Raw genomic sequence first — 60,948 nt, 5'->3', positions numbered from 1 at the left:
TAGCTCCGCCACCAACTGTGGTGGGTCATTAACTCTCGCCACTATAGGTCTCATATTCTCTTTGCGGGGAATCCAGTTCATATTCCAAATGTCAATGGTGTTTCCTCTACCCACCCGTCGGATCAGGCCAAGTTTCAGAGTGTCACGACCCTCTATCATGCCTCTCCAAATCTGGGACAGGTGTCCACCAAGCTCTGCCATGAGAAAATCGCTGTCAGGGAAGTAAACTGCTTTAAGAATTCGGGCACTTAGAGATCCAGGATTTTCAAGTACCCTCCACGCTTGCTTTGCCAAAAGAGCCATATTAAAGATTTCAAAATCTCGAAAACCCAAACCTCCCATATATTTTGGCATGCTCATCGTGTCCCAAGAGACCCAATAAGGTTTCCGCTGACCTTGTTTGCTACCCCACCAAAACGCTTTGATCATTGATGTTAGTTGCTGGCATAAACCTCTGGGCAACTTAAAGCATGACATGGAATAAACTGGCATTGCTTGAGCTACAGATTTAATTAAGACTTCCTTACCAGCTGAAGAGAGAAGCTTTTCTATCCATCCTTTTATTTTACTCCACAATCTGTCCTTTAGATATTTAAAAGCACCATTTTTTGAACTTCCCACATCAGAAGGCATGCCGAGGTATTTTTCATTTAGTTGCTCGTTAGGCACGTGCAAGATGTTCTTGATAGTCGTCCGAACCTCCTCTGAACATCCCTTACTGAAGAAAAGGGAGGATTTATCCTTATTTATTCTCTGACCCGAAGCTTTTGCATATGTCTCCAACAAAAGAGAAACTTCTTCAGCTCCCTCACTATTTGCTTTAAAGAACAGCAGGCTGTCATCTGCGAACAACAAATGATTCACCGATGGGGCCGATGAAGCCACTTGTATGCCACTTAGGTTAGATGACTGAATACTGGGTTTTAAAAGGCACGAAAGGCCCTCTGCTGCCAGCAAAAAGAGGTATGGTAAAATAGGATCCCCTTGACGGATACCACGCGTTGGAATGAAAGCACCAAGCTTTTGCCCATTAAAAAGAACTGAGAAAGAAACCGAGGTGACCATGCCCATAACAATGTTCACCCATCTGTCTGTAAATCCCAGTTTCAACATGACTGCCCTCAAGTAAGCCCACTCCACTCTGTCATAAGCCTTCATCATGTCTAGCTTCAGTGCACAATGTCTGTGTTTTTGGGCTTTGTTTCTCTTCATGAAATGTAAGCACTCATATGCAGTGATAATATTATCAATAATAGGTCGGCTATGTCATGGGCCAATCAACTCGGCCCATGGCCTCACAATGTGGTGGGCTGGAAGACCTGGAGTACAAGACACGACAACTCGCGTCCGGAGGACGGCTCTGACCGAAGTAGAACCTGTAACCCCAGACTCCAATTCCTATATAAACCTTCCGGCCCACAAACCTTCGTCGGTGACAAGACTAGTAAAGAAAAGAACAACAAGCGCAACCTTTGCGGTGGAAAAATCAAACCGGCCTGGTTCAGTAGTGTTGATGGACTGTTATTTTTGTTAAATATGAGTCGACTGAGCGAGTGAGCGCTAGCCACATCCTAGAAATTTATATATGGTTGGTTGCCTTGTTCATGTTATGAGGTCGTCCTATTTTTTGTACTCCACAAAGTTGTAGTAAATCATCGATAATTAATATGAATAAGAGGGAGTAGTATTTTATAATGCCCCAGGGATGAGGATAAGAGCTACCCGGTAAGTTGAACACGGATCAAAAATATTATTCTCATTTTTCTACGACAACATCATATGAGTAATGTCATCACAGTCATGAACTGATGCAACTAAAACATTATCGATAAAAGCCACACCGTGATCAAACACGCTTCACTCAAATATCAGGAGTAAATCGAACAAGGTAGAAGTGGAACTTATAGCTTAGATATAAGCTAGCTGGTGGTGGCATCCTGGTAGAACTGTAGCACGGTGTAGACGGTCTGCATGATGGTCATGCCGAGGAGGAAGACAGCGGCGGCGAGGGAGAGGAACGACCAGGGGCTCTTGAAGTAGGTGTGCACCAGGTTGGCGCGCCAGCGGTTCCATCTCTTCCGGCAGTAGGCGTTCACCTGGCGGTGCACGTCGTCCAGCGCGCTCTGCGGCTCCAGCACCACGTCCCTCGACATCCCGCTGAAGAGCTTCGCCACCGCCTTGTCGCTGCCCACCGTGTTGTGGACGATCCTCCTGCAGGTCAGCAGCGCCACGTCCGCCGCCGTGTCGATCATGTTGTCCATGAAGAAGACGTAGGCGGTCACCTCGTTGCCGGCGCCGGCGTGCAGCCGCTCGAACGCCATCAGGTTCAGGAGCATGTACTCCGTGGTGTCGTCCACCACGATGGCCGGCAGGCGGAGCACGCCGCGGTGGAAGCTGATGTCCAGGAGGCTGCTCGTCCGGCTCCGCTTGAACCGAACGCCCGCCTCGTAGAGCTCCTCGGCGGACCGGATGATGTCGTCCGGGACCGCGTAATCCGGAGGCGCGGGGGGAGCCGTCTGCGTGGGGCCGTAGAGCAGGCTCCGGCGGAGGATGTCCAGCGGGTGGAGCGCCAGTCCGACGCCGGTCGCCGGAGGCCAAGCAGCCGGGGTTAGAAACCTCTGCACCATCCGGTTGATCAACTCCTCGTTCTGCTGCCAACAACGTCCGTCCGTACCATTAGTAGGTACAATCATGGCAAAGGCCGACTTCAGTGTGAGATCTATCAGCACATACCACTAGCAAAAATGCTTTTTCTTTACTTTTTTTGTACTACATGCATGGTAAGAAGCTAAAAGGTAGCATCAACTACATTGCTTGCAATGGAGCAATGGAATAAAGAACCATTCGGCTACACTTTGCTGTTTTGGATCTTCTGTTCAGCTATAGTCTTTTCTACTGCATAATAATTTTGTTAATTCGCTGGCGAAATTTATGTTAAGTTTCATGATACTATAAAGAATGCATGCGTTGTCTCATGGCTTAATTAGTTACTACCTCATCTTTGCCGGTCTCGACGGCGAGGAGCTTGTGGAGGACGAGGAGCGGCAGCTGGTTCTCGATCATGATCATGTCGCGGCGGATGTAGGGCACGGTGTAGAGCAGGCCGTGGTTGCTGAAGACGGGGTCGTTGGGCGCGTAGTCGTTCACCTCGAAACCGGACGCCGTCCTCATCACCTCCAGCAGGAAGCACCCGTCGGTGACCATCATCTCGAGGAACCTCTCCCTCCTCTCCTCCTCGCAGCCGAGGGCGCCGCGCCAGTCGTCGGCGAGGCCCTGGTACGCGCCCTCTAGCTGCTCCGCCACGCCGGCCACGGCCACCACGAACTCCGACAGTGGCTTGCGCGCGCGCCGGAGCAAGTGGAGGAGCGACCGGCGCTTGTGCACATCCATGGGCAGCAGGTGCGGCTCGCCGTGGTGGAAAGGGCCCAGGGACACCACCTGCGGCTGGTAGGCCTTGAGATTCAGGTGCTTGATGCACGCTGGCACGCGGTAGATGCAGTGCCACTGCCACTGCGCCGACTCCGTCGACGGGTCATGGCCGCTCAGCGCCGCGTCCACGTCCGCCACCCACACGCTCTCCTCAACCCTCCGGCGAGAGGCCATCTGAGTCACTTGCGAACTTAAGCACCTAGTGTCATGAATTGCAGCGCCATGCAACAGGAGCGAGCCTAGATATGCTTACCACTGTGTGCTGCACACTGGCACTGCAGGTGGTGGAATGTATAGATCCAGACCGGCCGTCGAATCGAAGCGAATAAAGAAGTAGCGTGGTCTCAAGGGGAGTCTTTACAGCACAAACGAACCAGCACTCTGACAGAGACTAGGTGGGATGAGTGATGCCTGCAGATTGTGTAGGCTTTCGGAAAAGAAAGATGATCGTGAGATGGTGAGCAGGCCGGTGAAAGAGACACACGGATCTGAGTAAAAGAAGCAGAATAAACTAAAGACGCGGGCAACTGTTTTTTAGGCAACAATGCTATGTTTACGGATTAATAGGGGGTTTTGCAGAGCGTTTGTGACTTGTCAGGTACTGATTGGATTATTGAAACACTAACGCCCACGTGTGGGCGTTTGCATCTCGCCCACACACGTGAATCCACATCCATTTGTGGTTGCACAAATGTTGGCATATTTATGGTGCCATGTAAGACTGGGCTGCTATGTGGCATTTATCCGGTCGTCCACACGTCCGTTTTCACACACGGAGGGACCGATGTGTGAGCGTTTAACAGTTCGCCCACACAGGGGCTGGTGTGTGAGCATTTATCAGTTCGCCCACACGCCCGTCTCCTCTCCCACACCCAAAACTGCCAGTTGCCATGTGTTTTGCAGGGTACATGACAACTGGCCTACTGTGCTTGTAAGCAAATGGCAACTCTCTCTTTTATCCGAACATGTCAGTTGCCATGTGTTTTGTAGGATACATGTGTGACGCCCCAAGACCGGAGCTTCAGTTGCCTTCCATGGTTTCCGGGTTTCGTCATGTGATTTGTTTGGTTCGTTGCATTCGTCATTGCATCATGTCATCATACCATCATGTCATTTCTTTTTTTTAACTCAACTAAATAAATAGCATGGATCTTAGATCCATTTAAACCGAGAAAATTCACATAGTGATTCTCTTTATAACATATCCTCCCGATATTAGGGAGCTATATTAAATATTCCATTTGTTGGAATTAACCGGAACACACTTGCAAAATAATTCTCAATGCCTTTGTTATCACAACTCTTGGCCTCTAACTTTGCTATTTATTCTTTCATCATATTCCGAGGTTCCTCCAAAAACCCATTTTTGGATACTCCTAAAACCCCGCCCTAGTTCAAACCCATTTGAATTAAATTCAAATGAGTTTGAATTCTTTTCGTTCGATCTTGGCCATTTCTATTTTCTTGGAACCAACGCATTTTTGTGAGTCCGGGGAAATTACCCCCATGCCCAAATTCCATCCCTAACCCTCTCTTTATATTTTTCTTCTTCTATCTATTTTTTTTTCTCTTAATGGTTAAGAGAAGAGAGTGTGAGAGAGAAGAGAGCCTGCAGCCCAGCCGACCAGGCCTATGGCCTTTTCCATCTCCACCAAAAGGCCCAAGGCCCAGCCGGCGCCCTGCTTAACCTAGCCCGACCGATTCCCCTGCTCGATCCCTTTCTCTCCCTCGTTTCCTCCTCCAGCTGCCTCACGCATCGCACCAGGCACCAGGGAGAGAGCAGCGCTGCTCCTCATCCTCGACCCCCTCTGCCTCCTTCCTCCTCCGCCGCGCCAAGTCCCTCCTTCTCCTTCCCGAGGCCGCCCCTGCCATCAACCAACGCCCCTGCCGTCCCCGCGCCTCTTCCTTCCTCCGGCGCCTCAAGCTCCCATGGCCGACAGCCCCGCAGCACCAGGACAGCCTGCCCCCGCCATCGCGACCCCACGTCCACGCCGACCGCCCCAAGCTCGCTCTCCTCCGGCCTCGTGCCGCCCCGCGGCCCCTGTGTTCCTCGCGACTCCGCTCCGCGGTCCTTCCTCCTTGCCAGCGTCCAGCCCGAGGAGCTCCGCCCAAGCCTCTGCTCGGCGCCGCCAGTTTTCCTCCATCGGGCGCCTTGCTCCGTCCCTTGCACATCCGCTGCCGTCGGCAGCGTCTGCACTTCCACCTCCCTGCCTAAGCTGCAAGTTCCATCCATGGTGCATGCGCTCCGTTCTCTGTTGCCGTTGCTCCACTGGGTTCCCGGCGACCCCCGCGTCCCGCTGGACCAGTGCTTGCCCCACTGCTGCTTTGACCTCCCTTGGTTCATCTCGTTTCCCAACGGACAGCAGCCTGATGGCTTCTATGTTCCATGTGTCTTCTGCACGACAAGGCCCGGTGCACCTGTCGGTGTCAAAACCGGAGGATCTCGGGTAGGGGGTCCCGAACTTCGGATGGTAACAGGAGGCAGGGGACACGAAGTTTTACCCAGGTTCGGGCCCTCTTGATGGAGGTAAAACCCTACGTCCTGCTTGATTAATATTGATGATATGGGTAGTACAAGAGTAGATCTACCACGAGATCAGAGAGGCTAAACCCTAGAAGTTAGCCTATGGTATGATTGTTGTTCATCCTATGGACTAAAACTCTCCGGTTTATATAGACACCGGAGAGGGCTAGGGTTACAGAGAGTCGGTTACAATGGTAGGAGATCTACATATCCGTATCGCCAAGCTTGCCTTCCACGCCAAGGAAAGTCCCTTTCGGACACGGGACGAAGTCTTCAATCTTGTATCTTCATTGTCCAGGAGTCCGGCCGAAGGTATAGTCCGGCCATCCGGACACCCCCTAATCCAGGACTCCCTCAGTAGCCCCTGAACCAGACTTCAATGACGACGAGTCCGGTGCGCAGATTGTCTTCGGCATTGCAAGGCGGATTCCTCCTCCAAGTACTTTATAGAAGATTTTGAACACAAAGGTAGTGTCCGGCTCTGCAAAATAAGTTTCCACATATTGCCATAGAGAGAATAATACTTACACTAATCTAATCTGCTGACGTATTCCATAGCGTGACATCACACCACGGCCAAGTCTTTATTCGAATCGTTTTACTGTCCCACCTCAGTGCGTTTAGCGAGGCGGTTTCCTTGGCACGTCTTGTTAAAGCAGAGATCGTGTCCCCTTATTCTGGGATTCTCATCAATACGGGTGTGGGTAACCCAACCGCGCCATTGACTGCGGTGCTTGGGAGATAAGCGAGTTTTACCAGGCTGGTGGGGGCGCATAGTCGCGTCCGCCCATATAAGGGGATAAGGATCCACCTTTTCATCCACGCCTTCTTCCTCCTTCGCCTATCCATTTCCGCGCACTCGAGCTCCAGCGCCCAAGTCCGCACACCCCATCTCAACCTTCTCCAGCCATGTCCGGAGCGGGAGGCAAGTGGATGGTCTCCTCCGTCACGGAGGGACACATCAAAAGACTGAGGAAGGCCAGATACTTGTCTAACGACATTGCGCACCAGCTTCCCGAAGAGGGGCAGCTCATCCCCACCCCTAGGCCCCATGAGAGGGTGGTGTTCCTCCCCCATTTCCTCCGCGGACTGGGCTTCCCTCTCCACCCATTTGTCCGGGGGCTCATGTTCTAGTATGGCCTGGATTTCCATGATCTGGCCCCGAATTTTGTCCTCAATATCTTGGCGTTTATCGTCGTGTGCGAGGCTTTCTTCTGCATCTGCCCCCATTTCGGCCTATGGCTCAAGAGTTTCAATGTCAAGCCGAAGGTGGTGCGCGGCACTCAGGCGGAGTGCGGAGGTGCCATGGCGGGCAAGATGCCCAACGTCCTATGGCCCGAGGGCTCCTTCGTGGAGTCCCTAAAGGGGTGGCAATCGGAGTGGTTTTACATCACCGAGCCGCGCGACCCTGAATGGGTCGCAGCCCCCGAGTTCCGATCCGGACCCCTTACGCGGCTCACCTCCTGGAAAGAGACGGGCCTGTCGTGGGGTAAAGAAAGAGAGCTGACGGACTCCAAACATGCGTCCAAACCCTGGTGGACAAGAAGCTCAAACTTGTCAACATAGTCCAGGTTATGCTCATCCGCCGGATCCTCCAGTGTCAACAACGGGCTTTCAACCTGTGGGAGTTCGACCCGGCGCAGCACCGAACTCTAAGCAGGCTCTTCAACACAACGTACGAAGATGCCTGGAAGGTGCTTTTCAAGGGCGCCGAGGCCCCCGCATCCGCTACCGAGGATCGCGGATTCAGCACGCAGCGTCGCGCTCGTGCGGTAAGCTGTTTTCACCTTTTACAGGGTATTAGTTTTTCATAGTTTGACTCCATGTGGGATCTTAAGCTCCCTTACCTTTGACATGATTGGCAGGAGACGTCCGGACAGATCAACTGTCCAGCTCCTTTGCTCGAAGGCCCAACGGACGCTCGCTTGGCGAAGCTGCTAGTTCCGGCACCCTATGTGGTGCCGGAGAAGAAGGCCAAGAAGAAGGCCACGGGGACTCGGAAGAGTGCCCGGCGCCTGGGGGTGTCGGATTCATCATCCGATGACTCCAAGACGCACTCCTCCCGTGAAGACGAGGAGAAGGAAGAAGAGACCTCTCCTCCTCCAGCGGGGCGAGAGAAGAAAAGGAAGGCCGCCCCAACTGGGGAGGCCGAAGGGTCCAACAAGGGGAAAACCCTTCCTCCGGACGGCTCCACCAACGCCGACGACGGCGAAGAGGAGTGGCCCACAAGGCCAAGCCCCTGGCGAGATCGTAAGTGTCCGGATACCAGAGTGATTCATAGTATTCTTCCATTGCACAACTTTTCCTTATGTCAAACATGTTTATGCAGTCCACCCAAAGACCGGCTCGACGTGTCATCGAGCGGTTCCCTGGATTCGTCGGATGTGAATTCGCTTCCGACGGCTACCTCCCCCCACCCTACGGACGACGCCGAGGTGCTGTCCCAACAGGTTCCAAGCCAGGAGGAGGTGGTCCTGGAGGCGCCACAAGGCGACCTCCCGGACTCCAGGCACGAAGGGGATAAAACCCCCAAGGGCTCCGAGTCTGGCCTTGAGCCGGACACCGCGCTGGAACCTTCAATGGTTCCGGACTCCAGTAGGCGGCCTCCTTCCAAGAGGGGCGAGCCTACCGATCCGGTGACCTCCGTCCAACCGGAGGCACCGGACAATTTGCTGGAGACGCTTAACGGCGCCTCCATCGACGAGGAGCACCGTACTATTATGAGTGCGGTGATCCAGAAGGTTCAGTCCGCCAAGAGCGGACTGACTGAAGCCTGTGCCAGCCTTCTAACAGGCTTTGAGGTAGGTAAAGAATATGTAAAAATATTACCGCATAGACAGTAGCCCCTGATGCTCTGTTCGGCGTTCGGAAAGAAAAGCCGAATAGAGGATCTAATAATCGCAGGAGTCTAACATAATCAAGTCAATATGCGTATGCAGGCTTCGCTGCTGGCCTCCGTCGCACTGACCGCGGAGGTGGATACGCTGAAGCAGAACCTCGCGCGGTCCGAGAACGAGCTCGGCCATGCCAAGAGGCAACTCGAGGAGAAGGAAGGTAAGTAATACCTTGCGCAATTATATAAAGAAGATGTGGTTGCAAAAAATGACAGGATCAACGTGCTACTATAGGGGCCACGACCGAGGTGGCAATCCTTAAGCAAGCGTTGTCCGAGGCCGAAAACAGGGCGGCCGTGGAGCACACGGAGAGAGAGAAGCAGGAGGCACGGGTGGAGGAGGTGCAGAAAGAGCTCCAAGCTCTCGTGAAAAAACAGGAGAGTTTGGAGCTTGACTCAAAGACGCAAGCGTCCGAGCTTGCGGCAGCCCTCAAAAGCATGAAGTCTACCAAGGCCGAAGCCCAGAAAGCCCTTAAAGAAATTGACGCGATGAAGAAGATAGCGGCGGGTAAGGCATTCATTATGCAAAGCAAGCACGTGAAAGTGAATTATTTGTTACTTACCCGAGTCCGGAGCTCTCCAGGAGCATTCGCAGATTTGCCCCGCAGTGCATCTGATGCCGCCGCCTACTACCGAGCCGAGGAGGGGAGCTCGACGGAGAAGGTGTTCTGGTCTCAGTATGCTAAGGCCGGACACCTGGTGCCTTTGAGCGACCAGCTGAAGCAGATGGTCGAGCTCCACAAGGTTGCCGAATAGGCCGTAAAGGGCCTCCTAGTTCGGCTGTGGCCTGGAGAGGCTCTGCCTGGGAGCTACTTCGGGCTGGTGAGGTGGCTGGTGGATGCATGTCCATGGCTTGAAGTAATCAAGCGCTCCGTCTGCATCGAAGGTGCCCGTAGGGCGCTTGCCCGTGCTAAAGTGCACGGGGGCAAAATGGATGCGGAGAAGCTGGTGAAGGACGGGCCGCCGCCGGGCAAGGAGCATCGTGTCCCAGAAGCGTATTATGAGGGCGTCCTGAAGGGTGCCCGCCTTATAGCAGATGAATGCTCCAAAGATGTATTTTTTTTAGTAAACTCGCATTTGTGATCCTATACGCTGAAAACTTGTTCATATGCGCTAAGCAATGCTTTTGAATTTAAAATATTACCTTCTGTGCGGCTGTTTATCAAATTTGAGAGATGGCGAGTCGTCGGCTTCTGCCCCCATGCCACGAGTGCTGGGGTGTTCAGGATAAATATGAGCGCTCTTTTTCCCATTCTTGGGTCCTTCGAGGGAGGCGATCAACACAACGAACAAGGCAATCGGACTATAATGCTTGATCACTCTCACTTAGCCATAGAATTCTATAATTTTAAATTTCGGCGAAGCCCCTAGTGTTCGGAAGACCGAGTTCGGGGCGCTATCCACACCTAGGCTGGACAAAGCCGACTCCTCGCTCTAAGCGGCATAAGTCTTTAGGGACTCAAAAACCTCTCGAACAGCGACCAGCTCTCGCCTCATCATGACGGTCAGTTTTAGCTTTCTTTACTGAGGTGCTTAGCCCAGCTCAACAGGGGCACAATCGCAGTAGTTCTCCTAGTGCTACCTTAGCCGATATGACGGAACGTAAGTTACCAAAACATAGGAGCCGGGCAAACCCAACTATTAACCCAAGACATGATTCGGAGCCGATGCATATAATGCTATAAGTTCAGGGTGCCGCACTTGTGAAAGTGTTCGGACTTCTCACACCATGTTGTGGGGTACTTAAGCCCCTGGCGTATTGGCCGTACCAAAGTGTACGGGTGCAACATGTCATTAATGAACATATATTCGTAAAAAAGGTAATGCAATAATAGACGGAAGCTATGCATTGTTTATTTAAAAAAGCTGCGATCAAAGCAGAATGATACAAATAGTGCGATGAGCAAAAGATGGGACTATCAAATATGTCCTTTCCAGGGGCGAGCTGCGGAATGTTTTGCGAAATAGGTATACTGATCGTTATAGAGACCACCTTAGAGTTCCGTAGTGCGGCGTAGCTTTCTGCTTCCCTGATCGTAATAGGGCTGGGGTTGGGGCCGCATTGCTACGCTTGCTCAGAACGTGCCAGGCAGTCTTGTTGTAGGTTACTCCGGGCGCGCTTGACGGTGTCCGGACGTTTAATGGCCGGACTGGAGAATTGCCTTGAGAGGCTGCTTTGTACTTCCGCTGTGATAGCCGCCGTATGCTCCTCCGTTCGGAGAGAGCGTTCAGTGTTTCCATTGACCGTGATGACGCCTCGAGGGCCTGGCATCTTGAGCTTGAGGTATGCGTAGTGCGGCACTGCATTGAACTTGGCAAATGCGGTTCGCCCGAGCAGTGCGTGATAGCCACTGCGGAACGGGACTATGTCGAAGATTAACTCCTCGCTTCGGAAATTATCCGGAGATCCGAAGACCACTTCAAGTGTAACTAAGCCTGTACAGTTGGCTTCTACACCTGGTATGACGCCTTTAAAGGTCGTTCTAGTGGGTTTAATCCTCGAGGGATCGATGCCCATTTTCCGCACTGTATCCTGATAAAGCAGGTTCAGGCTACTGCCGCCGTCCATAAGGACTCTAGTGAGGTGACATCCGTCAATAATTGGGTCTAGAACCAATGCGGCGAATCCGCCATGATGGATGCTAGTGGGGTGATCCCTTCGATCAAAAGTGATCGGGCAGGAAGACCATGGGTTGAACTTTGGGGCGACTGGCTCCATCGCGTATACGTCCCTTAGCACACGCTTCCGCTCCCTCTTGGGGACGTGGGTTGCGTATATCATGTTCACGGTCCGCACTTGTGGGGGAAAACCTTTCTGTCCACTGTTGTTCGGTGGCCGGGGCTCCTCCTCATCATCGCTATGCAGCCCCTTGTCTCTGCTTTCGGCATTTAACTTGCCTGCCTGCTTGAACACCCAACAATCCCTATTGGTGTGATTGACTGGTTTTTCGGGGGTGCCATGTATCTGGCATGAGCGGTCAAGTATTCGGTCCAAACTGGACGGGCCCGGAGTATTTCTTTTGAATGGCTTTTTCCGCTGACCGGGTTTAGAGCCTCTGAATCCGGCATTAATTGTCGTATCCTCAGCATTGTCGCCGTTAATGCGGCGCTTTTGCTTGTTGCGACGCGACCTGCCACTGCTGTCCTTGGTATCCGAATTACCAGGGCTCTTGGTCATGTTATTGCTGCGAGCTAGCCAGCTGTCTTCTCCCGCGCAAAAGTGGGTCATAAGTGTCGTGAGGGCTGCCATAGATTTCGGCTTTTCCTGTCCTAGGTGCCGTGCAAGCCACTCGTTGCGGATGTTATGCTTGAAGGCTGCTAGGGCCTCTGTGTCCGGACAGTCGACGATTTGATTTTTCTTGGTTAGGAACCGTGTCCAGAATTGTCTGGCCGATTCCTCTGGCTGCTGAATTATGTGGCTTAGGTCATCGGCGTCTGGTGGTCGCACATAAGTGCCCTGGAAATTGTCGAGAAATGCGGCTTCCAGGTCCTCCCAACAACCAATTGATTCTGCTGGCAAGCTGTTAAGCCAATGCCGAGCTGGTCCTTTAAGCTTGAGTGGGAGGTATTTGATGGCGTGTAAGTCATCACCGCGGGCCATGTGGATATGGAGGAGATAGTCCTCGATCCATACCGCAGGATCTGTCGTGCCATCATATGATTCGATGTTCACGGGTTTGAAACCCTCGGGGATTTGATGATCCATTACTTCATCTGTGAAGCATAGTGGGTGTGCGGCGCCTCTATACTGGGCTATATCACGACGCGGCTCAAACGAGCTTTGTCTACTGTGTTCGGCCCGGCCGGATTTACTATATCCGGCGTGACGAGTACCGTCTCGTGCCGTGGGGCTCCCACGTGATCCGTAGATCGATCTTGTTTGCCTTGCCTTGTCCTCCAATATGTCTCGCAGGTCTGGCGCATTTTCCCATGCCTTGGTAGTTTTTGAGTGGCGCCGGGGTGCGACTTGAGTGGAGGGCCGAGAGGCCTCTCTGTCGCGGCCACGGGGTGGCCGGTCGGCCGCATCATGCGCTGGTGATGTAGGTTTAAGTGCTTCCTCCTCCGATTGGGGCAGTAACCTGCGCTTTGGGTAGCTCTTGGAGGGGCGTTCGAGTTCATACTCTTCGACCGCAAGGACTTCAGTCCATCTGTCAGCTAGCAAATCCTGATCAGCTCTAAGCTGTTGTTGTTTTTCCTTGATGCCGTTCGCCATGGCCATAAGCCTGCGTTTGAAACACTCTTGTTCGACGGGATCCTCCGGCACGACAAATTCGTCGTCGTCGAGGCTTGCCTTGTCTTCGGTGGGAGGCATATAATTATCGTCCTCAACCTCTCTGTCTGCCGCTCTCTTATGAGGGCTGGCTTCTCTATCCTCCTGTGCTGAATCTTGCCGGAGGTGGTTGTCTTCGGCACTGTCCGGTGTGTTATTATCCCCCGTGCCGGAATCACCGTTTTTTTGGCGGGATTTAGAGCGGTGACGCTGACGCCGGCGCTTAGGCTGCTTCTTGGAGGGGTCATCCTCCGCTGTTCCATCGCCATTGCCTTCTTTTGGGGTGTCCACCATGTATATATCATATGACGAGGTGGCTTTCCAGTGCCCTATAGGCGCTGGATCTTGATCGTCTCCTGCATCGGCGTCCATACCGTCGATGTCTTCGGAGTCGAAGTCGAGCATGTCGGTTAAATCATCGACAGTGGCTACGAAGTGGGTGGTGGGTGGGCTTTGAATTTCTTCATCATCCGCATCCCAACCTTGCCGACTATAGTCCGGCCAGGGCTCTCCTGACAAAGAGAGAGATTTAGTGAATTCAGAATATCGCCGAAGGGCGAGTGCTGAAAGATGTCCGCGGCGGTGAACTCCATGATCGGCGCCCAATCGGGTTCGATCAGTCGGGCCGCAAAGGGCTCGGAGTCCGGAGAGGAGTCCGGCTCCTTGGAGTCACGGGCTTCGTAGAGAATAGGGCTGGTGTTCGGCTCGATCGCCATAGAGATTGCAACCCCCGAGGCGGTGTCTAACCACCCATCCTCGGTTGGTGTGATCGGCTCCGAGCTAGGGGTCAGAGCGGACACAGGTGCGGCCTCCAGGGCACTGTTCGGCGGCAGAGCTAAATCATGCCCATCGTGACAGTGCGGCACGCTCGGCTGTGGCTCGAATCCGTCGAAGATCAAGTCTCCGTGGATGTCGGCCGTGTAGTTCAAACTTCCAAATCTGACCTGATGTCCAGGGGCATAGCTTTCTATCTGCTCCAGATGACCAAGCGAATTGGCCCGTAGTGCAAAGCCGCCGAATACGAAGATCTGTCCGGGGAGAAAAGTCTCACCCTGGATCGCATCGCTATTGATGATCGAAGAAGCCATCGGGCCTAAAAGCGACGACATAGAGGAACTCTCAATGAAAGCACCAATGTCGTGTCAAAACCGGCGGATCTCGGGTAGGGGGTCCCGAACTGTGCGTCTAGGTCGAATGGTAACAGGAGGCAGGGGACACGAAGTTTTACCCAGGTTCGGGCCCTCTTGATGGAGGTAAAACCCTACGTCCTGCTTGATTAATATTGATGATATGGGTAGTACAAGAGTAGATCTACCACGAGATCAGAGAGGCTAAACCCTAGAAGCTAGCCTATGGTATGATTGTTGTTCCTCCTACGGACTAAAACTCTCAGGTTTATATAGACATCGGAGAAGGCTAGGGTTACACAGAGTCGGTTACAATGGTAGGAGATCTACATATCCGTATCGCCAAGCTTGCCTTCCACGCCAAGGAAAGTCCCTTCTAGACACGGGACGAAGTCTTCAATCTTGTATCTTCATAGTCCAGGAGTCTGGCCGAAGGTATAGTATGGCCATCCGGACACCCCCTAATCCAGGACTTCCTCAGCACCCCTCGTTTCGCCAAGTACCACGACACCCACGTTCGCCTACAGAATGTGTACCACTGCGCCGAAGACCTTGGATGCACCAAGTTCCACTACAAGATGTACTACTACCGTTGCACGAACCGAGACCGGCAAGTCCGAAGACCCCAAGTACCACGACAACTCCGAAGGGATCCAAATTCCATCAAGTCCCTCTACCGATGACTCGAACGGCTACGAAACATGTACCACTACCGTCGAATCGTGAAGACTCCGTGGACGTCAAGTTCCGTGTCGTGACCCCGAACATCTACGAAAACGTTGTACGACTACTTCTGTGGCCGAAGACCCATGTACAACTACTGTCACTGTGTACGACTACTTCCGCTACGAATGTCCCGAGAACGCCTACTTCCTCTACTTTGCACCAAACGAGATCCGTCCTGTTTGCACGCTTCGAAGGTATAATACCGAGACGACCGTCCGAGAACGATTGCTTGTGGTGTATGAGATGAACCCCGCGTTTGCACCGTGTCTGAAATTGTCGCTTGCATGGTCCTCCTCATTTCCATGCCGTCCACCCGTGGGAACCCGGCAACTGGGACCACCCCACCATCTTGCATGTCACGCTCCCGTCACACTTCCTTTTGCACCGGCATCTCAATCGAGTTATCGGAACCGGAATGTTGCCGTGGCACCATTTCCGTTGTCGTTACCGTGGCACCCCTTTCGTTTTCCGCCACGATGACAAATGCTTCATATGCTCATGTCAACTTTTAATAAAAATTGCATAAAACTTGCAAATGTCATCCGCATCATGATAACAACATCAAGAGTGTTTAAATTGTTGTTTGCATTAATTTGCTAAATGCATATGAGGATTTTTCGGACTTGTTGCTTGTTGTTCCGGCCTCATTTAAACTTGCCTAGATAGGTAGTTTTACTTTGCTTCACCCCTTGCCATGCTAAACAACATTTAATATTGTTGAGTACATAAATGAGATCAAACTAAATAAGTCATGTGGTGTTTCGTCAATATGCAACTCGTTGCATATTGAGCTCCACTTAATTTGTAGGATTGTTTTTGCATTTTTCCATGCCATGCCTAATTAAACCGGACATGCATCATACTTGGTTGTGCATCATGCCATGTTTATGTGGTGGTTGTTTACTATGTTGCGTGTTTCTTTCCGGGTTGCTTCTCTCGTTAGCTTCGGTTTCGTTCCGGAGTTGTGAGGATTCGTTCGACTTCGTCCGTTTGTCTCCTTCATGGGCTCGTTCTTCTTCCTTGTGGGATTTCAGGCAAGATGACCATACCCTCGAAATCACTTCTATCTTTGCTTGCTAGTTGCTCGCTCTATTGCTATGCCGCGATACCTACCACTTGCTATATCATGCCTCCCATATTGCCATGTCAAACCTCTAACCCACCTTTCCTAGCAAACTGTTGTTTGGCTATGTTACCGCTTTGCTCAGCCCCTCTTATAGCGTTGCTAGTTGCAGGTGAAGATGGAGTTTGTTCCTTATTGGAACATGATTATTGTTGGGATATCATTATTATATTTTGTTTACTTTAATGCATCTATATACTTGGTAAAGGGTGGAAGGCTCTGCCTTATGCCTGATGTTTTGTTCCACTCTTGCCGCCCTAGTTTCCGTCATACCGGTGTTATGTTCCTTGATTTTGTGTTCCTTACGCGGTTGGGTTATAATGGGAACCCCTTGACAGTTTGCCTTGAATAAAACTCCTCCAGCAAGGCCCAACCTTGGTTTTACCATTTGCCACCTAAGCCTTTTTCCCTTGGGTTCTGCAGACTCAAAGGGTCATCTTTATCTTAAACCCCCGGTCCAGTGCTCCTTTGAGTGTTGGTCCAAAATAGAGCCATTTGCAGCGCCACCTCGGGGAAACTTGAGGGTTGGTTTTAGTTGTACGTAGTGTTCATCCGATGTGCCCTGAGAACGAGATATGTGCAGCTCCTATCGGGATTTGTCGGCACATCGGGCGGCTTTGCTGGTCTTGTTTTACCATTGTCGAAATGTCTTGTAACCGGGATTCCGAGTCTGGTCGGGTCTTCCTGGGAGAAGGAATATCCTTCGTTGACCGTGAGAGCTTATGATGGGCTAAGTTGGGACACCCCTGCAGGGTTTTGAACTTTCGAAAGCCGTGCCCGTGGTTATGGGCAGATGGGAATTTGTTAATATCCGGTTGTAGAAACTTGACAGTTAACTTAATTAAAATGCATCAACCGCGTGTGTAGCCGTGATGGTCTCTTTTCGGCAGAGTCCGGGAAGTGAACACGGTTCTTGAGTTATGCTTGAACGTAAGTAGTTACAGGATCACTTCTTGATCACTTCTAGTTCACGACCGTTGCATTGCTTCTCTTCTCACTCTTATTTGCGTAAGTTAGCCACCATATATGCTAGTGCTTGCTGCAGCTCCACCTCACTACCCTTTCCTACCCATAAGCTTAAATAGTCTTGATCTCGCGGGTGTGAGATTGCTGAGTCCCCGTGACTCACAGATTACTTCCAAAACCAGTTGCAGGTGCCGATGATACCGTGCAGGTGACGCAATCGAGCTCAAGGAGGAGCTCGATGAAGATCGTGTTCGTTGTGTTGTTTCGTTTTCCAGTTGATCAGTAGTGGAGCCCAGTCGGGGCGATCGGGGATCTATGCATTTGGGGTTGTCTTTATTTTGGTTCCGTAGTCGGACCTTGATTGTATCTAGATGATGTAATGCTATATTTATGTATTGTGTGAAGTGGCGATTGTAAGCCATCTCTTTATCCCTTTCTTATTCAGTACATGGGATGTGTAAAGATTACCCCTCTTGCGACATGCCTACTATGCGGTTATGCCTCTAAGTCGTACTCCGACACGTGGGAGATATAGCCGCATCGTGGGTGTTACAACATGACAACTGTCCTAGTGTGCTTGTAAGTAGATGGCAACTCTCTCTTTTTACCGGAACATGTTATTTTGCCATGTCTCTTTGTAGCACTACACGGTAACTGCCTAGTGTTAGTAGGTGGCAACTCCTAAAATTTTCAAATCATGACAATTGTAGTAAACCAGACCATACATGAAAACTGCCTAGTGTTAGTAGGTGGCAACCCCTAAAGTTTTCAAATCATGGCAACTATAGTAAACGAGGCCATACATGGCAACAGCTGCAGTTGTTCAAAAATGGCATCTGGCACTTGACCTGAGATGGCAACTGCAGTTGAGCAACCATGGCAACTGTAGTTGTCTGACATGGCAACTGCAGTTAAACAAACATGGAAGAGGATCCGGACCATGGCAACTGCGGGCGCGTGGTGACTGTCACGCGGGGCGTGCGGGGCCGTGAGGTAGGAGTCCTGACGTACGGGCATGTGGGCGTTATCTATTTTACCCACACGTAGGCGTGTGAGAGGGACCGCGAGGAAAAAAAAGATATGTGTGGGCATTACTTGTTTTGCCCACACGTAGACGTGTGAGCTAATCCTCTTAGACACCACACAAAACGTATGGACAGACCCCTTAACACCCACACGTGTGGGCGTTATCGGCGTCCTTGGATTAAGGGTGAGGGAGGGGCCCCACCCACCTGAAAATCAAGGGGGGTTGAAGAGAATCAGAAGGAAGGGTCTGTACCCCCCTAACAAGCCCTTATGCTTAACATATTTGGTTTTTTAGGGGTCCATTACCATCGAGTTAGGGCATCTCTGACCCCGGACACCGCATTCGTCCGTGGACACACATGAGGAAGGCGGTCATCCAATACTATTTGCGTACATTTCAAGCCGGGTTTCAACTAATCGAATGAATTACATGCAAACCGGATGATTTTCATACAAACCGAACAAAATTCATTACATTTCGGACAGTTTCATTAAAAAAAGGGGACCATGCCTAAATCTAGCCTACGGCGGTGCCCTCGTCCTAGTCCTTCTTATTCCCTTCTAGTGAGCACCTCCTCCATTTGCCGTCTCCATGAGCGGTGGGGATAAAAACCGTGAAGTGAAGATGCAGCCACCGGCGAGAAAGAGTAGAACATGGGAGACAGATCGTCCCATTTGGGACTCGAGCTCCCACCACCTTCGATGCCCTATTCATCCTAGTCGGAGTTCGCGATCTGTCTGTCGCCAGTGGACGTGAGGTCCACGATGGAAGTGAAGGGGCTGGCACGCTTGTCATCCCAACGACACAGTCAACCTGCGTTTGGCGGTGCATAGGACGGGCAACTGGCGGCGTTCTTGTCCACGATCACCTGCGCAGCCAGCGTCACCTGCGCGTTCCGAGCGGCTTGAGCGCGGGTGGCCTCGTAGAGCGCCTACTGCTAAGCGTTGAAGTTGGGGTTCGACGCAATCATGGGCACCACGACCTCCTCGCTCGTGCCCTTGCTGTAGATCTGACCCTTCGTCAACCAGCGCTGCTCGAGGAGGAACAGGTTGTTGCGTCGTTCCTCCTGCGCCTGCTGGAACACTGACATAGGTGTGGGTGCCAACAACTCCTCAGCATGGCGGCGTTGAAGTGTGCATGTGCCTACTCCATCGTCAAGCCAACATGCACCGAGGCAGGCTCTAGCAGATAGTCGTCGTCTGAGCCAATCTCTATCATGGGGTCGTCGGAGACCTCTAGAGAGCTCGCTGCCATGACGGCCTCTATCCACCTGGCACGACGACTCTGCCAGGCGGCCGCAAGGGGTGGCCACCTTGTGCTTCTACTGGGCCGAGAGGCTCTCCCATGAGGCCTTCCTGCTCGCGGTCATGGCGAACATGGTGCATGGGAGGAAGATGGGGAGCGGATGGGATGTTGTGAGCCGGGTTTATTCGCCTTTAAACAGTGGATGTCAGCGAGGCCAAGCGTCCGGTGCGTCAATGCGCAGGCGCCGGAGTTGGTTTCTTGGCCGGTAAGCCTGTTTAATGGCGGCAGACAAAGGGGCGGGCATTGAACGGGTGTGGTAGATATTCGTCTCATCCAGCAAACGTCTCTATGACATTGAACAAGCACAAACACTAAGGACGCGGCACAGGTGGTGCCCTCGCCCAGCAAGCCGCTTCAATGCCGGCGCCAGCGAGAGGCACGTCCACTCTGGCCAGCGTCAATGCGGAACGGGTGCTCTAGAGCGGCATGAATGCGGGCAGCTGCCTTTAGGCGATAAGGGGCGCAGGATGAGGGAGGGGTTTTGGGTGGGCTAGGGCAGTCAGAAGCGGGAGTGGCAGCGGTTTGGACGCACGCAAGCCCCCCCCCCCTTGCCGCCCCCACTTTGTTTCCAGTATGCGAGAAAAAGTACGTCTGGACTGATCGGCGAACCGATACAGGCACGTGTTGGATGGCAAAACACGTCTGGACCACGTGGTCCGGACGATTGCAAGCGGTTCGAGGGCTAACGTTGGAGATGCCCTTACATGAGTGTTCTTCCGTTTTTTAAAAGAAGACACCGAAAGGTGTCTTAGATCTGACAGTAATAATTATCAAGGAAAACAGGAAGAACTACTAGTTAAAAATAAAATTATACCTGGAAAAAATATACTAAATTTCTTTTTTGTCTGATTAATAAATCACACTCAACCAACAATAAACCAAAAGGGACCTGCGAATGTTCTCATCATACTAGACTTAAAGATCACAATAGCCACTCATCACTTGAAACGAGATCTAGAAGTCGCTGGAGAAACATCGGTATCTGTTGGAGCATTACCCTACGTAGTACAGGCGTGCAATCCATCGCCACCGGTCCTAGTTGGAGAAACCAAACTATGCCACAGAAAACACATAAGGTATAAATGTCACTGTACAAATAGCTAGCCAATTGCTCTCCTTGATAGACACACCAACTATCAAGATCTAAAGAGAGCCAACATATTTGGTGAGACAAACTTTCACAAGCCCTTCGTCGGCGCCAGATCAGGTGTCGTCGAGGTAGGGAGAGGCTGGAGAGACCTTATTCAAACATGACATAGTCGGCCCCACCTCGTCAATCTGACAGAAAATCAAAACCTAAGGAAAAGACAAAAAAGGGCAGGCTCTCGTCACGCCAGGCCGAGAGGGAGGGGGAGGAGATAAGATCTAGGTGGCGGTAGCTAGGGTTGGAAACGACGTTACTCCTGTAAGATACCGAGATGTTGGCAGTGGCGGAGGTAGTGGTGGCACATGATTTCGGGTCGATGGCGCATCGACGACAGTCCAGAAATACATGTTCTTCCCATTACCAATCTGAACTCTTGTCGCGGCGTTGAAGAGAGAACACCAGGGCTTGTTCTCCGCCATGGAAGTCTCAACCTAAACGCTGAGTGGTATGGTGTAAAGGTCCAAGATGCCACCTCTGGCAATCTTGGTCTGCATACTGTTTTCCAATTCACCAGGCAGTGCCCACCGGCGACCGATTCGCTTCCCCTTCACAGCAAAGCTCTTCTAATTTTATCAATCTCCTTGAAAAGTGAAAACCCATGGAGGTGGGTCCAACGACATGAGGAACAGGGGATTGCAGTCAGCAGTGCTTGGACCAGGACTCGTATCTTTGCAAGTTCAGGAATGCTGCAAAGATACTCGGATCTGCGGGACAACATTTCACTACTTCGTTTGCAATGATATTCCAATAAAATTCCATAATATGAAGGCTGAAACCAAGTCATGTGATACAAAATGGAAGAGGAAGTAGAGTACTTATGAACACAAACAGTAATAAAAACAGGCACAACAGATAAATGTATATGCACTTGAGAAAACCATACAATCCAGCACATGGATTTTTGTCACAACACTTCCACTCAAAAAAAATAAAAAATCCTGGCATGAGCTGCAACACTCTGTTCATATTCCTAAAGAGTGTTAAGGTTCCATTCCTCCCATAAGGAACACCGCATGTTAGACATTTCACAAGTTTTGGGCAATACCAAGCTTCGGCGGTGATCATCACTGCGACTGACTCTGACCAAGAAGTTTCTGAAGTTGTCCGTCTGAAAGAGCAGTTTTTGTATCTGCAAGGTGCACCGTGCAAGATTATTAAAATTAGTTACAGGTACTAACATGTTACGTACAGACATAAGTGCAGCAGGGAAGTTTGAGCACTGACCATCTGAGCCACCAACGTGGTGGCCATTCACAAACACCTGTGGCACAGTATTGCGCCCAACTAGGTCTAGAAGAACACCTTGAATGTCTCGGCCATCCTCTGCATTGCGTATGCATATGATATATTACTAACAGCATACACAAATCCTTGACAAATGCAAATGGACTGGGTTCCACATGATCTGGACCATTACCTCGGAGATCAAGTTCAACAACGTAAGGATTTTCATTGAGGTCTTTAAATATTCGCTTAGTACGCATACAGTACCTAGAAGAAGGGAAGTAAAGAGACAAATGATAACTAACAGTATGGAGTAGTGTTAGTACTTGATACAAGGAATCCTTAGGTAGTCAGACCATACAAGAGGTATTCCTCTTTCCAAGAAACCCACATGAGAGGTGCATAGGACAAATATTTCAAGGACGATATATGATCTTCTTCTTCAAGATTACTCAATCTTTGATTTTTGGAGTTTATAACTACTCAAGAATTTCAGATACAGATTCTAGTATCCACATTTCAAGACGGAACTTCCATTTATCTGTTTTCATCTTCTATGGTCTAGCAACCAAATATCTTTAATTTGTCATTTTAACTATCGAAAGAAACACGAACATCCTACCTAGCGGCCAGGTATGTAACATACGATATTCCACCGAATGGTCTATTTTAAATATCCGAAGGAGTCAATGTTAAAAACAATAGTCAGAATGACCAAGTTTATTGAAAGAAACACATGTAAATTGTATCGGTTCTAATGACAGACGACATATAAAACGATAACATGATTGGCCTTTATGTGGTTCATCCTTCTATGTTTTAACAGTACAATAGTTTGTAGCAGTGGTATCAGAAATGAAGACGCCACAGATGGAACATTTTCCTGTTTACAAATTACATCCCAACAGCAGTACTTTCTAAGACGCAAATATGCTGGTATTATTCTACTGCCTGTTAAGCAATCATCAATAATAGTTTTCTCCTCAACTCATCGTAAAGCCAACTAACGCCTAAATCTGTGAACCCTAAAGTTCAGTCACATGGTACGCTAGTACCCGCCTACCCGGATATAATTTCTAAATGACCAATCGACATTCCGTGCAGCATGATTTAAACATACCTACTATAGCACAGTATTCTCTTATAGACCAACATCGTGAACATAAACTAAACAAAAGGATCTGGAGAGAGTAACAGCACATTTAAGACAGCCCTTCAGCACAGCACACAGCAGTAAGCCAGCAAATTGAAATTATAGCAAATTAACTGTTCAATTGCATCAATTGATCAAATAAAGCTGTTAGCTCTGGCCCCAGTGTGCGGCCTACCTAAGCTAATAAGCAACCGCCAGCGATTCACTGCCATGGCAAACGCGATGGGCCTAATTCAAGCTTCTGCCATCTACTAGACACAAATCCGTCCAATTCACGACATCCGGATCCTTTTCCCCTTGGTAAACGTGTGCCTGGTAAGCAATTAAAACCTCATGGGATCTTTCACAACGACGCGGCGTGAACTCCACGACTGTGCGCTGCGCACGCGCATATACGCATACACAACCTGAAAATCCCCCAAAATCACAAGCAAAAATAATTTCTAGGAATTGATGTTCGGAACGGCTTACGGGCAGTAGGATTTGGAGAAGATGGTGATGCGGTTGGAGTAGATGGCGTTCTGCACGAAGGCCGACGGTGAGCGCGTCGCCGCCGCGGACTCCGCCGCGGCGAGGAGGAGGACCAAAGAAAAAGCTATTCGGATTAGAGACATCTCCCTTGCTTGCTCGAGGTGGCAGGGCAGCGCGGTCGCCGAGCGCGACTCCGGAGGTCGGAGTTCTGATTCGGGGGAGCGGGGAAAGAGGGGGACGGAGACCCGACGAGCGGTGACTCCCGGTGGAGGGTCTTCCGGGGAAAATTCCCTTCTGAAAAATAGTTCACTTTGATTTATCCCATCTTTTCTTTTAGACAAGATTTGTCCCCATCTGGCCTGCTTCGCTAGTTTTGTGCCTCTGGTTCCCGTATCAGCCCATTGGGTGGCATTCTGTATTCGGCTTATTTACAGATTTGTCCTCAGGCAATTTTTATTTTGAGAATACTGTCACTAATTCATTCATCACAAGTTGCGATACAACGCACACTATTGGAATCACCCAGAGAGGACGAAGGAAGATACAAGTCCAAGAACACTAGCAAAAAATCCTCCCAAGAGATAGAAAATACAATAAAGTTTCTAGGAATAACTGCAATTGCCATCGTCGCGACATGTCATCTTCGGATTTGAGGAAATATCATTGTCCAATTGGGCTTTGTGAGCCGATTGAGAGGCTTGCCGTTGGCGGCAGTGGCGGAGCTAGAAACAGAAAACTGGGCGGGCTGAGCTGAATTTGACGCTAAATCTAGGTTGCTGCCTTGTAGCATTGTGTATTTCATGGGCTGGGCCTAGGTACATTTCTATAATTTTGCTGAAATTGAAAATCTGGGCGAGCCATGGCCCATTCGGCCACAACATAGCTCCGCCAGTGGTTGACGGAGCTGAAGTCGTTGTGGCATGTTGATCGGGGGACATTCAAGATGCGAGGACATTCCCGTACTCCCCGCCGATCACCCATCAGATAGCAGTAGTAGAGCAGCAAAACAACAACTCTTCCTCTATATTGAGGCCGAACTATGTTCGGATTTCCGAGCTCGAAGAGTCAGATACCTGTCTGCGGAACGACACGCCCTGTCCTCTGAACCTAGAATCGGACGGTGGACCTGAAAAATCGGTTGATATCCCGGAGCCCGAACTATTAAGCTCGGAAGTTTCTCAAACTCCGGATCCCAAATTGGGTCAGGGTTCGGATTTAAAGCCACCCACCCACCCAGATATACGCGATCTCATGTACATACGACAACAGTCTTAGAAAATAGTCCATCACTTTTGTGCCAGATTCCTCCTTGTCAAAGACAAGATTAAAGATTGCCGCGATGAAGACGCGATCTCAGTATTCTGCGATAATTGCACGGACGAAGGAATTCTCAACACCATCAACCGATGTCGCGTATTACACTTCGCTGACTTGGCAACCATAGTACAGAAGTACTGCGCAATCGAAAGCGCCTGGAAAACTCAGGCAGCTCGCCGGGAACCACCGATTTCCACTCAACCCCTCGTCGGGGCAAAGGATGCACCCTCGCGGGGCGCCCGACCAAATAGTAAAGAAATCTAAGCCCATTACGGGGCGCGGAACCGTTCTGGAGGGATGGCTCGATAGGCCATGCAGAATACACACAACACTGGATACCATACCAACCCACAGCCTTAGAGCATGTTGGATACTCTGGCAAATGGCCAAGAGCGGCGAGTATATCCTCACGAAAAATACCTCAGAGCAACACCCCGCGGAAGACGACGACCTCAGCGTATTGACGGTCTTCGAGACTTTCGCTTCAAACAATCGGCGCAAAAGGGCCCTCCGCGACCTCGCCGAAGTCTGCCAAGTCACAGCAATAAACCACTGGAACGACACGGCCATAACTTTCAATGCCAGTAACGAACCAAAATTTCGGACAGTCCGGCCACCAGCCGCCTTGGTCCTCAATCCAATTGTGGACGGTTTTCGTTTCACCAAAGTGCTCATGGACGTCGGCAGTGGACTAAACCTCATCTACGAGGACACACTCAACAAAATGGAAACAGACAGGAGCCGCATCGAGCAAAGTAGCACGACCTTCCGAGGAATCATTCCCAGTCGGGAGGCGCAATGCGCAGGAAAAATCACGCTCGACGTGGTATTCGGCACGCCGAAGAATTATCGGTCCGAAGAGATAACCTTCCAAGTGGCCCCTTTCAACAGTGGATATCACACCCTATTGGGGCGAGATGCATTTACACGTTTCCAAGCTATACCTCATTACGAGTACATGAAGCTCAAGATGCCCGGGCCCAATGGTATTATCACTCTTGCCAGTGATCCGGACATAGCACTCCGCGCCGAAAACAAAACCGCATCCCTGGCCCTCAAGGCACTGTCTGAAGCCCTCGCGGCCGAAGAGTTAACCGCATTGCGCTCCATGGTGGATAAGGACGACGTAATCCTGGACAAGCGACCCAAATCCACCTCCTTTAAACCAGCAGACAAAATAGTCAAATTTCAAGTCCACCCGACGGACCCCAAGAAGACAGCATCCATCGGGGCACAGCTGGGCCCAACGGTTGACACCACACTACGAGAGTTGCTGCGCGAGAACAGGGACATATTCGCCTGGCACCCTTCTGATATGCCAGGAATCCCACGCAGGTTGGCCGAACACAGCTTCAACATATTGAAAGGATATAAACCGGTCAAGCAAACACTGTGGCGCTTTTCCGAACCCAAACGACAAGCTATGGGGGAGGAGCTAGCCAAGTTAATCGAGGCCGGATTCATCAGAGAAATAAAACACCCGGACTGGCTAGCAAACCTAGTGATGTTGCCAAAGAAGGATAAATCATGGCGCCTATGCATCGATTTCAAAGACCTCAACAAGGTCTGCCCTAAGGATCCCTTCCCCCTCCCTCGCATCGATCAGATTACTGACACTACTACGGGACATGACTCACTGTGTTTCCTCGACGCATAATCCGGATACCATCAAATCAAATGAAGGAGTCCGACCAAGCCGCAACGGCATTCATTACCCCATATGGACTGTTCTGCTTCAACACTATGCCCTTTGGACTTAAAAAATCCGGCGTCACCTACCAACACATGATTCAAACATGCCTGGAGAAACAGATCGGCAAGACAACTGAAGCATATGTGGATGACGTCGTCATCAAAACTAGGCACGTCGAGTCATTGATAGATGATCTGCGTCTCACATTCGACAACCTCCGTACATATGACATCAAGCTCAATCCGGAAAAGTGTGTTTTCGGCGTTCCCGCCGGAAAACTGTTGGGCTTCATCGTCTTCAATAGAGGAATTGAGGCAAATCCAGCCAAAATCCGAGCTTTGTCTCAATTGGCTACACCAACAGACCTTAAACAGGTCCAAAAACTAGCCGGATGTGTGGCGGTTTTAAGCCACTTTATCTCCAGACTAGGAGAAAAAGCATTGCCACTTTATCGCCTTCTCCGACGCACCGACCACTTCGAGTGGACGGATGCGGCAACGGCCGGACTGGAAGAGATAAAGGCTCTTTTAGCGAGCAACCCAATCCTGGCCATGCCGAACGTCGGCGAACCCATGTTATTATACATCTCGACAACACACCAGGTGGTGAGCGCGGTGCTCGTCGTTGAGTGAGAGGAGGACGGACACAAATTCCCACTTCAGAAACCGGTATACTACGTATCCACTTTCCTCACACCATGCAAATCCCGGTATCCTCATTACCAAAAGATAGCATACGTGGTGTTCATGGCATCCTGGAAGTTACAACACTACTTTAAAGAGTGCTCAATAACGGTGGCTCTCGAAGTACCACTCAATGACATAATAAACAATCGTGATGCCACGGGTTGGATCGCAAAGTGGGCCATTGAGCTCCTTCCATTCGACATAACATACAAACCGCGCCGGGCCATTAAATCCCAAGTACTGGCCGACTTCGTCACCGAATGGACAGAGGTCGAACTCCCTAAAGAGTACGGCACATATTCAAACTGGGTCATGCACTTTGATGGTTCCAAAATGCTGGCGGGCTTAGGAGTGGGCGTTGTCTTAACATCCCCCACTGGAGACACAGTTCGGTACGTACTCCAAATATTATACACAAACTCCAACAATGCAGCCGAATACAAGGCCTTATTGCATGGTCTTCGGATGGCTGTCTCCATGGGCATACAACGCCTGGAGGTGCGCGGGCATTCAAACCTCGCAATATCCCAAATAAATGGAGATTTCGACACCAAAGATCCGAAGATGGCGGCCTATCGTAATGCCGTTCTCAAAATGTCATCTCGGTTCGAGGGGCTCGAGTTTCATCATGTGGCTCGAGAAGGTAATCAAGCGGCGGATGTCCTTGCTCGCATCGGCGCCAAGCGCGACCTTGTCCTGCCTAACATATTCCTGGAAAGGCTCTTCAAGCCATCCGTGGTGTGGCAGGGGGAGAGCAGCAACACCAGTCCAGACCCGATTATACCCCCAGATTCGAACACAATACCGATATCATCGGGGGCTTAGCCACTGAAATAACACCATCGGCCCATCTTATCATGGCAGTAATTGCCCCATGGACCGAACCCTTATTGTCCTACCTTAATAGGCGAGAGCTCCCCGAGGATTAGAATGAGGCTCGCTGCATTGTCCGGCGCTCGAAAGCCTACAAGGTCCATGACAGAGAGCTCTACAAGAAAAACGCTATCGGAGTACTTTAAAGATGTATCTCCGGAGAAGAGGGACGACAGCTCTTGGCCGAAATTCATGCCGGTCTCGGTGGTCACCACGCCGCGGCTCGGGCCCTTGTAAGTAAGGCCTTCTGAGGGAGTCCTGGATTAGGGGGTGTCCGGATGGCCGGACTATACCTTCAGCCGGACTCCTGGATTATGAAGATACAAGATTGAAGACTTCATCTCGTGTCCGGGAGGGACTTTCCTTGGCGTGGAAGGCAAGCTTGGCGATACGGATATGCAGATCTCCTACCATTGTAACCGACTCTATGTAACCCTAACCCTACCCGATGTCTATATAAACCGGAGGGTTTTAGTCCGTAGGACAACATACACATCAACAATCATACCATAGGCTAGCTTCTAGGGTTTAGCCTTCTCGATCTCATGGTAGATCTACTCTTGTACTACCCATATCATCAATATTAATCAAGCAGGATGTAGGGTTTTACCTCCATCGAGAAGGCCCGAACCTGGGTAAAACTCCGTGTCCCTTGTCTCCTGTTACCATCCGGCCTAGACGCACAGTTCGGGACCCCCTACCCGAGATCTGCCGGTTTTGACACCGACATTGGTGCTTTCATTGAGAGTTCCTCTATGTCGTTGCCGTCAGGCTCGATGGCTCCTACGATCATCGACAGCGATGCAGTCCAGGGTGAGACCTTCCTCCCCGTACAGATCTTCGTCTTCGGCGGCTTCGCACTGCGGGCCAATTCGCTTGGCCGTCTGGAGCAGATCGAAAGCTACGCCCCTGGCCGTCAGGTCAGATTTGGAAGTTTAAACTACACGGATGACATCCGCGGAGACTTGATCTTCGACGGATTCGAGCCACTGCCAAGCGCGCCGCACTGTCATGACGAGCATGATCTAGCTCTGCTGCCGAACAGTGCCCTGGAGGCCGCACCCGCATCGGCTCCGACCCTTAATTCGGAGCCAACTGCGCCGATCGAGGATGGGCGGTTGGTCGCCACCTCGGGGGCTGCGACCCCAACGGCGATTGAGCCAAGCACCAGCCCCGTACTCTGCGAGACTCGTGACTCCAAGGAGCCGGACTCCTCTCCGGACTCCGAACCCTCTGCGCCCCTGCCAATCGAATCCGATTGGGCGCCGATCATGGAGTTCACTGCCGCGGACATCTTTCAGCACTCGCCTTTCGGCGATATCCTGAAGTCACTAAAGTCTCTCTCTTTATCTGGAGAGCCCTGGCCGGACTACGGTTAGCAAGGTTGGGATATGGAGGATGAAGAAATTCAAAGCCCACCCACCACCCACTTTGTAGCCACTGTCGACGACTTAACTGGCATGCTAGACTTCGACTCCGAAGATATCGACGGTATGGACGCCGATGAAGGAGATGATGAAGAACCAATGCCTACTAGGCCCTGGAAAGCCACCTCGTCATATGACATATACATGGTGGACACCCCAAAAGAGGGAGATGGCGATGGAACAACGGAGGATGACCCCTCCAAGAAACAGCCTAAGCGCCGGCGTCAACGGCGCCGCTCAAAATCCTGCCAAAACAAACACGGTGATTCCAGCACAGGAGATAATAATACTCCAGAAAGCGTCGAACAAAACCCCCTCCAGCAAGATTTAGCACAGGAGGATGGAGAAACCAGCCCTCACGAGAGAGCGGCAGACAGAGAGGTCGAGGACGATAATTATATGCCTCCCTCCGAAGACGAGGCAAGCCTCGACGACGACGAATTCGTCGTGCCAGAGGATCCCGTCGAGCAAAAACGTTTTCAACGCAGGCTTATGGCCACGGCAAGAAGCCTCAAGAAAAAACAGCAACAGCTTAGGGCTGATCAAGATTTGCTAGTCGACAGATGGACTGAAGTCCTTGCGGCCGAAGAGCATAAACTCGAACGCCCCTCCAAGAGCTACCCAAAGCGCAGGTTGCTACCCCAATTAGAGGAGGAAGCACTTGATGCAGTCGACCGGCCACCTCGTGGTCGTGACAGAGAGGCCTCTCGGCCCTCCACTCAAGTCGCACCCCGTACCAAGGCACGGGAATATGCGCCGGACTTACGAGACATGCTGGAGGACAAGGCAAGGCAAACAAGATCGATCTACGGATCGCGTGGGCGCCCCACGGCTCGAGACGGTAACCGTCACGCCGGCCACAAATTCGGCGGGGCTGAACACAGTAGACAAGGCTCATTGGAGCTACGTCACGATATAGCCCAGTACAGAGGCGCCGCACACCCACTCTGCTTTACAGACGAAATAATGGATCACCAAATCCCCGAGGGTTTCAAACCCGTAAACATCGAATCATATGATGGCACAACAGATCCTGCGGTATGGATCGAGAATTATCTCCTTCATATCCACATGGCCCGCGGCGATGATTTTCACGCCATCAAATACCTCCCACTCAAGCTTAAAGGACCAACTCGGCATTGGCTTAACAGCTTGCCAACAGGATCAATCAGTTGTTGGGAGGACCTGGAAGCCGCATTCCTCGACAATTTCCAGGGCACTTACGTGCGACCCCCAGACGCCGATGACCTAAGTCATGTAATTCAGCAGCTAGAGGAATCAGCCAGGCAATTCTGGACACGGTTCCTGACAAAGAAAAATCAAATAGTTGACTGTCCGGACGCTGAGGCCCTAGCAGCCTTCAAACACAATATCCGTGACGAGTGGCTGGCCCGGCACCTTGGACAGGAAAAGCCGAAATCTATGGCAGCACTCACGACACTCATGACCCGCTTTTGCGCGGGAGAAGACAACTGGCTTGCTCGTAGCAACAATATGACCAAGAACCCTGGTAATTCGGACACCAGGGACAGCAGTGGCAGGTCGCGTCGCAACAAGCAGAAGCGTCGCATTAATGGCGACAATACTGAGGATACGATAGTTAATGCCAGATTCAGAGGCTCTAAATCCGGTCAGCGGAAAAAGCCATTCAAAAGGAATCCTAGGGGCCCGTCCAGTTTGGACCGAATACTCGACCGCTCGTGCCAGATACATGGCACCCCCGAAAAGCCAGCCAATCACACCAACAGGGATTGTTGGGTGTTCAAGCAGGCAGGCAAGTTAAACGCCGAAAATGAAGACAAGGGGCTGCATAGCGATGACGACGAGGAGCCCCGGCCGCCGAACAACAGTGGACAGAAGGGTTTTCCCCCACAAGTGCGGACGGTGAACATGATATACGCAACCCATGTCCCCAAAAGGGAGCGGAAGCGTGCGTTAAGGGATGTATACGCGGTAGAGCCTGTCGCCCCAAAGTTCAACCCATGGTCCTCCTGCCCGATCACCTTTGATCGAAGGGACCATCCCACTTGCATCCGTCATGGCGGATTCGCCGCATTGGTTCTAGACCCAATTATTGATGGATTTCATCTCACTAGAGTCCTTATGGACGGCGGCAGCAGCCTAAACCTGCTTTACCAGGATACAGTGCGGAAAATGGGCATAGATCCCTCGAGGATTAAGCCCACCAAAACGACCTTCAAAGGTGTAATACTAGGTGTAGAGGCCAACTGTACAGGCTCAGTCACACTTGAAGTGGTCTTCGGATCTCCGGATAATTTCCGAAGCGAGGAGTTAATCTTCGACATAGTCCCGTTTCGCAGTGGCTATCACGCACTGCTCGGGCGAACCGCGTTCGCTAAGTTTAATGCGGTACCGCATTACGCATACCTTAAGCTCAAGATGCCAGAACCTCGAGGAGTAATTACGGTCAATGGAAACACCGAACGCTCCCTCCGAATGGAGGAGCACACGGCGGCCCTTGCAGCGGAAGTTCAAAGCAGCCTCTCCAGGCAGTTCTCCCGTCCGGCCACTAAACGATCGGACACCGTCAAGCGCGCCCGGAGTAACCTACAACAAGACCGCCTGGCACGATCCGAGCAGGCGTAGCAATGCGGCCCCAACCCAACCCTCGCAAAAAGGCGACGCCAGTACTTCGCGTACATAACTACGCTCTAGAGATACCATGGGCACAGGGGGAGGGGCACCATCACGGCACACCCAAAACACGGCTTAAACCGTACCAGGGGCTGCCAATTTTTTAATTTTCTCTTACTTTCAGGACTTCATCCTTCGGAAGGCCTGTTCGGCAGTTCAATTGCCGCACAAAACGATGCAAGAACCAGGGAAGCAGACAAGCCACGCCGCACTACGAAACTCCCAGGTGGTCTCTATCACGAGCAGTATACCCGTTCCGCATACTATTCCGCAGCTTGCCCCTGGAACGGACATGTTAACTAGTCCAACCTTCCACTTATCGCATTATTTGTATCGTTCTGCTTTGATCGCAGCCCTTTTTAATAAACAATGCATAGCTTTCGTCTATTTTTGCATTACCTTTTTTTATATATGTTCCTTAACGACATGTTGCACCCGTACACGTTGGTACGGCCAAAATACGCCAGGGGCTTTAGTACCCCTCAATATGGTGTGAGAAGTCCGAACACTTTAACAAGTGCGGCACCCCGAACTTATAGCATTATATGCATCGGCTCCGAATCATGTCTTGGGTCAATAGTTGGGTTTGCCCGGCTCCTACGTTTTGGTGCCTTATGTTCCGCTATATCGGCTAAGGTAGCACTAGGAGAACCACTGCGATTGTGCCCCGGTTGAGCTGGGTCGAGCACCTCAGTGGAGAAAGCTAAAACTGACTGTCATGATGAAGCGAGAGCTAGTCGTTGTTCGAGAGGTTTTTCGAGTCCCTAAAGACTTATGCCGCTTAGGGCGAGGAGCCGGCTCTGTCCGGCCAAGGCGTGGATAGCGCCCCGAACTCGGTCTTCTGAATACCAGGGGCTTCGCTGACATTTAAAATTATAGAATTCTATGGCTAAGTGAGAGTGTTCACGCATTATAGTGCGATTGCCTTGTTCGTTGGGCTGAGCGCCTCCCTCGAAGGACCCAAACATGGGAAAAAGAGCGCTCAGGTTTATCCCCGAACACCCCAGCACTAGCGGCACGGCGGCAGAAGCCGACGACTCGCCATCTCTCAGAATTGATAAACAGCCGCACAGAAGGTAATATTTTAAATTCAAACAGCATTGCTTAGCGCATACGAACAAGTTTTCAGCACACGGGACAAAACGAGCGAGTTTTACTCAAAAATTACATCCATAGAACATTCATCCGCCACAAGGCGGGCACCCTTCAGAACATCCTTATAGTAATTCTCGAGCTTGCGATGCTCCTTCCCCGGCGGTGGCCCGTCCTTCACAAGCTTCTCAGCATCCAGCTTGCCCCAGTGCACTTTAGCACTGGCAAGGGCCCTACGGGCACCTTCAATGCAGACGGAGCGCTTGATGACTTCGAGCCTTGGACAGGCCTCCACCAGCCGCCGCACCAGCCCGAAATAGCTCCCAGGCTGAGCCTCTCCGGGCCACAGCCGAACTACGAGGGCCTTCATGGCCTGTTCGGCCGCCTTGTGGAGCTCGACCAGTTGCTTCAGCTGGTCGCTCAGGGGCACGGGGTGTCCGGCCTCAGCGTACTGAGACCAGAACACCTTCTCCGTCGAGCTGCCCTCCTCGGCTCGATAGAATGCGGCAGCATCGGATACACTCCGGGGAAGATCTGCGAACGCTTCTGGAGAGCTCCGGATTCGGGTAAGTAACAGGTAACTCATGTTTATGTGTTTGCTTTGCATAAAGAATGCCTTACCCGCCGCTATCTTCTTCACCTCATCCAACTCCTGCAGGGTCTTCTGGGATTCGGCCTTGGCAGATTTGGCATTTTCAATAGCCACCGCAAGCTCGGACGCTTGCGTCTTCGAGTCACACTCCAAACTCTCATGTTTTTCCATGAGAGCCTGGAGCTCTTGCCGCACCTTGCCAACCTCGGCCTCATACTTCTCTCGCTCGGTGCGCTCCGAGGCCGAATTCTTCTCGGCCTCGTCTAGCGCTTGCTTAAGGGTCGCCACCTCAGACGTGGCCCCTACAATAGCCATGATAATCCTGTCATTTTTGCAATTGCACCTTTTATATATATATATATTTTTAACAAGGTATTTCTTACCTTCATTGTCCTCGAGCTGCTTCTTGGCACGCTCGAGCTCTTGCTCGGACCTTTCGAGGTCCTGCTTTAGCGTGTCCACTTCCGCAGTCAGTGCGGCGGACGCAAGCAGGGTAGCCTGCACATGCATATTGACTCATTTTTGTTAGACTCCTGCGAATTCTATTTGATCCTCTATTCGGCTTTTCTTCCCGAACGCCAAACAGAGCATCAGGGGCTACTGTCCATGCGGTACTATTATTTACACTTTCTTTACTTACCTCGAAGCCTGTCAAAAGGCTAGTACAAGCTTCAGTCAGTCCGTTTTTTGTGGACTAAACCTTCTAGACCACCGCACTCATAATAGCGCGGTGCTCCTCGTCGATGGAGGCGCCTTGGAGCGCCTCCAGCATATTGTCCGGTGCCTCCGGTTGGACGGAGGCCACCGGCACGGTGGACTTGCTCCTCTTGGAAGGAGGTCCCCCGCCGGACTCTGGAACCTTTGAAGGTTCCGGAGCGGTGTCCGGCCTCGATCCGGACTTGGAGCCCTGGGGGGTTTCATCCCCTTTACTCCTGGAGTCCGGGAGGTCGCCTTGCGGCGCCTCCAAGACCACCTCCTCTCGGCTTGGAACCTGTTGGGACAACACTTTGGTGTCATCCGTAGGGCGGGGGGAGGAAGCCGTCGGAAGTGAGTTCACATCTGACGAGTCCAGTGAGATGCTCGACGACGCGTCGAGCCTGTCTTTGGGTGGGCTGCATAAACATATTCGACGTGAGGGAAAGCTATGCAATAAACGAATATTATGAATTACTCTGGTATCCAGATACTTACGATTTGGCCAGGGGCTTGGCCCTAGGCGCCCACTCCTCTCCACCGCCGTCGGCATCGGTGGAGTATTCCAGAGGAAGGGTTTTCCCCTTTTTGGACCCTTCGGCCTCCCCAGTTGGGGCGGCCTTCCTTTTCTTCCCTTCCCCCGCTGGAGGGGGAGGGGTCTCTTCTTCTTCCTCCTCCTCGTCTTCACGGGAGGAGTGCGTCTTGGATTCGTCGGATGATGAATCCGACACCTCCGGGCGTCGGGCACTCTTTCGAGTCCCCGCGGCCTTCTTCTTGACCTTCTTCTCCAGCACCACATAGGGTGCCGGAACCAGCAGCCTCGCCAAGCGAGCGTCCGCTGGGCCTTCGGGCAAAGGGGCCGGACAGTTGATCTGTCCGGACGTCACCTGCCAATCCTGTCAGAGGAAAGGGAGCTTAGATCATGCATAGAGTCAAACTATGGAAAACTGATACCCTGTAAAAGGAAAAAACAGCTTACCGCAAGCGCGTGACGCTGCGCACTGAATCCGCGATCCTCAGTAGCGGATGCGGGAGCCTCGGCGCCCTTGAAAAGCACCTTCCAGGCATCTTCGTACCTCGTGTCGAAGAGCCTGCTCAGAGTTTGGTGCCGCGCCGGGTCGAACTCCCACATGTTGAAAGCCCGTCATTGGCACGGGAGGATCAAGCGGATGAGCATAACCTGGACTACGTTGACAAGTTTGAGCTTCTTGTCCGCCAGGGTTTTGACGCATGTTTGGATTCCGGTCAACTCTCCTTTTTTACCCCATGATAGGCCCATCTCTTTCCAGGACGTGAGCCGCGTTGGGGGTCCGGACCGGAACTCGGGGGGTGCGACCCATTCGGCGTCACGCGGCTCGGTGATGTAAAACCACCCCGATTGCCACCCCTTCAGGGTCTCCACAAAGGAGCCCTCGAGCCATAGGACGTTGGCCATCTTGCCCACCATGGTGCATCCGCACTCCGCCTGGCTGCCGCGCACCACCTTCGGCTTGACGTTGAAAGTCTTGAGCCAGAGCCCGAAATGGGGGCGGATGCGGAGGAAGGCCTCGCACACGACGATAAACGCCGAGATGTCGAGGACGAATTTCGGGGCCAGATCGTGGAAATCCAGGCCGTAGTAGAACATGAGCCCCCGGACAAATGGGTGGAGAGGGAAGCCCAGTCCGCGGAGGAAATGGGGAGAAACACCACCCTCTCATGGGGCCTAGGGGTGGGGATGAGCTGCCCCTTCTCGGGGAGCCGGTACGCGATGTCGTTAGACAGGTATCCGGCCTTCCTCAGCTTTTTGATGTGTCCCTCCGTGACGGAGGAGACCATCCACTTGCCTCCCGCTCCGGACATGGCTGGAGAAGGTTGAGGTGGGGAGTGCGGATTTGGGCGCTGGAGCTCGAGTGCGCAAGAATGGATAGGTGAAGGAGGAAGAAGGCGTAGGTGAAAAGGTGGATCTTTATCCCCTTATATGGGTGGACGTAGCTACATGTCCCCACCAGCCTGGTAAAACTCGCTTATCTCCAAGCGCCGTAATCGATGGTGCGGTTGGGTTACCCACACCCGTATTGATGAGAATCCCGGAATAAGGGGACACGATCTCTGCTTTAACAAGACATGCCAAGGAAACCGCCTCGCATAACGCGCTGAGATGGGACAGTAAAATGGTTCGAATAAAAGCTTGGCCGTGGTGTGATGTCACACTACGGAATACGTCAGCAGATTAAATTTGTGTAAATATTATTCTCTCAATGGCAATATGTGGAAACTTATTTTGTAGAGCCGGACACTATCTTTGTGTTCAAAATCTTCTAATGAAGTACTTGGAGGAGGAACCCGCCTTGCAATGCCGAAGACAATATGCGCGCCGGACTCGTCGTCATTAAAGCCTGGTTCAGGGGCTACTGAGGGAGTCCTGGATTAGGGGTGTCTGGATGGCCGGACTATACCTTCAGCCGGACTCCTGGATTATGAAGATACAAGATTGAAGACTTCGTCCCATGTCCGGGAGGGACTTTCCTTGGCGTGGAAGGCAAGCTTGGCGATACGGATATGCAGATCTCCTACCATTGTAACCGACTCTATGTAACCCTAACCCTACCTGGTGTCTATATAAACCGGAGGGTTTTAGTCCGTAGGACAACATACACATCAACAATCATACCATAGGCTAGCTTCTAGGGTTTAGCCTTCTCGATCTCGTGATAGATCTACTCTTGTACTACTCATATCATCAATATCAATCAAGCAGGATGTAGGGTTTTACCTCCATCAAGAGGGCCCGAACCTGGGTAAAACTTCATGTCCCTTGTCTCCTGTTACCATCCAGCCTAGACGCACAGTTCGGGACCCCCTACCCGAGATCCACCGGTTTTGACACCGACACCTTCCGTACAGGTTTCTATTGGCCGACGGCCCGAGCAGACGCATAGGACCTTGTCCAACGTTATGTCGGATGCCAGATTTTCGCCAACCAAAGCCATATGCCTCCCACCGCTCTACAAAAAATCCCCATTACTTGTCCTTTTGCGGTCTGGGGGCTTGATATGGTCGGACCCCTTAAAGGAGGAAGCCATAAGAAAAAATATATGCTGGTCATGGTAGATAAATTCACCAAATGGATAGAGGCAAAACCAATCAAAATGGCCGAAGCCGAACCAGTGATAGACTTTATATCTGGTGTTGTGCACCATTATGGCGTCCCACACAGCATCATCACTGATAATGGCTCAAACTTTACAGCCGATGAGGTGAAAGCCTGGTGTGCTAACCTAGGCATTAAGCTCGATTACGCCTCCGTCTATCATCCACAAACAAACGGTCAAGTCGAACGCGCTAATGGTCTTATTATGAGCGGCATCAAGCCTAGACTAGTGCGGTCTTTGAAAGAATCAGACAAGCACTGGGTTGAGGAGCTCGACTCCGTACTTTGGGGGCTGCGGACCACGACCAATCGCACTACCGGATATACACCCTTCTTCATGGTGTAAGGCGCAAAGGCTGTGTTGCCCTGCGATATTATTCATGACTCACCTTGAGTGCGCATGTATGAAGAGAGAGAGGCCGAGCTTGATCGGTAGGACAGCTTAGATGCCCTGGAGGAGGAGCGCGACGTCGCAAAAGCCCGTTTCACATTTTATCAACAGCAGGCTTGCAGATATCAAAGCAGAGAAGTGCGGGACAAGACTTATAACGTTGGGGAACTCGTTCTACACTTAGCAGAGAAGAAAAAGGACAAACTCAAGCCCAAGTGGGAGGGTCCCTTCATCATAGATGAATTTCTCACTGGAGGAGCATACCGCCTGCGTGATGCATCGGAAACCGCTTAGAGCCGAACCCGTGGAATGCCGTCAGACACCGAAGATTCTACGCCTAGAGCCGGACTCTTTGTTCGTTTTCTTCTCCCTTTGTTTCCATTATTTTTCCTATCTTTAACTTTTCTTCTAGCTTTAAGCTCTTGTGCAGCTAAACCACACACCTATGACGTACACATCCTTAAATATGTACGCCCATAATACCTGGGGGCTTTGTGTACAGAAGCTTATTATTATTTTGCGAGCATCAAGCTCACCACACATGTGTCTTTTTCCTCATATGTACCTTTTCTTCGCCATTATATGCATCGTTATGACTTAAGTTTTGGCCAAGCTGGGTTGTCTGGCTCCTGTGCTTATGCCCTACGTTCCCGTTTGTTCGGCTAGGGCATAAAGGGAGCACCTCTGCGATTGTTACTGCCGGGTCATCCAGACGTGTACCTCAGACTGGGTGAAGCCGAAAGCTACCGTTCTTAAGGGAATATTCGGTCGGCAGACTAAAGACGTGTTGCACTCATTACACTATGAACCCCCAGATGTCACGTACACTGTGATTTTTTCAATCACAGTTCGGGCATGCACACTAAACGCATGTTCACCCAGGGAAAGGAACCCTTAACGGAACTATTCTCTCTGGAAGATGTTTTTTACAATTACAATGTAATATAACATAGCTAGCTGGATACAACTTGTCTGTTTAAGCAACTATGACCCCTACGCCTGGTTTCTACACATACCCCGGTCTATATGACCGCTTTGCTATTCGGAAACACTCCGCACCTTCGGGTCCAGAGGTCGAAGCGAAAAGGTCTGCCATAACAATCATTTTACAATCCGGCTAGGTACAATTATGTCAATTTAAGTACATAGTCACTTGGACTCAAAAACTTCTTCCTCTATGCCGTCTAACAGGCTGTTTAGATTACAATCATGTTGGGAATATTTGGCGGCTACCTTTACTTGGTCATATACCAAACTAACTAGAATTTCTTTTCCATATGACCCCTTAGGCCAGACCCGGTCCATATGATTCGGATCAAGCTTGGCGTACTATGTCTTCACCATGGCCCAGGCCTCCCACGCACCTTCTCGGCAGGCTGATATCTTCCATAATTGAATACGGTGCTGTACTCCGTTGAATAGCTCCACGAGCTCTGCCATACTTCCTGGAGGGGAGGCGGATGGCCATAAAGCCTTGGCAACACTCTACATTGATTGCCGAGATCGCTCGTGCATTTGGGACAGCTCTTGTAGCAGGTCGCCTTGAGATACAGACATTTCCTCTTCGGGACGGCCAGACAGCATACCTGCAGACATAAATCTGCCAGTTCTTGTCGTCGTCGAATTATATGGAGGCAAGTTCGCAAAGCATACTGAATATGCCGCCTCGTAGTCTCTTATTCTCCTTTAGTTGATCTGGCGATCCTGCCATGGGGAATGGAAAAAGTATTAATATTACCGGTATATGATTATGTTTTCTCAATGGAGGGGAACATTACCAGGCGATGCCTTCTTGAATTTCTCCAGTTCGGCAGTAGCAGGAGCTAGCTGGGTCCGACACTTTTCCAGCTCTTGAGTTAACAGGTTGTTCTTCTCTGTGAGCACCTGGTTATACGATGATCCTTAAATCAGTTGTATCAACTGCTTCAAGTCTCGGGGGCTACTGGTATATAATTATCAGATTTGTACAAATGTGTACTTACCCGCATATCTTTCAAATGCTGGTCTGTGGCTCTAGTAAGCCCATCTCGAGCAGCTCGGATGTATGCATCAGCCGAGCCGAGCCTCTTTTGTAAAGCCGGGGTGATGACCCACAACTATAGGGGATCTATCGTAGCCTTTTAGATAAGTAAGAGTGTCGAACCCAACGAGGAGCAGAAGGAAATGATAAGCGGTTTTCAGCAAGGTATTCTCTGCAAGCACTGAAATAATCGGTAACAGATAGTTTTGTGATAAGATAAATTGAAAGGATCGAGAAGAGGTGTCTAGAGGGGGGGGGTGATTAGACACTAAGTACCAAAAGTTGCAGTTTTTAATTTCTTTAGGTTGAAGTGGAGTTTTGGCACAAGTTTAATAAACACAATACATTTCAAGCAAGCATGCAAAGAGTATATGAGCAGCGGAAAGTAAAGCATGCAACTTGCAAGAATGTAAAGGGAAGGGTTTGGTGAATTCGAACGCAATTAGAGATACTGATGTTTTGGTCGTGGTTCCAATAGGTGGTGCTATCGTACATCCACGTTGATGGAGACTTCAACCCACGAAGGGTAACGGTTGCGCGAGTCCACGGAGGGCTCCACCCACGAAGGGTACACGAAGAAGAAACCTTGTCTATCCCATCATGGCCATCGCCCACGAAGGACTTGCCTCACTAGCGGTAGATCTTCACGAAGTAGGCGATCTCCTTGCCCTTACAAACTCCTTGGTTCAACTCCACAATCTCGTCGGAGGCTCCCAAGTGACACCTAGACAATCTAGGAGACACCACTCTCCAAGAAGTAACAAATGGTGTGTTGATGATGAACTCCTTGCTCTTGTGCTTCAAATGATAGTCTCCCCAACACTCAACTCTCTCTCACAGGATATGGATTTGATGGAAAGAAGATTTGAGTGGAAAGCAACTTGGGGAAGGCTAGAGATTAAGATTCATATGGTGGGAATGGAATATCTTGGCCTCAACACATGAGTAGGTGGTTCTCTCTCAGAAAATGTGTATTGGAAGTGTAGGTATGTTTTGATGGCTCTCTCCACAAATGAAGAGTGGGTGGAGGGGTATATATAGCCTCCACACAAAATCTAACCATTACACACAATTTACCAATCTCGGTGAGACCGAATTGAGAAACTCGGTCAGACCTATTTAGTAAACCTAGTGACCGTTAGGGTTTTCGGTGGGACTGACTGGATCAACTCGGTAGGACCGATGTGCTAGGGTTAGGGTAAATCCAAAACTCGGTTTGACCAATTACTCAAACTTGGTGGGACCGATTTGGGTAATAAGCGAAACAGAGAGTTGGCCAAGCAAACTCGGTGGGGCCGATTGCATATCTTGGTGGGACCGAAAATATTGCAACAGGTAACAGAGAGTTTGCACGCCCATCTCGGTGAGACCGAGATCCCATCGGTGAGATCGAACTGATTAGGGTTTCTGGTAGTGGCTATGTCAACAGAACTCGGTGGCTCCGGATAGAAAGAATTGGTGGGGCCGAGTTGGATATTTGGTGTCGGACATATTTGGAAGTGAGAAAGTGGTTGAGGGCTTTGGAGCATATCACTAAGCACTTTGAGCAGGCAAGCCATTAAGCAACACCTCATCCCTTCTTAATAGTATTGGCTTTCCTATAGACTCAATGTGATCTTGGATCACTAAAATAGAAAATGTAGAGTCTTGAGCTTGGAGCTTGAGCCAATCCTTTGTCCTAGGCATTTTGAAGGGGTTCCACATCCTCTAGTCCATGCCACTTCATTTTTGAACTTATCTGAAACATACTAGGTAAAAGTGTTAGTCCAACAAGAGATATGTTGTCATTAATTACCAAAACCACCTAGGGAGCACTTGTGCTTTCAATCTCCCCCTTTTTGGTAATTGATGGCAACATACATCAAGGCTTTAGATAAAGATATAGAGAATATCAAGTAAAGCTTTGGAAAGACATGTAACAAGCATAGGCTCCCCCTACATGTATGCAATCATGTGAATATGGAATATAGAAGCATGTGAGAGCATAACCATGACAGAGTAGGAAAGTGTTACATGTATCTTGGCTATATGCATCAGAGCAAGTGATGAAAATATGATAAATGTACATTCATGCTCATGAGTCCTTGCAAACAGTATGTACATCAGCAAGAAATTCTCATTCACATGACTATGATGCATATACTTACCTTGTGGTCTTGAGTTGGCTAGGATGGAATGAGCCTGCGTAAACAAGGTTAGATAACACAGATGCACCCACTAGCTAGAGCAAACAAAAGAAACCACAAGAGTACCAAGACTGGGATGACATGTAGAGTGAGTACAGAGTACCACGATAGATATTGACATGTCCCCAAAGAGAAGGATATGCAATGAATTTAATAAATTTCTTTCCCTTGGATGTCTTGCTCCCCCTGAATCTAGCATGGGATACTGGGAGAAGATAGGGAACAGAAAAAACAGAGCTCAAAGAAACAAATGAACAGAGCTAATGCAAATAAGCACATATGAACATGTCTTTCCCCCAAGAAGACATGTGGCATCTCTCCTCTTGAATATCAAGCATCTGGGATCCCATCTGGGATCCTTGAAGATTACTCTTTCCTAGAGTATTCCCTCCCCCTAGAGATCTCTCCTCCTAGAGATATGATTAAGCTTTGATGCGATCTCTCTCTCCCCCTTTGACATCAATTTCCAAGAAGGGTCTTCTGGAATTTGTTGTGAATGGGTTCGGTCCTTGAATCATAGTACAAAGCATTAAGGTAAATGTGATGCTTGCAGAGGACAAGATTCATTGAGTGGAGCTGGATCAAGAATAAAGCAGAAATAAATGGCAAAATGTTTTTCCTGTAGTGAAATTGGTGTCACCGAGTTGTATGCTTCGGTTGCTCCGAAAATCTTTGGCTAGACCGGAGACATGAAACCGGTGGAACCGAGTTCATCACAGAGAAAAACACTTGTCACCTCAGCTCACTGGACAAATAAGATCTCACAAAGATATGCAATGAATTGGATGCAGAAAATGCAGAAAGAAAGGAAACTAAAAGATCTAGATGAAGTTTTTTTGAAAGGGGAAACAAATATGCATGAGACGAATGCAAGAACATAGAAAAGAACACAAGAGAACTTCATCTAGAGTTTGGCGGTGACAAAGTCACCTATGTTAGAGTACATTGACTTAGGAGTCAAGTGAGATCACTTGATCATAGGTCGTACTCATTGTCTAAGCTCAAAATGGGGTTACCATTTTTTGTTTAAGTATCTTGATGTATTCACATCTTGTCGAGTTGCTTTGACTCATGACTTGGAGTAAAGCTACTCTAAGATCATGTAGTTGAACTTGTGTGGGTTGCTCAAGGTTGATGTAGCCCATCAAGATTTGGGAGAACCCTTTGGATTTTGAGTTCATCTAGCTACATGGGTTGGTTTTCGCAAGGAAGAGCACTTGTGTATCCAACATGACAATCATGAAACTCAACATAGAATTTGTCAAAGGATATGTTTGAAAGTTTCGTGCTTCCTTGTCATCAACCAACATTGTGTAGAGACTTGGTGATGTAGAGATTGCTCAAGGTGTGAGTGAGTTGCAATCTCATAGAATTAGATTCATCCAAGTACCTACAAGGGTTAGATAACATGCAAGATGCAAATTTTCAAGACATAGGATAATCATCATAGGAGAAATATCAAGTGATTAGTCGTAAGCTCAAGTCTTGCATGTATCCAATGGAGTTCCTACTCCAAGTTTGAAGCATCAATGATGTACAATTCACCTCTTAACCTGCAAAACACTTTCTCATCAAGTGGTTTAGTGAATATATCCGCTAATTGCTTATCGGTGCGAACATGCTTAAGGTTTATGTCACCCTTAGCAACATGATCTCGAATGAAATGATGACGAACTTCAATATGCTTAGTTCGAGAGTGTTGCATGGGATTGTGAGCAATCTTGATAGCACTTTCATTGTCACAAAGTCATGGAACATGTTTCACATATATCCCATAATCTTTAAGAGTTTGGGTCATCCAGAGTAATTGAGCACAACATGAACCAGCGGCAATGTATTCCGCTTCGGTGGTGGATAAGGATACCGAGTTTTGTTTCTTGGAAGACCAAGACACAAGAGATCTACCAAGGAATTGACAAGTACCCAAAGTGGACTTTCTATCAACCTTGTCACCGGCATAGTCCGAGTCGGAGTAGCCAACAAGATCAAAGGAATCCCCCTTTGGATACCAAATGCCAAAATTTGGTGTATGTATTAAGTATCTCACTATCCTCTTCATAGCATTAAGATGACATTCCTTAGGAGCAGCTTGATATCGTGCACACATGCATACACTTAGCATGATATCGGGACGTGAAGCACATAGATATAACAATGAACCAATCATAGAGCGGTAAACTTTTTGATCAACATATTCACCATCTTTGGTCAAATCAAGATGTCCACTAGTAGGCATGGGTGTGGTCATACCTTTGCATTCTTGCATATTGAACTTCTTGAATAAGTCCTTGGTGTACTCCGTTTGAGAGACAAAGGTGCCTTCCTTCGTTTGCTTGATTTGCAAACCAAGAAAGAATTTGATTTCACTCATCATAGACATCTCAAACTTCTCCGACATTAGCTTCCCAAACTTTTCACTAAAATGAGGGTTAGTTGATCCAAATATAATATCATCGACATAAATTTGGCATACAAATAGTTCTCCATTAACCCTTTTAGTAAAAAGAGTAGAATCTATTTTTCCAATTTCAAACCCTTTTTCTATAAGGAACTTGGTCAGGCATTTATACCATGCTCTAGGAGCTTGTTTAAGACCATAAAGGGCTTTGTGAAGTTTGTAGACATGATTAGGTTTCTTAGGATTGACAAAGCCGGGAGGTTGCTTAATATAAACTTCCTCCTCAATTTCACCATTTAGAAAAGCACTTTTAATGTCCATTTGGTACAAAGTGATATCATGGTGATTAGCATAAGCAAGTAAGATGCAAATGGACTCAAGTCTAGCAATGGGAGCATATGTCTCACCGTAGTCCATACCTTCGACTTGTGTGTAGCCTTGGGCGACGAGACATTCTTTGTTGCGAACCACTTGTCCATCTTCATCTTGCTTGTTGCGAAACACCCATTTGGTACCGATGATGTTGTGGTTGTTGTCGGGCTTCTTGACTAATGTCCACACTTGATTTCTGTCGGAGTAAATAACCATGGGTAGCCTAGCCGGCTCCCCCTGGCCCTTCTGAAAAAATTACGAGCCGATCTGGCCCTCAAGAATCCAAGACATGGGGCTGCCTTCCCCTTGCCGGTTGTCTCCCAGGCCGGCTATCGGAAGGCAACCCGACTTTAGCCCTCATGAAGAAAGCCGCGGGAGGGCCGGCTCCGAGAAGCCGGCCGCGAGAAGGCCGACTCCAAGAAGCCGGCTCCCACAAAGCGGTCAAGATCGTACCCTCGAAGTCTGCATCCACATAACGGCGATGTGACGGGGCGTGGCTACAGTAAAGCCTGCCACCCCCGAATCCCGGAGCACGCCTGGCACAGTGCGCCGTACGGGTGGCCATGACCCGTCCAGCGCGGCACTGTTGCCACGTTGACCCTGATGTCATCCACGACGGGCTGCCAGCGCGGCCCACGGGCGGTGGGCCCCTTCGGGCAGAGAGACACCCGAAGGCGGCCAGGCCTCCCCCAGTCGGCCCAAGACAGAGCCAGCTCCCCACAGCTAGCTTGCCACCTCCCTCGAAGGAGAAGCCCCATTAAGGAGACAAGACGCGGTGAGGCTACAGCGATCACCCGCCGGACGGCGGCACTGTAGCCACACCCACCTCGGCGAAGCCCTTGTCACCAGGATTGAGCAACAGTAACCAGCCGCCGACAAGGCCCTGGACAGTGGGGCCTGCCTGTCGACCAAGGAGCCAGCAGCTGGCGGGACCCACCAGCCAGAGGGCCCCAGCAGCCGGCGCAGAAGCCGGCGAGTGTAGACACAAACGGCTGGGCCCCATGCCCAGCCGGATTACCATTGTATCCCCGGGGGGTAGGCCTATATAAACCCCCCGGGACACCCATGCAAAGGGTTGATCCCTGCTAGTTTTAGACACCACATAGGGAGGAGAAGAGAGCGAGCAGTGCCCTTCTTCCTCCTCTCGCCAAACAGCTCACGGAGCATCGTGTAGCCACTTGTTCATCTAGTGATCATGCGGAGACCCCGCAGAGCAGCAGTAGGGGTGTTATCTCCACGGAGAGCCCCGAAGCTGGGTAAGATTCGCCGGCGTGCATGTCTTCACCTCATCCCGCTTCCAGGCATCGGCGACGTCTTATTGGCTCCCACAATGATAAGCCACCCGTTGGCATATGTCGCACCTACCACCCTACATTTGGCGCCCACCGTGGGGCCAGGTGCACCATCGTCCGGAGACCTGTTCTGGACGGGAACCCTCTTCCTCCCCCGCGAGCGTAGCCAGCCCGGCACGCCCGACAGCGCTTGCCACGACGCGCTGCAAGGCGTCACCAACGTCTGCGCAGTGAGTGGCCTCGCCGATCTCCTTGACAAGACCCTCATCTCCGACGAGCTCGCCTCCGACGCGGGCACCGACCACCTCGTCAACCTCCTCGGCCAGCTCCACGTCTCCGACGAGCCTGCTATGGACTTGGAGTCGGTTGGCTCCACCGACCCGATGCCTGTCGACTCCGACACGGCCTCACTCGACACTTTCCCCACCGACGTCACGATCTACAACGACCCGCTTCCCCGGGCCGATGGCGGCGACGCTGTCACCACCGAGGTGATGGTTATCGGCCACGGCGGCGCTTCTGACGAGAGCGCCCACGACGCCCCGCACACGGCGATCCACGACTTGTCCATCCCCCTCCCGGCCGATGCCGATGCTGAAGCACTAGAGGATCGCCGCCTCGCCCTCCTTGCGGAGGGCCGGAAGTTGGTTTCCATGAGACGCCTTGCTGAGGCCCACCGACGCGAAGCCAACCGCGCCGCCTTTGGCACGCCGCCCCCAGGCGGGCCCAGCCGGGCCGGCGCTGTCAGACAGCGCGGCGCTGTCATCGCCGATACGTTAGGAGTCGACCGCCCAGTCTACGCCACTCCACTCCACTCGAGAACCTGCGCGCCGCCCAGGCGGCCGTAGACAAGCTAGACGGACTTGGGGCCGAAGAACTCCCCCACATGACCCGACGCATCCAGCAGCTAATCGATGCAGCCGCGCAGCGGCACGAAGCCGACGCCCGCGTGGAAAGCCCTCCCCCGCGCCGAGATCACGGCGCGACGTCCCGGACGCTGACTACGGGTAAAACCCGCGCGCGGTGCGAGAAAGAGCCGGCTGCCAGCCGAAGCCGAACCCGAATCTCCATCGAGCGAGACACAGAAGGCCACCCCCGGGCCGTGGAGTGGCGGGGCAACCCACCTCCGCCTCGGCCCCGTGGAGAGAGATATCCCACCCCACCACCCGTTGCGCATCCAACTCTCAGCGGCCGGCTAGGTCGCCGCGAAGGAGTCGGTGAGAACGACGCCCGCCATCGGATCGACCGCATGGCGCGATCCCTGGCGCTGGAAGAAGAGGACGATGTCGGCCCGCCTTGCTTCGGCCCCCGCATCCGCGACGAGTCTTTCCCCAAAGGGTTCTCGCTCCCAAGAGACACGCCCAAGTACAACGGCTTTGTGAAGCCGGAAGATTGGTTAATCGACTACTCCACGGCGGTTAGCATAGCAAACGACAACAGGCGCGTTGCCATGAAGTACGTGCCCCTCATGCTGCAAGGCACGACACGGACCTAGCTCAACAACCTCAAGCCATACAGCATCAACAGCTGGCTAGATTTCACAGAAGCATTCATCCGCAACTTCACCAGCACCTACAAGCGGGCTCCCAAGCCCAGACAGCTCTCCTTGTGCCTACAAGGCCCCGCTGAGTCTACTCGCGACTACCTCACGCGTTGGGCCGAGCTCCGCAACTCTTGCGAAGGGGTGCACGAGGTGCAAGCCATAGAATACTTCACTGCCGGGTACCGAGAAGGCACCCTCCTCAAACACAAGCTCCTCTGCGACGAGCCGACTACCCTCGACGAGCTTCTGGTCATAGCAGACAAGTACACCACTGCCGACTCCTCAATGAAGACCGAACTCCGGGTAGACGCGTCCGGGAAGGTGAAAGTGCGTTATATCGACTAGAGGGGGGGTGAATAGGCGATTTTTATGAAAGTCTTCAAAACGTGAGAGTTATGAAGACAAACAGTGAAGATTATGCCTATTACTATGCAGCGGAAGTTAGATTACACTAGGCCAGCCATGGTCGTGTATTCAATAGAGTGAAAGCGCAATCACAGCCAGCTTCAGTGTAATAAGGATCAGGTAGGAAGAAGTTATGAAGCCAAACAGATCATACATTCATGTTGTGAAGACAAAAGATAAAGCAAGCATGCAATGGCTTCACAATGAATAACTGTAAGTAAAAGGAAGTGAAGATGAAACCAGTGACACGTTGAAGACAATGATTTGTTGGACCAGTTCCAGTTGCTGTGACAACTGTACGTCTGGTTGGAGCGGCTAGGTATTTAAACCAAAGGACACACAGTCCCGGACACCCAGTCAAGGACACTTAGTCCAAGACACCCAGTCCTCACCGTTTTCTCCTTGAGCTAAGGTCACACAGACCTCGCCCAATCACTCTGGTAAGTCTTCAAGGTAGACTCCCAAACCTTCACAGACTTCGTTCACCGGCAATCCACAATTTCTCTTGGATGCTCAGAACGTGACGCCTAACCGTCTGGAGGATGCACAGTCCTCAAGTGTAATAAGTCTTCAGATCACACAGACACGAAGACTTAAGTGATGCCCAATTTACTCTGGCTCTGGGTGGTTAGGGCTTTTCTCCTCACTGGGAATTTTTCTTTCAAAGGCTTCGAGGTGGGTTGCTCTCAAACGACAAAAGCCGTGCACTGAAATCTGAGCAGCCAACCGTTTATGGTTGTGGGGGTGGACTATTTATAGCCACTTGGCAACCCGACCTGATCTGTCCGAAATGACCCTGGGTCACTAAGGAACTGACACGTGTACCAACGGTCGAATTTTGAACTCACACGGCAACTTTACTTGGGCTACAAGTAAAGCTGACTTGTCTGACTCTGGACAAGATTTTCTCTCAAAGGCTTCGCTCGAAGACATAGGATTTGAGTTAGGCATCACTTCAGTCATTCTGACTGGTTCTCTTCGACCCCACTTAACAGTACGGTGGTTCCTATGACACAACATGAATGAAATAAAACTACGAAGGATCTAGGTCTTCGAGTTTCAAAAGCTTCATAGGGAGTCTTCTCATGTCATTGTCTTCAATATGAATATCTTCATAAACCTCCATTGTCTTCAATGTCTTCGTACATTTTTAGGGGTCATCTCTGGTAGTAAAACCGAATCAATGAGGGACTTCTACCTGTGTTTTCCTGCAATTCTCACAAACACATTAGTCCCTCAACTAGGTTTGTCGTCAATACTCCAAAACCAACTAGGGGTGGCACTAGATGCACTTACAATCTCCCCCTTTTTGGTGATTGATGACAAACTAGTTGAAGTTTTCAACGGGAAACATAATTTGTGAAATTGTAAAAGAATTGTCTTCATAAGTTGCAAGGGATCCCCCTGAAGATGTGCATATAAGTAATTTGCTTCTTGAATGCAAATGCACATGGCAGGTTGTACTTGTGGAGATCCACTTCAACTTATGACAATCCACTATGCATGTGAAAGTATATGAAGATAATGACATGCATAATGGAAAATGGACGTCTGCAGAATGAGATGAGGGCGGAATTTATCGTCGCACATGCGGAATTTATCTTCGCAAAATGGAGTGACAAACAAGTAGCAGACGACCATCAAGGCTAAGTGTTACAACTCAATGAAGCAAATGTAGCAAAAAAAAGGGGAGTTGTAAGCACGAAGCAAAATGTAGCAAAATATGAAGGCACCCGCCCATAGTGACCCGTTTGAAGACTATAACCATCATATGCTTCTCCCCCTTTTGTCAGTGATGACCAAAAAGGTTTGAAGACATAGAGGTTTCTACGCGTTCCCAGGCGCAGCAGGGTCGGTGGAGTTGTTTGGCGGCGGTGCAGACGAGCTTGGTGCAGATTCGACGCGCGTTGAAGCAGGTGGCGATGATGTCGCGTCTTCTTCTTCTTCAATAATCCGGGCAGACACGGTGGCAGCAGAAGAAGAGAACTCTGACTCTTCCAGTGATGGTGTGCTGCGCATCACCGCTCTTCTTGGAGGCATGGAGTCAAACTTGAAGTGCTCTGTGAAGCCATCCTCATGCAGTTCAGCTTCAGGGCACATCATAGTGAGGCCCTTCCAAGTGCGTCGACAGGTCTCGTGTGTGACAAATGCATTCTTGGTTGCCAGATTTCTGATGCGATTGACTTCTTGCATGATGCTTTTCATCTGCCTCTTGAGCCAGTCGTGATGCCTATCTTGCTTTTGGTGAAGAGCCACAAGAAGCTCTCTGTCATTGAGTGCACGAGCTCGCTTCTTGGGTCTCTTTGCAGCTGTGCTGTCGGTGGCTTCAGTTGATGCAGGGGCACGTGTGGTGCCAGCATTGGATACACTCGGGAGAGAGCTTCAACACCTTCAATATTTTGAGTGAAGCTCTGGTGTTCTGCATTCTGAAGACTTAGTGGTTGCTTGGCCGGCTCTGGATATATTGCTTCAGCAGATGTGTCCACATCTGGCAAAAATATCCTATGATTGCGAGCTGAAGGTTGATAGGAGATTGCAGAGTGAAGCTTGATCAGCCTCATAACCCAAGGAGCATAAAACTTTAATCCAAACAGTTCTGAAGCAGATGCTGCAAATTGACGGATGAAGAGATCCTGTGTATTGAAGCATTTGCCGTGAAGAATGCAGAAGATGAGAGTCTTCATTGCACCATCAATCGTTGCATATCGAGAGTGTCCCTTGACTGGCCGTAGAGTCCGCCTTATGATGTGATATATTGTTCTGGGCAGGTACTCTAAGTCTTCAACGAAGAACTTAGTTGGATAGGGTGCATTTGGAGGAAATGGCTTCATCATTGAGAGCATCTGACTCATATCTGGCTCAGGACGCTGAAATATGCTCTCAATTGCTTCAGCATGGAGTTGGCACCCTTCTTCAAAGAATTCGCCAGGAGTGGGAAGTCCAGTAAGCTCAATTAGGTCGAAAGCATTGGCTTCATGATGGATATTGCCTGTCATCCACTCCAGGATCCATGTCTTCGGATCTCTGTTATAGCCCTTGATATGCAAAGTGGCATAGAACTGGAGCAGAAGCTCTTCGTTCCAGTGCTCTTCGTCGGTGATAAATGGCAGCAAACCCACTTGCTTGAAGCAATCCAGTGCTTCCTCCAGACCAGGCAGACCTGCAACAGCTTCAACCTCAAGGCGCTTGTGAGGAAAGATGCGGCCTTGGTTGTAGAGGATGCATGAATAATAGCTGCGCTGTTGATGGCTCCAGAACCTATCTGATACAATCCGTTCCCTTGAATAAGGGTTCTTGGAGCGGTCGAAAAACGTGTTATCTGCCCTGAAGCCGTTGATGTTGAAGGAACCAGGAGCTGATGCAGGACCTGGGAACCTTGGTAGTCGTGGGATCGGCTTCTGGACCTGGGGCCTGTGCTCAATATGATAGTTGAATTGTGGTCCGGCAGCAGACTCAGGCACAGAATGTTCAGGAGCAGTAGCTTCGGTGTCTTCTGAAGCTATTGTTGGGGAGGGCTCCACATTTGCTTCGGCGTTGTTTGTGACAGCCTCAACATTTTCAGCTTCAGGCACGTTCTCCTTGAGAACTGCTTCTTGTTGGTGCGGGGAAGTTGGAGCTTGTGGTATTTCAGCTTGCTCTTCGGCTGATGCAGCCGGAATGTCTTCAGCAGCCTGAGCCCTTGGCCCTCTGCGAAGCCTATGGAGTGTAGGCGCTGGTGGAGTTGCAGTGGGTTGGGGCTCATCTTCCTCCTGTGGGCGATCTGCCCACGACGCATTTTGTGTGATTGGCGTCAATGGACGACCAATACTGATCTGTTCGCTTGTCTCAAGCTGAGGAAGGGCTGCATCACCTTGCACATTGTCTTGGGGACCAATGTCTTCAGCAACATTGGGGTTGGCTGCTGGAATGTCTTCAGCGTGCGGAGCCTCTATGTAAGCAGGCTCATGCACTGTCAACTGACGATCTGCGTCAGGATAGCAGACGCAGAGTGGTTCAACTATCAGGGGCTCTGTGGGAGCAGCCCGAGATCTCTTGGTCTTGCGCTTCTTGATGATGGGTTCAGAAGGAGAGGCTTCAGAATGTTTTCTCTTCTTAGCTTCAGCCTTTGCAGTCCGTGTCTTCTTGTGCTGTGAGGCGGTTGATCGACTCTTTGGCTTCGAGCCAGTCGTTGCAGCGGGGAAGACAATCGGAGCATCAGGTTCTGACCTTGGCGCTTCAGGTTCGGGCACAGTCGCCTTCTTTTTCTTCTTCGCGGCCATCCTAGGTTCAATGCCGGGACGCCCAAGTGCCTTGCGCTTTTCTGCCTCATTGTAGGCTTGCACGCAGCGATCAGCCAAAGTCTTCATGCGTTCTCGCGAGCCTTGAGCTTCGGCACGCGTCTTCAGGAAGTTTTCTTTCAGCTCGTGCAACATGATCTTGAAGTTTTTCAATTCTTGCACACTGAGCTTGGCCACGTGCTTCTTGAACTGAGCCTTTTCATGATCAATTTTCTGCTTCAGTTCTACAATTCGCTGGGCTATTGCAAGTTCTGAAGAGATTGCACCTTGAAAGGCAACGCTGAGGCCTATGGGTAGCTGCAGATCATTGAAGCTTATGTCTGGTGTGTCAAACCATTCATCGATGAAGTTGTGGATGATGGCGACATCAAACAGAGGCAGATTGTTGAAGATTTCAGCCTCCTCCGTGCTCTTGATGAGCTGCTCAAGAGCATCATCTCCAAGATCTTCATCGCTTGAGAGTTCAATGGCTTCGCAGCGCAAAATGTCAACAGCTGTGAGCTCTTTGCCTTTGTGTGGCTGAGGCTTCTTGGCTTCTTGGGGCTTGGACACTCGTGATAAGCCTTTTGACTGCACACTTGCTTCAGGAGGTGCAGTTGCTAAAGGCTTCACTCTTGCGATCTTGGGAGAAGCGGCTGGCTTTGAAGCTTTTGGAGCTTTTGGCTTCTTCTGCTTTGGCTTCGGAGCAGCAGGGGCGTCATCTGACTCAGTATCTGCTGGAGGGTCATTCACAGCAGTCCCTTGGACTAGGATGCGAGTGATGAGGCCTGCAAGATTGGCATACGGCCCGATGATATTGGGATCGGCATTGCGTGTGCCATCTGCCCTTGGTGAGGAGGGACCAGGGTTAAAGTCAAGCCCAAATTTCTTCTTGTTTATCTTCGCTGACTGTTGTGCAAACTTAAAGTTGCGCTTGAAGAGATTATCATCGCGACACCAGAGAAGTGATGACGGATGTGCCTCAGCTGGCTGTGGTCCTCTCACCATGCATGGATAGAAGCCTTGAGCAATGGCTTCGTCTCTGTACCTGGGTACGAGATTTTTGTATAATACATCTCCCCACGGTCTCTTGATGGCGCACTTCTCCGCATATTCCTGAGTGACGAAGCGGTAGTGGAACCATTGCTCTGCCCAATATCTTCGAATCCATTGGATTCGTGTCTTGCGCTGACCATAGCTTTCTTCAGGATCAGTTTTGTACATCTCTGCCAATTCATCAGGCAGATCTTTGGACGTTTCACCACGTCGCTGTCTGCCTCCCTTCCTTGCTGCTGTTTCTGAAGCCATGACTAACTTGGAAGGCTTCAAGATGTTCAAAGGCTTCAAAGGCTTCCTTTTGCAAGAACTGGCTTCAGGCGAGTTGATGTGATGCTGCAAGTACTCTGCAAATGAATGCAGACTATGAGAACCAAAGGATTCTCCCACGGACATGTACCTGTGACAGCATTAAGGTGCGAGGGAAGGGGAAGAGGTCATATGCATTCTCAGAAGATTTTGAAGATAAATCGGTTTAGAAGACATTGACCTCATTATGCGAAGACATTCACTTATAGATAAGAAGTTGGTTCCAGATTTGTACGAACCCATAGATCAGTACAAGTGAGGAATCTAACTACTTTATGAAGCACAAGTGAATATACTAGGCATGTTATGAGATGCAGCGTGAGATTCAACTGGTGTGAAGAGAAACTTCTTATGGCAGAAAGTGACTGAACTGTAGGATCAAAAGAAGCTGTAAAAAGAGGTTTTATTTACCACACTTGGAACTGCTAGACGAAGTGAGAGTTGAGGCCGAGCAGTTCGATCCTCCGTGCCCTAACTTGGCGACGGAAGACACCTACGGCGACGGCGGAGAGAGTGATGTCCGCTGTCGGCGTGAAAACGGCGTCGAAGAGGTTGCGGCAGTGAAGCGCTTCGTCGCCGGCGTCGTTGAGTGCTAGCGGTGGCGCTAGGGTTCGTGCGAGGGTGGAAGAAGGAGATAATGACCGCAGTGAATCGTATATTTATAGGGATAGAGGCGGCACTGCGCTATTACGCAAGTACCCCTGGCGGTTCGCATTTGAGGCACGCGTGGCCAGTTAGAGGACGATTGGGATTTGTTCCACGTCCCACGCACGCCTAAATTGTCGGACGGTCATTCCTGCTTCTCCGAATCTTATGTGGAGGAATGAGCATTAAAAACGGACTTTTATGGTTGTCACAATGTCTTCGGCTGACAAGGACACAGTGAAGACATTCGACAGTTTCAACAGAATGCATATGACTTGGAGAGATAGAGTTTGAGATAGAAAGCATAGAGAGGTTAGGGTCCGATCACATTCACTTAGTTCAAAAAGGATTCAACCAAGAAGACATAGCTATAAGTGAATGCTGTAGAGGACAGAACATCAGTACATATATATCCATATAATCAACGCAGTGAAGATAATCATGAAGACATATTGAGAATGAAACCAAACCAATTGTGAAGACATTGAGAGGTAATGCCATGAGAGAAACACTTCAAAATGGAACGTTTGGTGGTGGCGTTACCCACCGTATAGGAAGTATTAGACCCAGACACGGCGCACAATTATCGTGGCGCTCCGAAGTCAAATTCCACATTAATGTATTCACACTTAGAATGTATGTCTTCATTGTTTGAAGATATACGCTACTTCGTGTGTTGCACATCTAAGTCATCAATATGCTTAAGTGTTAGGATGTGTGCCTGATCACAGGACATTTGAGGATTCCAAGATATTTAGCTCACACCGTAACTTGCAAAATCTCTTCTCATCCAAGGGCTTTGTGAAGATATCTGCCAATTGCTCTTCAGTGTTGACGTGTATGATATCAATGTCTTCCTTCACAACATGATCTCTGAGAAAGTGATGACGAATTTCAATGTGCTTTGTCTTCGAGTGCTGAACTGGGTTGTTGGCAATCTTGATGGCGCTTTCGTTGTCGCAGTAAAGTGGCACTTGCTTCAGATGAATGCCATAATCCTTGAGTGTTTGCTTCATCCACAGAAGCTGAGCGCAGCAAGATCCAGCAGCAATGTATTCAGATTCAGCAGTGGAGAGTGATACACAGTTCTGCTTCTTTGAAGACCAACATACAAGTGATCGTCCCAGAAAGTGACATGTGCCTGATGTAGACTTGCGATCAACTTTGTCACCAGCATAATCAGCATCCGAAAATCCAACTAAATCAAACTCTGAGCCCTTTGGATACCATAATCCTAGAGTTGGGGTGTGAGCCAAATATCGAAGAATTCGCTTCACAGCTGAGTGATGCGACTCCTTTGGTGTCGCTTGAAATTGAGCACACATGCAAACACTAAGCATGATATCTGGCCTAGATGCACATAAATAAAGCAAAGACCCAATCATGGAGCGGTATACCTTTTGATCGAACTCTTTACCATTGTCGTCGGGACCCAGATGATGCTTGGCTGGCATTGGTGTTGTGAAGCCTTTGCAGTCTTGCATACCGAACTTCTTCAGGCACTCTTTAAGATATTTCTCTTGATATATGAAGATGCCGTTGCGTTGTTGCCGTATTTGAAGACCGAGAAAGAACTTCAGCTCCCCCATCATGGACATCTGATATTGCTCTTGCATCATGTATCCAAACTCTTCACTATACTTCTGATTGGTGCAGCCGAATATAATGTCATCCACATATATTTGGCACACAAACAGTTCACCATCATATGTCTTCGTGAAAAGAGTGGGATCCAGGGAACCAGGTATGAAGCCTTTGCTTTTCAGAAAGTACTTGAGTGTATCATACCAGGCCCTAGGGGCTTGTTTGAGGCCATACAGTGCCTTGTTGAGCTTGTATACCATATCAGGATGTTTTGGATTTTCAAAGCCAGGTGGTTGTGCAACATACACTTCTTCTTCAATCTTGCCATTGAGAAAGGCACTTTTCACATCCATTTGATATAGAAGTATGTTATGATGATTTGCATAGGCCAGCAGTATGCGTATGGCTTCAAGCCTAGCCACAGGAGCAAATGTTTCATCGAAGTCAATGCCCTCCACTTGAGTATATCCTTGAGCAACTAGACGAGCTTTGTTTCTGACAACTTGACCATGCTCATCTTGCTTGTTGCGGTATATCCATTTGGTGCCTATTATGTTGTGCTTCCGTGGATTAGGACGCTTAACCAGTTCCCATACATTATTCAGCTCAAACTGTTGAAGCTCTTCTTGCATAGCTTGAATCCATTCAGGTTCCATGAAGGCTTCTTCAACTTTCTTGGGTTCTGATATTGAGACGAATGCGAAATGCCCACAGAAGTTTGTTAGCTGAGTTGCCCTTGAACGAGTGAGTGGACCTGGTGCATTGATGCTGTCCAGTATTTTGTCAATTTGTACTTCATTTGCAACACGAGGGTGTGTGGGGCGAAGACTTTGCTCTTGCTGATCTATGTGGTCGTTTGAAGGTATATCTTCAGGTTGAGCATTGTCTTCATGTGGATCAGGTGCTGAGATGATAAGTTCTTCTTCAGGTTGAGCTTCAGAAGGTACAATTTCTCCAGTTCCCATAAGCTTGATTGATTCATTTGCTGGAACTTCATCTAGCACATTTGGCAATTGCTCTCTTTGTGATCCATTGGTTTCATCAAATCGCACATCCACTATTTCAACCACTTTGTAGTGGAAGAGATTGAAGACTCTGTATGAGTGCGAATCCTTTCCATATCCAAGCATGAAGCCTTCATGTGCTTTTGGTTCAAACTTTGAGGTGTGGTGTGGGTCCTTGATCCAGCATTTTGCGCCAAATACTCTGAAATAACTGACATTTGGCTTCTTGCCAGTTAGGAGTTCATAAGATGTCTTGTTCAGGAGCTTGTGAAGATAAACACGATTGATTGTATGGCATGCAGTATCAATGGCTTCAGTCCAGAATTTTCTTGGAGTCTTGTATTCATCTAGCATTGTTCTGGCCATCTCAATGAGTGTTCTGTTCTTGCGTTCGACGACGCCATTCTGCTGTGGCGTGTATGGAGCTGAGAATTCATGTGTGATGCCCAAGGTGTCCAGATAAGTATCAAGACCAGTGTTCTTGAATTCAGTGCCATTGTCACTTCTGATGTGCTTTATCTTGGCGCCAAAATTGTTCATAGCTCGATTTGCGAAGCGTCTGAAGACATCCTGCACTTCAGTCTTGTAAAGGATTATGTGCACCCAAGTATATCTAGAATAATCATCAACAATTACGAAGCCATAGAGGCATGCAGAAGTAGTAAAAGTTGAGTAGTGAGTGGGACCGAAAAGATCCATGTGAAGTAGTTCGAAGGGTTGAGTAGTGGTCATGATTGTCTTCGAAGGATGTTTTGCCCTTGTCATCTTCCCTGTTTCACAGGCACCGCATAAGTGATCTTTCTTGAACTTGATGTCGTCGATGCCTATGACGTGCTTTTTCTTCGCAAGGGTGTGGAGGTTCCTCATGCCTGCATGCCCAAGTCTTCGATGCCAAAGCCAGCATTCTGAAGCTTTTGCAATAAGACATACTGCAAGTTGTGGTCCTGCTGAGAAATCTACCACATACAAATCACCTTTCCTATACCCTTCAAACACTAGAGATTTGTCAGATTCCATTAGCACCAGGCAGCGATATTTGCCAAACATTACAATCATGTTCAAATCGCAAAGCATTGAGACAGACATTAAGTTGAAGCCAAGGGATTCAACAAGCATGACTTTATCCATGTGTTGATCCTTTGAGATTGCAACTCTACCTAGACCCAATACCTTACTTTTACCAGTGTCAGCGAATGTAATGTGGCTCTTGTCGGATGGACGTAAAGTTGAGTTCATAAGAAGGCTTCTTCTGCCAGTCATGTGATTTGTGCACCCACTGTCAATAATCCATTCTGAAGACTTTGAAGTCGCTGGTATCATACCCTACAGTGCAGTTAGGGGGATAGGCTTCACGAAGAGTGTTGTGAAGCATAAACATTTGACGAACCAGTGGGTTATGAAAACTTAGATCCAGATTAGGACTAATGGGGAGAGTGGCATGCGATTCAGGAACGAAGTACATAATGATGCCATTTGGGCAGTTTATCTTGCGCCCCACAAGATTTTTATGGTCCCCAGCAATAGCATCAGAAGATTTTGTTTTTGTGCTGGAGACCTTTCCCTGCAAAGGAGAGTTAAGCTTTCTTAGCCACCCACATCTTCAAGGGTGGCTTAGAAGCTATAAGTCTAAGTGCAGCATCTGAGAATTTTGGCTTTGAAACCTTAGCAAACAGTCTAGCAGGAGGACAATAATACTCATAGGAATAAGCAGAATAATTTTTGGTCATGTGAACATAATGGTTCGATGAACCACTCTCATATCCATATGCCTGAGTATGGTTCCCCTGCAAAACATTTGCGTTAGTGCGACTCAGGTGAGTCCCCTGTTTGTATGAAGCATTTGGACCATATGAAGCCTTTGGTCTGAGGTTTGTCTTCTTCAAGTGAGGTGTCATGAAGACATTCACGGGAAGATTTTCCAGACATGTTTTCGGAACCCAGATCTTCTTCATAGGCGGTCCATTCCTGCAGTTAGTACCAATGTACCTGGCAAACACTTCATCATTCTGATTCTTAAACAGTTTATAGTTTGCATCAAAGGATTCATCAATGATAATTGGGTTAGCACAAGTGAAGCCAGACAGATTGGATGGATCTGCTGAGGATTCCTTTGCAGCAACCCATGTGGTTTTGGGGTACTGCTCAGGTTTCCAGTAAGAGCCATCTGCATTGAATTTCCTTATGAACCCAACACCCTCTTTCCTAGGGTTTCGGTTCAGAATCTGCTTCTTAAGGACATCACATAATGTTTGATGCCCTTTCAGACTTTTGTACATCCCTATTTCAAGCAATGTCTTCAACCTAGCATTCTCATCAGCAATAGCAGTGGTATCCCGAGCAGAGGGGTTAGTTACCACATCGACAGTTGAAGATATTGAAACAGTAGTAGCAGTGGAACATTCAGCAACAGAAGCAGCATTATCACGCTCAATGCATTTAAGACATGGTGGTTCAAATCCTTCCTGAGCGGGACTGATCTGTTCAGCGCGAAGTGACTCGTTTTCCTTTTGAAGATCTTCATGAGCCACCCTCAATTTCTCAAGTTCTTGCTTCCTTTGAAGATAATCATAGGAAAGCTTTTCATGAGTTGTTGAGAGAGTATCATGACGATCTTCAAGTTCCTGATACTTAACGTGAAGGTTTTTTATGTCTTCAATTAAGGATTCAGATCGAGTCATTTCAGCACCCAACAGATCATCGCTTCTGTCTAACAGTTTTTGAATATGTTCCATAGCTTTCTGTTGTTCAGTTGCAATTTTAGCAAGTGTTTTGTAGCTAGGTTTTGAATCACATTCAGAGTCATCGTCACTGGATGTTTCATAGCGAGTGGTGCGTGTGTTTACCTTGGCACCGCATGCCATGAAGCAGTAGGTAGGAGTGGAGTCGTTCTTGTCATTTGCGTCGGTGTCGGTGATGCAGTCATTGTCTTCAGTATTGAAGATGGACTTGGCGACGTATGCTGTAGCCAGACTCGCAATGCCAGAATCAGACTCCTCCTCAGACTCCACCTCTGCCTCCTCAGATGCGGACTCCTCCTCTGAATCCATCTCCTTTCCAACAAACACACGTGCCTTGCCAGATGAGCTCTTCTTGTGTGATGAAGACCTTGATGAAGTTTTGGAAGAAGACTTTGAGTATTTCTTCTTCTTTTTGTCGTCAGAATCATATTCCTTGCTCTTCTTCTTCCTTCTGTTCTCATTGTCCCACTGTGGACACTCAGAAATGAAGTGTCCAGTTTTCTTGCACTTGTGACATGTTTTCTTCTTGTAGTCATGAGCAGAAGCTTCATCATTCCTTGAGCTTGATCGTGAAGATTTCCTGAAGCCTTTCTTCTTGGTGAATTTTTGAAACTTCTTCACTAGCATTGCAAGTTCTCTTCCAATGTCTTCAGGATCATCAGAACTGCAGTCAGATTCTTCTTCAGATGAGGAGACAGCTTTTGCCTTCAAGGCACGAGTTCGCCCATAGTTTGGACCGTAGATATCTCTTTTCTCAGAAAGCTGAAACTCATGTGTGTTGAGCCTCTCAAGTATGTCAGACGGATCGAGTGTCTTGAAATCAGGACGTTCTTGAATCATCAAGGCCAGGATGTCAAACGAACTATCAAGTGATCTCAGCAGCGTCTTGACGATTTCATGTTTGGTGATCTCAGTGGCGCCGAGGGCTTGAAGCTCATTTGTGATGTCAGTGAGCCGGTCAAATGTGTGCTGGACATTCTCATTGTCATTTCGCTTGAAGCGGTTGAAGAGGTTGCGAAGAACACTGATTCTTTGATCTCTCTGGGTTGAGATGCCTTCATTGACCTTTGAGAGCCAGTCCCAGACTAGCTTGGATGTCTTCAAAGCACTCACACGGCCATACAGTCCTTTGGTCAGATGACCACATATGATATTCTTGGCAGTGGAGTCCAGTTGAGTGAAATTCTTGACATCAGCAGCAGT

General features: G+C 49.8%; 2 protein-coding genes across 3 annotated transcripts; both read right to left on the bottom strand.

Moving 5' to 3' along the window:
* Window positions 1-1,729: 1,729 nt before the first annotated feature.
* LOC125512203 (UPF0481 protein At3g47200) lies at window positions 1,730-3,796 on the bottom strand. Of its 2 annotated transcripts, XM_087526843.1 has the most exons (3): window positions 3,683-3,796; window positions 2,995-3,603; window positions 1,730-2,651 (listed from the first exon to the last, which is right to left on the bottom strand). In XM_087526843.1, the coding sequence occupies exons 2-3, from the start codon at window positions 3,601-3,603 to the stop codon at window positions 1,920-1,922; spliced, it is 1,341 nt and encodes a 446-aa protein (XP_087382969.1). In that variant the 5' UTR covers window positions 3,683-3,796; the 3' UTR covers window positions 1,730-1,919. The 2 variants fall into 2 exon arrangements, with proteins under 2 accessions (XP_087382969.1, XP_048533244.1); XM_048677287.2 differs by having other exon boundaries at window positions 1,730-2,648; window positions 2,995-3,749.
* Window positions 3,797-21,368: 17,572 nt separating this feature from the next.
* On the bottom strand, window positions 21,369-23,695 carry LOC125516823 (Glutaredoxin family protein). The gene is made up of 4 exons (XM_048682125.2): window positions 23,386-23,695; window positions 21,955-22,028; window positions 21,762-21,860; window positions 21,369-21,666 (listed from the first exon to the last, which is right to left on the bottom strand). The coding sequence occupies exons 1-4, from the start codon at window positions 23,526-23,528 to the stop codon at window positions 21,602-21,604; spliced, it is 381 nt and encodes a 126-aa protein (XP_048538082.2). The 5' UTR covers window positions 23,529-23,695; the 3' UTR covers window positions 21,369-21,601.
* Between the last annotated feature and the right edge of the window lie 37,253 nt (window positions 23,696-60,948).

This window comes from Triticum urartu, chromosome 6A (genome assembly GCF_056163025.1).
Source record: "Triticum urartu cultivar PI428250 chromosome 6A, HENAU_Tu73, whole genome shotgun sequence".
Taxonomy (NCBI): domain Eukaryota; kingdom Viridiplantae; phylum Streptophyta; class Magnoliopsida; order Poales; family Poaceae; genus Triticum; species Triticum urartu.
Note: the sequence above shows the minus strand (reverse complement) of the source record. Positions and strands in the feature narration are given on the sequence as shown.

Excerpts from the sequence above, each read along its gene's own strand:
- LOC125516823 (XM_048682125.2), bottom strand. The coding sequence starts at position 23,528 with ATGTCTCTAATCCGAATAGCTTTTTCTTTGGTCCTCCTCCTCGCCGCG. Across the intron at positions 22,029-23,385 it reads TTCTCCAAATCCTACTGCCC|GTACTGTATGCGTACTAAGC; the intron begins GTAAGCCGTTCC and ends CCCTTCTTCTAG. Across the intron at positions 21,667-21,761 it reads CCACGTTGGTGGCTCAGATG|ATACAAAAACTGCTCTTTCA; the intron begins GTCAGTGCTCAA and ends TGCACCTTGCAG.
- LOC125512203 (XM_087526843.1), bottom strand. The coding sequence starts at position 3,603 with ATGGCCTCTCGCCGGAGGGTTGAGGAGAGCGTGTGGGTGGCGGACGTG. Across the intron at positions 2,652-2,994 it reads TCGAGACCGGCAAAGATGAG|CAGAACGAGGAGTTGATCAA; the intron begins GTAGTAACTAAT and ends CGTTGTTGGCAG.